This window comes from Schistocerca cancellata, chromosome 1, assembly GCF_023864275.1.
Source record: "Schistocerca cancellata isolate TAMUIC-IGC-003103 chromosome 1, iqSchCanc2.1, whole genome shotgun sequence".
In the NCBI taxonomy this organism is placed as follows: domain Eukaryota; kingdom Metazoa; phylum Arthropoda; class Insecta; order Orthoptera; family Acrididae; genus Schistocerca; species Schistocerca cancellata.
This window is the reverse complement of record NC_064626.1, coordinates 1,001,287,750-1,001,359,838: the sequence shown is the minus strand read 5'-3', so window position 1 is coordinate 1,001,359,838 and position 72,089 is coordinate 1,001,287,750.

The window sequence follows — 72,089 nt, the reverse complement described above, 5'->3', positions numbered from 1 at the left end:
TGATGTCTGCACTTAACGATTAGATGTTAACTATCTCACCTTTGTTCCTGTTTCTCCTGTTTTGTAATTTTCAGCACTGAAGATGACTATGCAATAGTTGAAACCTAGATCTGTGCTAATAAAACGACGAATTTCGCAGTCGATCATTGTTCTCTTCTCCATTGTCTACATTTATTTTGGTTGAGGGTTAAGTGCGACTTCTCTGTATATTACAGCACCATCCGTGAAAAGCCTCACTGAACATCCAACAATGTTTTCTGGTCATTTATGTATGTTGTGAGAAGTACTGGTCATATAACACAACCCTGCGGCACACCCCAAGTTGCTGTTATATCTGAAGACTTCTCACCCTCAAGGATGACATTCTGTGTTCTGTTTCCTAGAAACTCTTCAGTCCAGTCACACAGCTGGTCTTATACTGTTAGTTAGGTGGCAGTGCGGATCTTTATCGAATGTACAGGAATAAGGAACGTGGGTGATGCTATCTCCTGCTGTCTGGTGGAAGGACAGAACGACCTGGTTTTCGCACGACCGTTGTTTCCGGAACCCATCTTGATCCCCACATAGAAGATTTTTGGTGTCCATAATATGACGAAATACGCCCAATATACAAGGATGAACTCAACCGGTTTTCACCTTGGGTACCTAACTAAGCTGGTTTGAAAATCCTAGCGATTTTCAATTCTCGTATCTGAAACAGTGTGGGGTAGTAACTCGCAGCTTCCGCCGCTCGCAGGGCCTTCTGTGCAGCTAGACGAGGCCACGGCTGAGACGCCTATTACGCCCTTGAGTCGGCCGCGGTGTGCAAGTGCACTCGGCGTGGTCGTGAGCAAGGCGAGGTCCGGCTGGAGGCACGGAATGTTTCGTGCGGTCGCGAGCGACGATAGCGGCGTTCCGCATTCGCGCTGGAGACCAGATGCCCTCTGGATAAGGGCAGGCAGACCTGCTTCGCGTTCGATACATACGCAGTTTCTGCTGTAAAATCTTCGGCATATAAATGGGCTGTTTTAGTCTGTGAGCGGCAGACTCTTTCCGGCGTAAAGGGGAGGGGTTCTCCCGGAACAGGACGTGCGTCCCTGGTTTCTATATCACACAGCCTGGTCCTCTGTGATAAAGCACAAAAATCGATAGATTCACTGATATAGGCACTGTCGGGGTAACTGACTACAGTCAGGAAGTATGGAGATCAGTGATCGGGCATTCGTAGCTATTTATTGATTTCTGTAAATCACTTCACATGAATGCACGGTTGGAACGTTTAACAGGACATTGCCAATCCTTACATCCACCCGCTACTGAACTACTCATCCATTATAAACTTCAAAATCGACACCGAGCAGGGTGGCACAGTGGCTGAACCCTGTACTTGCATTCGGGCTCAAACCCCCGTCCGACTATTATCATTTAGGTTTCTTCGTGGTGTCCCTAAATCAATTCAGTCGCATGCCGGAAAGATGCCTTGGCAGAAGTCGATATATTTAGCCTTCCGTAAAGTGAGCTCGTGTTCGTGTTGTGCTTGGCTGAACATCAAAGAAAGCTGTACTGGGACTCACCAGCGATGTATGTGAGTCACGGAAACTTTCACGCGATGTCAGCTCGTCATACAATAGAAAGAAAATAAGTACAGACTCAAACAGAGAGATTACTTTGAAAAATCTTACCACAAACTACTTCCAAGTATTTCTCCCTTTACTTCTTACGGCCTCGTCTAAAAATAATATTATACATTTACCTTCTTTCTTTCCACTGCATTTTTGTGGACATATGTTAAGGGCAACTACTGTGTACACAAAAAAGCTATGTGCACAAAATTTTAGAATGTTTAACGGAGATTGAAGAAAAACTTTTCTATGTCAAAAATGTTATAGGCACCCCGTTACCTTGATAGGGATCCATGAAGGTTTTGGCGTTTCTGATAATCAGAGACGGTGTTAAAACTGCAGAGTGACAAATGTCGTTTTGAATTTGTCGCTGACCTCTTATGGATTTCTATTTATGGTGGGACATAAAGCGTTTGATGTGCGGCACACCGATAGGCTCCAAGAGAGTTGATTGCTCGTTCGGTTGGGTGCTCCAGCCATTATTCGTGAATCATTTGTTTCGAACCAGTTAGGTAACCTTTAGCACGCATTTGTGCATTAATGTAAACGGACGAGATTTCCAGTTGCATCTCTAAAGAAATATTCATTACATGTGATTTCGAACACTATCTCAGAACATCATTAGCGTGAAAACCCTCTATGGTCCCTTAGAGGGAAAACGATGCGTGTGTGACATTTTTGTCACTAAGAAAGGTGTACGTTTCTATCTTCTTTAAACACTCTCAGATTACTAAGCAGCACGTTTCTAAAATGAATTTAATAAACGAGATGGCTGGCAGAGTGGATCACAAAAGGCAAATTTCACATAGCAACCCCTGTTCGCATCCCTTAGCGCTCGGCTCTGAAGTGCTTGTGATGTAGGAAGGCGGCCCAATTTTCAGCCGTTCTGCGCAACCCCCTCCATTAGAAGTTGGCAGTCAATAAGATCCACTCACTTTACGAACGACTAGCCGCGTGTTACAACTAGACGGCGGGAATCGCTAACCTGCACGCCGCACTGTAGCCGTACTGCACAACAATGCAGTTACACTCACAGAACGGCCGATTTATTCATTCGGGTGGCGACGTTATTTTCTTGTAGTTATTTTCTTGTAGTCTTGTAGTAGCTATGAATATGTATCTGTGAATGTGTCAGTGCGACGTCCAAACGTAGATGTTTGATGGTGAGAGTACAAAAAAATGGTTCAAATGGCTCTGAGCACTATGGGACTTAACACCTATGGTCATCAGTCCCCTAGAACTTAGAACTACTTAAACCTAACTAACCTAAGGACAGCACACAACACCCAGCCATCACGAGGTAGAGAAAATCCCTGACCCCGCCGGGAATCGAACCCGGGAATCCGGGCGTGGGAAGCGAGAACGCTACCGCACGACCACGAGATGCGGGCGGTGAGAGTACATATGAAGTACTTCATAGGTAGGAGGAGGATTATTTGCCACGTTTATAATTTTTTCAAACGTGAATCTCAGTGTGGGACTCATATTGTTAAGATATTCATGACACAAGAACTAGATGGAGAAGCTTGTGTTGCAAAGAGAACTGAGCATGAAATAGTAGACGAAATTTTCAGAGCTGTAGAAGCAGCAAGAAATCTGTGACACAAATTGATACTTTTAACAAGGGTTTTTTAAGGCGATCTATGTATATAGATGGTAAATATCCGATGTCAAAAAAACCTGTTACAATTAGGCATGAGAAAACCAGCTTCAAAGTGAGTTCTCCTTCAGTGCAAAGAAATCTAAAAGGCATTAAGTTAAAGTATGTTGAAGGTAATGTAGGAATAAAATTTTTTATGGGAAGAAATTAAGTAGGTGCAGCGCATTTTTGAAGATGATCTAGAGGTAGTTCAACAGTGTATTACCTTGATTAAACATGAATGAATCACAACCATTACAGGAAAACCTGCTGTAAAATGAGTGACTGCACTGGCTGTTTTAAAGTTCCCGTAGGAAAAAAGTTCTCCAATGCTTATTATGCATGCTGGATCTTCTGGTTTTGTCTCTGAATGAAAACTTATATTTAGGTGTGAGAAAAACAACAGTGCCTACCATTCGGAAATGAAAGCTGTCAGTTACAAGAAGTGGTTTACTGAACGGTTCTTGCAATGTCTTGCTTCGAAATTAATCATTTTTGTAGACAACGCCAGTTATCATCCACCTGTTACACAAACAGCAACATGCACAAACACCAGAAAAGCGGATATTGTGCTCTAGCTTAGAAATTACAACATTCTGCAGAGTATAAACCAGACTCGTGTCGAACTCCTACAGCTCGTAAATTTTTGCAGGTCACGCGCAAAACGCACGAACTTGATTTTCTTGCACGTGAAAGTGCTCACGCAATTTTGCGTTCACCCTCACATATTGTCAGTATAATCTGGTTGAATTAATTTGGGAACAGGTTAAAGGTTATGTGATAGGCAAGAACAAAATATTGAAGATAACAGACTTTTGAGTACTAAGCAGTAGGCATCATATCCCATATCCTCTTCAGCGTGGGCAGACTGTCTGTGGCACGTTGAGAAGTTTCAGGAAGAGGACTTCGATAAGGAAGTGAAGATGGATATAAGTATCGAACCTATGATCGTAAATATGAAGGCATAAAGAATCGGACACTGACTCAGATAGCGGTGAAGATGGTATGACGACGTACACTTTAGAACAAAGTAAGGTAATAACAGTTCTTGGTTTTAAAGACTCATTTTTTTGTCGACATGTCAGTTCCATAAGTAGTATAAGAGATCTTCGTCGACTTCATTGATTGTAAATTTGTGCTCTAAAAAGTATCCAGACATTCACTTGTTATCGGTGACATAACAATATTTTCAACATATTTCCCAAGAAGAAGAAGCAGCTAGGATGTTGGGAAATTTAAGCATTCCCCACTCCCCAGCGTGTACTGTGCTATAACAACTCACGAGAATGCGGCCGGATAAACTCGAGGAAAACTCCGACATTTCGACAGGTAACCCGCTGTCTTTTTCAAGGCACAAACAGGAAAATGTTTTAAAATGACAGGGAGGTTACCTGTCGAGATAGCAGTCATTTATGACGTTATCGTGCAGCATTCCCTCACGTAGTTCGAAGAAGATAGTTGTTTTCTTGTTCCATGGATCATAAATGCGGTTGGACACTGTACGAGTAATGTTGAAAGAATTAGTTTACACTATAACGCTGACTGACTGCGAATAATGTGACAACATTCTGACCGTTTTTCATTAGTACACACACACACACACACACACACACCATTATAAATATTATACGTTTTTATTTTTTAATTCTATGGACTAGAATCAAAATTTGCAGCACCAAGAAGGATTTGCGCGGCATAAACGAAAGTTGGTAGGCGTGTTTCTATGTCTGAAAGATGGTATCTGTTCGAGTTTCAGGCCATTCGCATGAAAGCAGCGCCACTAAGTGGTTACGAATCAGGTTCGCTTCAAAGACACGCGGTAACGGTCGTGAGCATTAGTTACGTTTGAAATGTGACGTGGAGAACTGATGACAGCCAAGAATGCCTTTAAGGTGATAAAGACGCCATTGTCAGCACCTCACTGAGTTAGAACGAGCTCGTGTAACAGGGCTACGAGAACCTGGATGTTCCTTCTCCAACACTGCAGAAAGACTTGGCAGGAATGCAGTCACTACACATGACTGCTGGCTGCGGTGGTCACGAGAATGTACGGACGTAAGAAGATCGGGCTGCGGACGCCAACGTGGTACTGTCGAAAGCAAAGACTACCGTGTCCTGCGTATGGCTGTGCGGCGCCGTACTGCACCTGCCACAGCAATTTGAACAGCAGCTAGCACCACAGTGATACAAGATCACTTAAAAATCGGTTACTTCAAGGACAGCTCCGAACCAGCGTTCCACTGACCCCAAACTACAGTCGTTCGGGACTTCAGTGGTGTCAAGCGAGAGATGAATAAAGGATAGGGTGGAAGTAAGCAGGGCAGCTGAGGGCCTGCAACCAATATGTTTGAGTGCTAGAGACATTTTACATATTTTATGTGACAACAGGAGCACCCTCGTGGGTATCCCACGCACCCTGACTGCAAATTCTCTGTATATCAATCCTTTCAGAGATGGTTGCGAGACCTCGGCTGTTCAGTACAGAATGTCAAGTAAAACACCTATCAGCTGTCTAAATTTCCAAACTGTTATTTTATTGGGCTACCAGTTTCGGTTATACATTGCGCCATCTTCAGGCCCCTTGACCGACGTGTATGATGATTCCAACCTTGGTTCCAGTCAAAATAAGGACCAGCAGTCTTTGCATGCTGGCCCGTGAACCGGAACCGAGATTGGAATCTTCATACAGGTCAGAGGGCCTGAAGATGGCGTGATAGATCACTGAAACTGGTACATCAACAAAATAAGAGTTCGGAAATTTGGACGGCTCAAGGGTGTTTGATTTGATATCCTGACTGCAAATTGGTATGTCAGTCTAGTGATTTCGACCTCTTGTGCTGCCTTTCGTGAACAGCATTCCACTGTTTTCCAACAGGCTAACTGTCACCCATACACCGCTGTTGAAACCCACCATGCTTTACGGTGTGTCGACATGTTGCACAGGTCTGCCCAGTCATCAGATCTGTCTCCATTCGGGCACATACGGCACATCATCTTACGACAACTCCACCTTTATCCACAACCAGCTTTAACCTTCCCAGCATAGACCGACCAAATGAAACAGGCATGGAACTCCACCCACAAACTGACATCCGGCACCTGTACAACACAGTGCATGCACCGTTTGCATGTTTGCATTCAACTTTAGTAAATCAGCACGCTAAATTTGCACTGCTTTATCTCGCACCTACATTAATCTCTGATCTTTCAATGTTAATCACTTTAATATTTTACCTATACAAATGTATTCCAGATATTTCCTTACTCTACATTAATTATGTATTTAGTGTTGCGATTTTTTCTTCCGTCAGTGTACAATGATTTTGAGTTCCATTTGGAATTAGTAATGCTACGTATTACATTTTTGCTTATTATATAGCCCAGATTGCGCTAAATGGACAAATGTTGTAGCCGGTTTGATGATACAGAAATAGTGTTTTTGAGAAAACAGTACTTGACCTCTTCACTAACGTACGTCAGCTATTCTAGCCTTCCGACGTCACGCAAAAGCCTTGGAGGGGCCGACGAAATGTCGTCAACACGTCTCTTAAACGACTGATCGAAATCGGCTCTAAAATATTTAGTAGCGTTCTCATTGATCTGAACGTATAATACGATGTACCGTAGATAAATTATCTTGACTCTTGCAGCAACACGGTCTAGCAGCGCGGACGTTGTTTACCCGCTCTCTGCTGCCACGTTTACACAAACCCCACCCCTCCACGCTTCCCTATCTCTCTGCCACTCTGGCGGAAAAGCCGTCCTATATGGGTATATGCGTCATTTAACAGTGTCACGCACCGCCTGGAATGTGGGCATACAGCCCGCCATCAAGATCGTCATGGTAGCAGGTACGCAGGGCATCATTTTCAACTTCTTTCTGACATCATGGTAGAAGAGAGGTAGGATACACGTTTCACAACCTTTATTTGCAAACAGTCATAAAAACCGCTCGAAATTACGCCCTGCTGCTTTAATACACGCCGTGCAATGACGCCTCAGTGATTCAGGTTGAGTGGTACATTTTCTAATAGCCTTGACAGTGTTTCCCTTAAGGAGATTAAGAATCTGCGTTCTGTCGCTGTGGGCGGGGGGGGGGGGTTCGGGGGGGGGGGGGGGGGAAGCATATATGGAGCAATCGGATTATCGCCTACCAAACTAGCACGAATGTTGACGGTGAAGCGCTCTTTGTGACCAAGAACAAAGGCAGTTAGCAGATTGTCCCCTGACCACATGTGTTGGCTGTGGCTGTTTGATACACCTTACCCCGTAAAAGATACCTCTTTAGTAAAAAGTTCAAAGTGTGAAAATTCCGCAAAAAATACTGTCAGAAGGCAATGATACACGGAAAATCTCAGGCGTAAAGGGCTTGAACTTTCTGAGGGCGGTAAGGGTACAAATTATCTTCATTCCACACACGCCAGTCCATCCAATGGCTTACACCCGTTGCTCGAGCAACACTCTACGAGATTGTTGAGGGCATATTTGCAGCAGTACTAACGCCTTCTATTCAGACCCTGGTGTATGCACTGAGCGATGACGACCACGTCCGTCGGAATTTCACATCTTTATCACAAAATGAATGCATTGGGTTCCGATGTAGGCCTTAAAGAAAAGTGCACTACTAAGACACCTTTTCAGTGGACAACTCACCTAAAATGCACCTTTCTCACTTAGGCACGTGTGGCTGGTGGCAAACGTGCAAGGATCTGTCACTCAACGATTGATTTGGAAATTGCAGAGTGTACAAGTATTCAACCGCTAGACTATTTCCATCGCCCGCCCCATAAGCACTTACATGTCTGTCCTTTCCTTGCATGAAAAGCACTCCATTTCTCTTCCGCTCTGCAGAATACGAGATATAATAGCGAACCCGTTTGTTGACAGATTGATACAGAGTGCACCAGACTTTGCAAGTATGCACAAGTGCCACTCTCTGTGCAACATCGTATGAAACAAGTGTTTGAAATGCAACGCGTTTGCATCCCAGCAAATTCCGGAAGAAGCTCTGCGCTGTTGTCCAGACCGCATTACCTGTTAACATTTTGGCTCGGATGGCGGAGCATATGCCTACGTTCAGGGTGGTGTTAAATGACTCCTAGCGCCGAAAGTTAAGGGTTGTGGACATGTGTTGCTATATAAAAGTTGCTTATTATGGCCCACTCTTCCACACCTCCTTTTTTTTTGGAGGCGCTCTGTGTATATACATATAATCGCCTTCAGTCACAGACCTAGCTATTTTTTTTAATAAACAATGCACTATAACTTTTCAAAGCCAGTAGATACAAGCGAGACACAAATATTTTAATCGTGTAGCATCCTCAGATCACATGCAGTAATTTGATAATTCGTTGGGTTGTGACAGCTACCTTCGTTATCGAGTCTATTTTACGTTCCCACGTTGACGTAAATACCTCAACCAAAGACACGTTTACGTTTTGTAAAAATCATGTCTGGCATAGATGAATCCAAGAGGTCCAAAATGTCTACGTGAGTAATTTAAAGTACAGCTATTTTAATTACTTACAGCAGAAATAATACATGATTTTTCTAGGTTAATAAAGTCTCGAATGTTTCAAAGAAAATGTTACCAACAGACCACTGTCGCAAATATGCTGTTTTGGTTTAACGAGTGTTAGCAAGTGTACAGTTTAAAGAAGACGATGTGCTTTGATAGCTTTCTGTAGTCATTGTGTTATTAAAGTGTTCCCGCTTCTGAAAAACTGTGGGTTGTTGTGTGCATAAGTTACATGGGTCCTTCAGATACCATCTGTATCATTATGATGCCATTATTGGAAACACGTGTAGAGCTATATCAGGGAACGAAACACGCAGCATTTATAATTGTAAATAGTGGTTGCCTTAGTTCAGAACCATGCACTGCTCTCCACAGGAGAGTAACCTGTTCTCATGTAATTGAAGCCGAGGAAGCTTTACGATATTTAAAAAACTCTCCGCCCGAACAGCCCTCGGTAGGCCCAATGGTACCGACCGACTGCTATGTCATCTTCAGTCGACAGACATGATCGATGCGGGTATGGAGGGGCATGTGTTCAGAACTCCTTTCTCCCGGCCATTGACAGTTTTCGAGACCAGAGCCGCTACTTCTGAATTAAATAGCTCCTCGGTTGGCCTCACAAGAGCCGAGTGGACCCCGATACATTGTAAGGAACAACTTAAGTCCAACGAGCCTGTAGAATAGAAGTAAACTATTTAGCGACAACACCAACAGGACACCCTAAAGCAAACGTAATAAAACGAAATGAAATCCCATTCTGAACTTCACAAACGTGTTTGGAATTTTCTCTTAGGAAAGCAACACCAAGAACTCACACTTATGCAATGAGGCCTTTATCAATACTAAAAGGATCTAATAAAGTTTGAAATGAAGCATCAACGAAGTTCTCAGCATTTGGGAGCTTAGAGATCAGTTTGTGTTATTATACACTGTCTGCGAAAAAAGTGAAGCACCCAGAATACATATTCGGATTTCAGTGTAACTTCGTATATGAAAGCACTATTGCCGATTACGTAAATGATAGAGTGTTCCTGTTTTCTGTGACGGGTAGAATGTTTTAGTGTTGTTAATAATTAGTGTTATTATCAGGCTTGTTCAGGTGTATAAGGGGTGTGAACAGCAGCATAAGTAGTGCGATTAGTGTGAAGGACACCGAGATGTTACGTACTGGTTTGAGACAAGCACCCGATAGCATTGGAAGCGGCTTCATTTTCGGTCTCCCTTTGGCCGGCAGGTCATAAGGTGGAGTTTCCAGAGTTGGGGAACATTCGGATGTGCCATGGACCCGAGCTTGGACTGCATGAAAACGCGAGGGCAATTTTAGTCTATTACGTCTGACAACCACAAAGGAGGATCGCTGTATTGTTCACCAAGGACATCGTAACTCCTTTAGTTCAGCCCCTGCAATACGAGAACAAGTACTGGACTCCCTCCAACGTTCCGTGTCATGCCACACCATTTATCGGAGACTAGCTGCAGCCAGACTAGGGAATGTCCGCCCATGCTTATTGTGTCCTTTAGCACCACTTCGCAAACGGCTGCCTTTGTACTAGTTCCAGCGAAGCACGGACGGCTTATGAAAGGGGTCGCATTGTGTTCAGCCATGAATCGCAATTCTGCACTTCCGCAGATGGTCATCTTAGGCGAGTATGGCGGAAACCTGGGAAGAGATCTTATTGTTCTAATGTATTTGGAGGGACACAGCGATGTTATTTTTGGTGTCATGTTGCGGGTAGCCATTGAGTGACTTCGGGTCACGACTGGTAGTGGACCGTGCTTCACGGACACCATGCGTCACCAAACATTACTCCTCATGTGACAATATCACGGTATCATTTTTCAACAGACCGGTGCTCGTCAAGATGTGTTTCGTGTCTCAGTCAACTGTCTGCGCGATGTTGAGTTACTCCCATGGCCAGTATGATCCCTAGATCTGCCCCAGTCACAAAATGTGTGGGACAAACTTGGATGTCAACTCTGTCCCCTCAGTCAGATCCTGGATATCAGGGGCCAGTTGCAACAGATGTGGGCCACCCTTACATCAGGCGAATGTACAGTGGCTTTATGACACCCTTCACATCCAAATTAGTGCACGCATCTAGGTGATGCCGTACTGGTGAGTCGACTCTTACTGCTAAAGCGTTTATTAACGATACCGTTAATAGTTGCAGAATTTATGTTAGGCGTCTTGTTTCAAGCCTGGCCAACTTAGGCTGCACTGACAGTGCCTTACCTTAATAATAAACATCAAAGTGGCAACACCAGCTTTATAATGTTTGCAGAATGAATGCCACAATGCATATGTGCTTCTTATCAAGTTCTTTGAAAATTTGACTCGATACTGTAATCACATTTCGTTTCCTATTCACCTCCTGCGTGCTTCCTTCTTTTGTCAGGCAGTGTACATATGTGGAAATTTAATGGGCCCAGTCAGTTAATGCAGCTGATCCCTTGAACGAATTGATATGCGGAGTCCTGCATTCATCATTTCTGAGCAATGGTGCTAGCTTAAGGTGCAGAAAGTCTTTCGGACATGGTACGTAATAGATGGAGTGATACTCTGGAGACGTAATCACTTGCTCGTCAGTCATACAGAACGAACTTTCTCAAAAAAACTCATACTGGAAATTGTTTGTAGAGTATGAATAGTGTGTTTCCTCAGACTTCTTACATGAATTACCTCTGGTGCAACATGACTAATAAAATAGTAAGGGAATGACAGGCGGCAGTAGATACTAGCTCTTTCGAACCAAGAGGCTATCTTCAGCTGCGTGTAGCCACTGGAAACTGCGAATTTACCAGTAGAGATTAGAAATATTTTGAGAACAATTATGCAAACTTTTTACTGGTTATATATACGAATGTACTGGAGAAATTTGTGTCACTTTTCCGTCGACTGACAATTTCCTTATCGACAACCGACCTGTGCACCCTAAAGCTATCGGGCAAAGCTACTTCCCAGCATTAGTACTCTACGCCTCTTACTTCGACAGCTGTGTCATGTCGCGTTGCCATAGCACCTTCTCTCTTTGAATATGAGGAGAACATTACAGCTCAAGTGACAGTGGTTTGATGTGTTGTTAGTGCCACAAATACTACTGTACAAAAAGTTGTCGGGTTCAACAGAACGGAGTGACTCTACATCCCTCGTTAATCGATGAAAGGCATTCAGCAGTTACGAGGAAGACCTTATTCTGCGCAAGAGTGACATTCCATGGCCTCTGAAAAAGCTGCATCTTTTTTATTTCTGCAAAGGAATTTTAAAACAGAGGTTTAGAGAAAACACAATGAAGTTTTCTCAACTAAAACAGAGGCCCAAAGAAACTGTACTATTTTATTTTGCACCATTTACAATTTTCCCATATCGGGAGTTCAATAACTACTATTTAGTACGACATTCGGACGATTTGTGCATAGTAAATGAGAACACTATGCAACTTCACTTGTTCCAGAAGTGTGTCACAGAAAATAACTGTTTCTTACCTCTGCATTTCTCTGCAAGCCCAGTCTTTATTTCGTTCCAGACGTTAAGAAGTCACTAGTTTAAAATACAGTTGACTGTATGATGGTAACTGAAGTAAATCTGTGATCTGATAATACAGACGTCTCCATACAACGATGAGGTAATATCGCATCAGTTTAACACTCCAGTTTTGTTTCTACCAAACTGGGCGTTTATACTTTATAATTACTTAATATGGCTTCCGGTCATCACATGAGCATTTTAGGACACTATGCGGAGGAATACAATGATATTGCAACTAGCAAAAGCAGGTACGTTTCCAGCATTCTTGCTCGCATTTTTCAGTGATGCGCATCATAACACACTAACGAATGTGTTTGTGAATAGGTACAATATTAGGTTTTAGGTTTCGTGCTGGAACAGAAATTCAGGAAACACGCTGCGAACTGTAGCACACAGTTCATCATTCTGTCCCGCACTATCAGTTCTGCCAACCCGTCAAAAAACCCTCATTCTTCTTGGTGGCGTTGACGGTGGCTGCCAGCAGGTGTTAAATCAAAGAACTGAGTAGTACGTCGATCGAATCTGCGTTCTGACTGCGGAACTTTGGTGGCGTGCCAGACTTCCACCCTCATTATTTTTCGAGGCCGTTGCACATGTCACCGTGTCCCAACCTGTTTCTCTCCCCTTTTTTCTCCGCCCGTCCCTCGATTTTGCAGTTTTTACGTGCAGTAGTTCACACCTGTACCTCATCTGTTGCAGGATGTATCCTGCGATGAGAACTTAATGTTTACTCATATCTGAAAAGTGTTACATGTACTGCCGCACTCGCACTCGTTAAGGCATGAGGATTAATGTTGAGCGGACGTAAATGTATTTCATCTCATCTTACTGGCTTAACGAGCAATTTTTACATTCATAAAAATGATTTTATAGTTAATGTTGCTTGTGATAATAATGTGCATTGAAGCAGTAAGAGTCAAGGATTTGAGGCTGCACGATGGTAGAAAGCCAGACGTGGCGTTTACGTGTTGTATTATCATTGTGTAATGTATGTCGATATCGTCGGAGAGGATAGTCCTAACATTTCATGTGAGTGCAGACAATTATAAGATATTAATAACGAAGCCAATAGCTAAATTGTCGTCATGCATTAGGAATAATTATATATGTAAACACAATGTGGTAAATTTTAACACTATAACTGATTAACGATTAATCTGAAAATGACAATACTACTACCTGCTCTTGCCGAACGTAAATCTAATGTTCTGAACGCCACGTTATCACACTCAGAAAGTAAATGTACTTTAAATATTATCTTATACATTTATGTTATAATCTACACTGTGTGTTAACGACGAATAACATATAGTTTCCATTTCTGGTGGAACATTTATTTTGGTGACATGAATCTCCCTCAGTAACCCACATAGAAACAACAGTCTTCGAATCATCTCAACTGTATTTTCTTTCTGCCTAGCTTCATTCGCCGTCCTCTGTGAAACGTGAAGAGTTAAGCGCGAAAGATGTACCTGGCGTGCTGAGTAACAAAAATGTGGATCTATGAAAGAGTTCTTCTTCAACATGCAACGCAGTGATAGCGCATATATGTCTGGCGTTAATTCAGTGATTGTCAGCCTACGTTGTTCAAGAGAGTAAACGTTACATACATTTTGGGAAATCCGATCCTTCGTATTGTCCACAATCTGACCATAGACCAATAAATCAGGGAGGTTCTAAAATAGGAGTCACTGTTTGTCTTGCAGGCAATTACATACGTCACATTTCAGAATGACTGTGTGAGGCGACATTACCAAACTGACCCCAGGAACTGTCCTATGAACCGATCCCTTCTTTTAGTGAAGATGGACATAAGTTATTTTCTCCGCACTTCGCTTTAGTCCCGCTCCATAAGTCATACCATTTGCCCATATAATGTTCATCATTGAACTATTTGTCACCCACGTTTCACTTCCTTACAAAGCTACTGTTAATGTATACCGCTCCTGACACCATTGTTAATGTTTATTATTCCACTTCTGGTCACCAACGTTAATGTATACGGTCAGGGAAGGGGGGAGAAGGTTGTTACATATGCCTCGTGACGACAGTGTGCCGGAGGTCGAGCGGTCAGGATTTGAGAGTGGGCATCCAGGGCTGCCGTTAAATGACAAAACAGGAAATTAGGTAGAGCAAAGAGGTACGGTGTACAAGGGGCGCGCCTAGGGTCGGAAGTTACCAGGTTTAGGCCAGTCTAGGAGGTCAAACAATTAACTGAAATAAGCAACGGAATGGGAAGCGGTTCATGTTAATTTACGTTGATGGACGGTTGTGAAAAGCAGAGCCAGAGGCTCTGCCTTCACAAAAGACGTCTGTTCTGCTCGAGGTCTGGATTACGAGAGAGAGGCAAGCTCGAGGTCTGGATTACGAGAGAGAAGCAACTGCGTTCCGCACCGCAGAACACTCCAGTGTCCACACACGTGACCTGTATCCCACGCACGCTATTGGCTAAGACCAATGGCGTGAATTCGCTAGCAGTTTCAGGAGAGGTCTCAGGGCGTCTCCTGTCAGTAGCTTCAACTGGACTGAACTGCCTCGGTTTTGAAAAACAGGTAACTTGTGTCACGTAGGCACAGCATAAGTTGCTCTAGGAGTAAACTGGAAAGATTTGACTGGACTTTTGAAATCAATTTTTTAAACCAATTTCCTAAAATATTCCTTGACTGGTTGCCACCATGTACATACCTTCCCCCTTCCAGAGGAGTGGTGGCACACATTGTTTACAAAACGGCGTCAGTCACTCTCCGGAAAGACGGTTAGCCCTAGTAGGGGCCTTAATACTATGGGAGGAATCCGTTACAATATTTTCTTTTGTGTAAGCGGGAGGGGACTAACCTATAGTCAAGTTTACCAAATTTCATGAGTTAAGAAAATAGTAAAATATTAACTATTCAGATTACAATAAGATATCTCCTGTAATGTTTGGAATAATCACTGTCAGATCTTAAAACAATCTATGTTAAATCGTACCAAAGAGCTTCACAAATTTGGGATGAACTATTTTTGTTTCTGTTAGGTTCAGAAAAAAAATCTGTTATTAGTCTGCTGTTGCAGTACAAACTCGTTGTCATAGAGAGTAGACGGTGGCGGAATTGAATCAGTACCGTCCTTTTAATAATTTACAGGCGTTGTTTTATTATTTGGCATATATTAATCTCATTGCTAGATAGTGGAACTAATATCAAAAATAAAATGCATCAACAACATGACAGAATACTCAGTTCTAGGATAATCAAGGTATTTGGGTAAAAACATAATAAATCAGCTTAATTCAATCGTTAACGTCTGACTTGGTTAAGAACTGGGTGAGGAACATTTAAAAAGAGTGACATAAAATTGTGCTGTATCCTCCATGTATTAGTTACGGGTAATAGTTGCACAAAATTCCACCGGTTACAAATTATTAACACACTTCAGTAGGATGGAGGATGCAGTTAGCAAGCTGAAAAGATGATATTCCATAAATCACATGAAAAACCTTAACCACATTAACTCATGATAAAATACAAGGTACGGAAGTTTTCTTGTAAAATACTGGAATTATGAATAAATGCAACGGATAAGAAAGGCTACACATTTAAATTACCTCATGATGTAATATTCTTTATGCACATCACTTAATTTGTCATGTAAATTAATTATTTAAAAGCAGGGAAAATGAAAATGAAAAAGGTTTAAATGTGATCAAGTGGTGGTCTGAATTGTTCAGAACTTCTCACTCGTCATACAGTTTCAGTATTTTTTCCTAGTAGTATCAAACACTATGTTTACAAACCTGCTGCAGTAAGTATTAACAAACTGTTTTCTATAGTAAATCTGCAACAAGAAATTCTGAAGAAGAGGACCAAACCAACACTTTTTGGACTATCAAATGACAGTGAAGATCGGTTACAACCTTATTTTTGCTCTAAAATGACTAAGTTCAAGGAAAATATATGTTCTGACAAGTGTTCGTAGAGTTTACAGTTTTTAGATTATCAGGGTACTGTCATATGGCACAAAATAAGCTTTTAAAACAGAGTTGTAGGCATGGAGAAACGCACAGACAAAGCTCTAGAAAAGATAACTAAAATGTGTGTTCACAGTGACCAAACAGCTAACAATATCATCGTCCTTTTCATAAAACTTCACATAAAAAAGGGAAAGAATACAGTGAGTTTATAATCAGTTCATTAAATACGACAAGATTCACATCTAGAATGTGGTTCTGTGCCACAGAAGAGCACGCATTGTTTGTAAACAGACTTCTGACTGACAGGAGAAGAGCTTATCCGGCGGGGAAGGAGAGATATGCGTGTGATGTCGCCAAACTTAAATGGCTGTTCTCTCCAGCAGGTTAATGAAGGGGATATTATCGGCGGCGTAACGCACATCTTGCGGGAGGGGAAAGAGCGGAGAGGTATGCGCAAGGGTTGAGGAATGTCGAGAGGGGGGAGGGAAGGCAATAGGTCTGAGTAGCATCGGCTACCAAAAAGGGTGGAGACGAAGGCGAGCCTTGTCGTGATGTGTCAATGATTCACAGATGAAAAAGATAGGTAAGCGATAAATTTATGAAACCAAAAACTGGAAGAATAACCCGATCAGCTGGGCACTCTTCGGGCAGTAACTGCATCGTTTAAGGCACAAGGCCCTTAAGGAGGGAGGTACAAAGTAATGGTTGAGATTGGAATTAACAGACGAGCGACTCAGAGCAATGGTACTAACCCAGTGTAATGCATGGGCGAGGGAGGAACCGTGCTCTCTCTCCATAGGGGCGATATTGTCTGGTGGGGGTTAACTACTACAAAAGTACCAAAATCCATGAAGTAACAGGGTGAGCTACGAAGAAAAAGGGGGTTCCAACAAGATAACGCATTATTGCGCTTGGGTGATGATGTCACGTTATGGGTGCTCTTCATTAACAATCTAGTGCTTACTTCCGCGGGTGCTTCAATCTTATTACGTCATGGGTGTATTTTTCTGAATAAACAAACGGGTGTCTCACTTCCTAAATACACGGCGGAGTGTTGTACCCAAATGGTAGCAGTGCCGATTTCGGTGCTCGCTCGTAACATCTTCACTTCATCATTAAATTACTTCGTAAGAAGTGGGATTAACAATAACGAAGCTTGTGTTCGTCTGGGTGAACTCTTAAATGTGCAAAACTCGCATGAGGTGCAAACTTCAATTCATAACTTATTTGGGTGAAACTTCTTTAGTTTTATCCTATCACAAAATCTGTTTCGCTTACCGCTATGCTGCGAGAGGGTAGCGCACTTCTTCTCAACTTCAGAGGTGCATTCGACTCTTCTCCATTGAGTAACTTTGGAGCTTCTTTTCCTCTAAACATACCAGTCTGGCTATGGGCACGAACATGACGCATGATGGGATTCAGGAATCGCTAACTTACAAAATCGTGTATCACAACTGAAGGGGAATCTTACATAATGGGAGTGTTGATGTAGTGGAACATATCTATAATCCACGGCTGTGGTGTGTACGTAATCGTGAAACCATTAAGTATTTGGAAATGGAGCAGGTAGTCGGTTCTTAAGATGCGTCAGTCTATATGGAAGGTGGTATTGTGGTACTATATACGTCGGAGGAGGCTCGCAAATGCAGTGCGCCACCAAACTAAATGGTGGTGCAGGGGAAGACACCCCACAACGGCGCGCTTCGTTATTCCAATTTGTTGCCGCTTCGCGTTCCATCAGCTGGAGGTTGGTTGCTTCCAAACTCCCCTCAGAGTTATAGTCTAGTCAGCGGCATGAGAATGAAAAAGTCGCAATCATTTTTTAATCTTAGGCAGCTTGAAAGACAACACGGAAATAAATGCTTCTAAAACGACAGTAGACTTAGCTGATCTGCAAAGCAGTGGAGCATTAGTTCCATACGTTAGACGAAAATCCGACGTTCACAATCTATTGAACAATAAAAGACAAACAGAATAGACACAGCAAAGAGGTGCTCCACATTCTAGGTTTGATAAGAAAATAAAATTTTCAACGATGTACGCGTGTAAAAAGTAGCATTGTAGAAAAACTTTAGTAGGGTAAACTTAATGCATTCTTTCGAAAGGCAAAACCAAATCATTGTCAATAAAGGAGATCGTGAAGTGAAATACAGTTAAACAGAAAAAATCCGCAACCAATCTGAATAATGCAGATAGATTAATATCATCAAATAACAAATACTTATACATTAGTTGGGAGAGAGCACCTTTAAACACCTCAAAATCTTCAGAAATATCTAAACTTTTCACAAAATAAAAGGAGGTATGGACTTGGGCCATCTTTCTCCTAAAACGATGAATGGTTACTTACAACCACTTAATATTTATACTCTATATAACACTCTCAGTATACTGTCACTCAAAAATATGCATTACATGACTTACAAGTTAAATGAGAATTAGAATTAATTTATGTCAGGCCAGACAAAAAAGAATGAGAGAAGTGGTAGCGTTTGGGGGCGTGACTGGCTTCTCACAAGGCGACAGCTATGCCAGTCCACGTGTTTGCGCCATGCGGTCTCTGCCTGTAGTAAGCGTTCACTGGGAACATACGCCGCAGTTTAGATGACAAAAAAACATTGTCTCAACTGGAAACTCGCTGCATGGTAAAGTGAATAATGGTTAACGGTTAACGGTTCTGCTCTGACCTCTGGGGTGGCAGCATAAAACAGACCATTTAACATCACTTACAACAACACACACACGACCTCATGCTTGCTCGTAATAACCTGAATAAAACAATGTGTTACACATCTTCATATCAACAAAACTTCCCTGCCCTCTGGGAGATAACAGCCGGAAGTCATCTATCCTCTCTTATCAACTTACAGGGGTAGAAAAGATCACTTCTGTTTCATATCTCTTATTACGGTACATCACGTAATACATCGTAGCTTCGTGCATTGAGTTAACCAATCGAGGAATTATCACTTACGAAAAACACTAGGCATGAACAGAAAAAGAAAAAATGGTTGGAAAAGAGGATGCAGTGAGACGAGGAAGAAAAGAAAGAGTAGGTAGAAAAAGTTCATTCGTTATTGCGCCAACTATTTCGGATACCTTGTAGACGCGGTATGACAGCACAGGGCGTTACAGAGCCCTTAAAGCCCTCACATTTGTGGAGCAAGGAGAAGGAACCTACTTTCATCATAGGTTGGAGAAATGGTGCTTGTAGGAAAGATGAAAGAAAAAAAGAGTTGATCATGACACGAAAGAGAAACGGAAGAAAATAACATGAGCAGCTGGGAGACTCTGTGGTTGCCAAACACATTGTGCAAGCTGCACATCCCTGGAGATGGTCGTGCTGTCAGCTCTCAAAAATGTACCTTAAGAAACTTCTCATCACAACAACTAAGCATGACATACCTCGACAACAACAGAGGTTAAAACAAGGATCAGAAATTTATGGCAGTAAACCTGTTCAATGGGAGTGTATTTTTAAACTAACAAATGGTTCAAATGGCTCTGAGCACTACGGGACTTAACATCTGACGTCATCAGTCCCCTAGAACTTAGAACTACCTAAACCTAACTAACCTAGGGACATCACACACATCCATGCACGAGGCAGGATTCGAACCTGCGACCGTAGCGGTCGCACGGTTCCAGACTAAAGCGCCTAGAACCGCTCGGCAACTCCCGCCAGCTTTAAACTAACATCCAACTAACATACACCTGAGGGGCTTATCCAGGAATTCAGCATGCCTCATGGTAATTATACTCACAGAAATTTAAAGATCAAATATGCTATTATTTACTGATCTCTTAAGTTCTTCTCTGAATAAATTTGCTGCAAGGCCTCGGCGCATATCAACACTCACAGTACAGAAGAAACGGTGGCGGCGGTGGTGTGGCAGCTGAGAGCCGTACGGACGCGGTACCCGCGTAGCAGTGTCGTGGGCGGCGGAACGACTGGCTGAACGGCGCTGAAAGTACGCGCCCCGGGCATTCGAATGGCAGGGAATGGCAGGGAAGCCGTGCCGACCTTGAATAGCGCGCCCGTGCGCTTTGTGTAGCCACAGGAGCGGCGCGTACCCCTAGCGCGTTTTCTTCATGTCCCGGCGCCCTACTCAGAGTTGGCCGACGGCTATTGAGAAGCTAGGCTGGCTGCGACCGTCAAATGGGGCCTCAGTGAATGCGGTAAGCGTGTGCACTGTGGAGCGCATCTCGGTGGATTCAGTGCTCACATGTTGGCGCGGCGTGCAGCGAGAGGCAGGCAGTAGACTTTGTCCGGGCACTGGTATGTGCGGACGCAGCGTCTGACGCGGCATCGCAGCCGGCGAGCTGCAGCACCCAGGCTTGCCTCTTAGTGGAATAACAGCGGTGAATATTCACTGACCACGTAACGTCAAATATCAACCAAAAGTAAACTGCCACCCTATGGACTGAGCGGTGGGAACGAATCGCGATTCTGACACCTATGTTAATCTATACAATCCCACTTCTAAAACCAACGTTAATGTATACCACTCCAGACACCAATGTTAATGTTCATGATCCCACTTCTGACACCAATGTTAACGTATACGGGAAGGGTAGGGGGAATTGGTTGTTACACTACTGAAATTAAAATCGCTACACCAAGAGGAAATTCAGATGATAAACGGGTATTCATTGGACAAATATATTATACTAGAACTGACATGTGATTACATTTTCACGCAATTTGGGTGCATGGATCCTGAGAAATCAGCACCCACAACAACCACCTTTGGCCGTAATAACGGGCTTGATAAGACTGAGCATTGAGTCAAACAGAGCTTGGATGGCGTGTACAGGTACAGCTGCCCATGCAGCTTCAACACGATACCACAAATCACCAAGAGTAGTGACTAGTGCATTATGACGAGCCAGTTGCTCGGCCACCAATGACCAGACGTTTTCAATTGGTGAGAGATCTGGAGAATGCGCTGGCCAGGGCAGCAGTCGAACATTTTCTGTATCCAGAAAGGCCCGTATAGGACCTGCAACATGCGGTCGTGCATTATCCTGCTGAAATGTAGGGTTTCGCAGGTATCGAATGATTGGTAGAGCCACAGGTCGTAACACATCTGAAATGTAACGTCCACTGATACAAGTGCCGTCAATGAGAACAAGAGGTGACCGAGACATGTAACCAGTCGCACCCCATACCATCATGCCGGGTGATACGCCAGTATGGCGATGACGAATACATGCTTCCATTGTGCGTTCACCGAGATGTGGCCAAACACGGATGCGACCATCATGATGCTGTAAACAAAACCTGGATTTATCCGAAAAAATGACGTTTTGCCGTTCGAGTACACCATCGCAGGCGCTCCTGTATGTGATGCAGCGTCAAGGGTAACCGCAGCCATGGTCTCCGAGCTGATAGTCCATGCTGCTGCAAACGTCGTCGAACTGTTCGTGCAGATGGTTGTTGTTTTGCAAACGTCCCCACCTGCTGACTCAGGAATCGAGACGCGGCTGCACGATCCGTTACAGCCATGCGGATAAGATGCCTGTCATCTCGACTGCTAGTGATACGAGGCCGTTGGGATCCAGCCTCCCGAAGCCACAGATTCTATATTCTCCTAAAAGTCATTGGATCTCGACCAACGCGAGCAGCAATGTCGCGAGACGATACACCGCAATCGCGATAGGCTGCAATCCGACCTTTATGAAAGTCGGAAACGTGATGGTACGCATTTCTCCTCCTTACACGAGGCATCACAACAATGTTTCATCAGGCGACGCCGATCAACTACTGTTTTTGTATGAGAAATCGGTTGGAAGCTTTCCTCATGTCAGCACGTTATAGGTGTCACCACCGGTGCCAACTTTGTGTTAATGCTCTGAAAAGCTAATTATTTGCATATCACAGCATCTTCTTCCTGTCGGTTGAATTTCGCGTTTGTAGCACGTCATCTTCGTGGTGTAGCAATTTTAATGACTAGTAGTGTACGTCTTGAGGTGCTGCAGTTAAGACAAATTCCTTGACATCTGAATCATTAGAGTGGAACGGTGCTCACTTCATACAGAATTCCGTGTGTCAGATGACGGCAGCAAACTTTAGATTGTTTATGTGATCTTTCTTCAAGTTTCCGTCACCTTTTTCATAATAGACTGAGGAGAAGGATCGGTGGGTTGTTCACTTGTCTATAATGATAACTTCAGAGAAGGATGAAACAAAACTTGTAAGACACATTTCTTTATCGGTATGAATATGATTTTATGTTTTTGTGCAAATCAGATTACCTGCGAAAGTAGCCCTCGTAGTTCTACTAAGATCCAAGTAAATTTTCCTCTCGATCCTAACCGTCAAACGTATAACTAATACCAAAGCCACTAACCATCTGGGCCAGTGCTGACATCCCTTATTTGTTGACGGGACTGACAAGAGTAATGTAGCTTTGAACCCTCTGTTACGAATCAGTACATGCCACAAAGACCAATCATTTTCGGACCGGCCGCGGGGCAGATTTCACGCTGTGGTTTTACAAGGTGTCAGGAAAATGACAACTGTGTGCGTGGAAGGTCGCTGGTAGACTTCATGAAATAGAAAATTTCATTTTGGTTGTCATCTTCACTATTGTTCAAACCTTATGGCAGACGTAGCAACTAAAACTTTGATTTAAACGTAAGATAATTATAGTGATGTGACTGATGATAGTTTAGTTTATAGATTTATTATTAACAGTAACCTTCCAGGTTTAGTGAATAGATATGGAAACTATTGTTATAATGTCACACAAACGAAAATAAACATCTGAGAGGCATATTACAATTGTCATTAATTTTATTAATAGTGCGTCTAGAGCGCGCAGTTAATAGAGATTTTAATTTTATGGTCACTGAATTGAGAGAGGCAAATACATGCTTACTATTTGTCCAAAACTCCCATAAATTAATACTCACAACTAAAATGTTGACAACTGGCTTTTACAGCAGTACCTAACTGATCCAAGATTGGCATATTAGCCGGCCCGTGTGACCGTGCGGTTCTAGGCGCTTCAGTCTGAAACCGCGTGACCGCTACGGTCGCAGGTTCGAATCCTGCCTCGGGCATGGGTGTGTGTGATGTCCTTAGGTTAGTTAGGTTTAATTAGTTCTAAGTTTTAGGCGACTGATGACCTCAGAAGTCGCATACTGCTCAGAGCGATTTGAACCATTGGCATATTGTTAAAATAATTAATAATAATTCTCTGATTGCATATTGGGTCCTAATACTAAACACAAACTTACTTGAAATGACCACTCAAAGCACCGAGTTTTGCTAGAAAGGTAAAGTTATTTATTAACCCTGACCTGCTAACGTAACAGTGTCCACCAAAACCAAAACGTGATGATTCTTGGTCCGCCCTTATCACGGTTTTTCTACATATCTACATACTACTCACTATGTTTTGTCATCATACGTATGTATTTTTAATACACTCTGAGACAAAAAATACTGTCCCCGAAAGAATTATCATATGGGACGGAAATCGTTCGATGTGATATACATTACAGACAAACAAATAATTACAACTTGTAACCTCCCCACAGAAATATTTAAATAAATAAGAAACCATGAACCAAGTGTAACCTCCGCACAGAAATATTTAAATAAGGAACCAAGTGTAACCTACCCACACGAAAATATTATTATTTTACAATATGAACCAAGAACCATGTGTAACCTCCGCACAAAAATAATAATTAAATGAATTTTTAAAGTATTGTAACCTCTGAACAAAATTGGCTCCCATTTATGATCTCTATGCTGAAATGCATTCACATTTAATGTAACCACAAAATTCAATTCCTAAACCCGGAAATAATTTTAAAAAATTCAGTAACCTGGTTTATTTTTTGACGACAGCAGCGCTGCGCCTCGGCCCTGTATTCTGAATAAAAAAAAGGAAAAATTCTTACCTCAATAAAAACTGCCAATATATCTGCTCTTATGTAGAAATTTTTCGGCACAGCTTCGTGCAATGCTGGCGTATATTTTTTTTTTTTTGGTTCTTGGAAGGAATGATCATGCATTGGAAATATTCTTTATATTGAAATGAATGATTTTTTTAAAAAGATTACTTTATATTATAAAAATTATTATTGAGGGCATTTTTTTTAAAAGAAATTAATGACAGTTAATATACATTACTAGATACGCGCAAGGCTGCTTCTTTACCTTCTACAATAATACTCAACCTCCAGGGTCCCGACCAGATCAGACTGCCGACACGCGCAGGCACGCGCCGACTACTGTCGACTACTGCCGACACACGCAGACTACTCTAGACTAGACCTCTTTGAAATCCTCCTGTGGAATATCGTGCCAAATTCTGTCCAACTGCTCATAAGGGCTGAATTCGAAGCGGGACTCACCACTGCAGACATCTCTATTCCAGTCAATGATATTCCACGCCGAAGACGTCCCTGGAGATGCCTCGGACAGCACTCGTCCGCCATTCAGCCAGACAACCAAGAATGATGGTCTAGGATGCCATTTCATTTCGTAGCAGGACCTCTTTGGTTGCCATCCGCAGCATCCTTACAGCACAGTAGTAAGACGACGATAACTCACACCCCGTTTTCATGTCGTTCATGGCAAGACATCCTGGTCTCTCATTTTCAGCCGCAACACGGCGAGAGATCCTACTGCTCGTCTTCGCGCTTGCCAATCCTACCTTGGTCAGCAAGGTTTCCGGACGTCTACCCAACTGAGAACGTTAGGAGCGTTTGGGTAGGGCCTTCCAATCATCTCCCAATTCTGATCCTAGAACACGCCAATTGGACAGAATATGAAACGATATCCCTCAGGAGGACATCCAACAACATTATTAATCAACTGCTTGTTAGAGGCCAGAGGTGGACTAAAGGGTTATTGATTGGCTCAATCCGTGAAGCTCTTTCTCTTGATACATCATCCAGTATTTCCTGAAATCGGTTGGTTGGTTGGTTGGTTGGTTGGTTTGGGGGAAGAGACCAAACAGCGAGGTCATCGGTCTCATCGGGTTAGGGAAGAACGGAGAAGAAAGTCGGCCGTGCCCTTTCAAAGGAACCATGCCGGCATTTGCCTGGAGTGATTTAGGGAAATCACGGAAAACCTAAATCCGGATGGCCGGACGCGGGATTGAACCGTCGTCCTCCTGAATGCGAGTCCAGTGTAGACCGTTTCGAATCAGACTTTTGTAGTGGGCCAAATATAACGCAACAGACTCGGTTTAAAATAACATAATTAAATTAATTCAAAAGGGATAGAATGCCAGATGATAGTTTTGTATATAAAAGAGATTAGAAGCGAGTTTTATCTGTTGCGTTATGCGTGTTTTCGGAAGTAATAAACTCTTATTCAGGCGGACACCTTGGCCACTTTTCCGACGTAGTGTGGCCACCGTTCCCCATCGGACGCCATGCCCGGCATTATTAACCCTAGCATTACCAACGTATTTTTTGTTACATGTAATACCAACGGGGGGGCCTCAAAGGCCCATAAAGAATACCACAATTTATTTTATCATAAATCAAGTTTATTTACTTCTGATACCTCTAATAACAATTCAAAATGCTTAGACATTGTTTTTGTATACTGGATAATAAAAGATGTTATTATAATAGGAATAAAATGAACAAATCACGAGATTCAGTTTATATATTTTTTGGAATAATGTTTCAAAATAGTGTTTTCTTATAAAAACGACTTTTTTAATTCGATACACTATATGAAGCAAACAAAATTTACTGTCTCATTCTGCAACGCATTTTTCACACAACACTGTCTTCCTGCAGTGTTTCCCACAGACGTGTTTGTGGCACTGAGAGCAGGTAACAGTTGACTTTCCCAGCTTGTTGTACTTGATCTTTTTAGATGCAGCTTCTTGGCAGCATAGGTGGCACCGTCCACGTGTTCCTGGTTCTGCTGTTGAGGATGATGGTTCTACAGAGTAGCTGAGCTTCCGTTGTGTGATGCTTTCCATTGCCATTATTACTGGCTTCTGAAGTCCATACAAATTTTGTGCCCGTTTATCTACTTGAGATCTTATTAGTTCGAGACCTAAGTTAGTGATAAAAACTCTTCTGCGGTTTAGCAAATTCTTTTTCCAATTCGGAAAGTTGAGGAGGAAGAGTGAATATGCATTTATTGCTGCTATATCAATGAGTGTGTAGAAGAGGGACAAAGGCCATCTTCTTGTTCCTCTCTTTGTGCTGTAGTGTCTTGCCATCTGGTCTATGGTGTCCACGCCTCCCTTTGTAGAATTATAAAAAAGATTTATGTTAGTCTTTTTTGAGTCTTCATTCAACACCCCTTCTGAGTGATAAGTTGAAAGCATCAACAGCAGTCGTTTTGGCTTCTCGCGGACTAGCGTTGATGCAAGAGTAACTGGTGGCCTCTGTGTCTGAGGGTCAGTATAAGCAAAGATGGAAGAGTGTAAACTGCGGCCAGTTGTAGTCTTCAGCTCTTCAGGTATGTGTCGTCTGTTAGACTGTAGGGTGCCAACAAGTGTGAGGTGAAAATCATTCCATAGAGTCTCAGCAAGCTCCACTGAAGTATAGTACCGATCTGTGGTAACATTACGGCCTGATTTTTCAATAGGTTTTATTAGTCTCTTTACAATTTCCATCGGTCCATTTGAATGCTGTGTATTTCCTGACTTGCCTGTATAGATGTCCATGCTGATCACATATCTAGTCTCAGAATCAGACAGCATTCGAATTAGAATGCCGTATTTTCCAGGTTTTTCTTTTAGAAACACCTTGAATGGACAGCGACCACGGAACAAAGACAACATCTCATCCACTGTTGTATGTAGACCAGGAATGAAATACAATGGAAGTGAAGAATTGAAGCTTTCAAAAATTTCCCTCATTGGAGCAAACTTGTCAGTCTGGCGACGAATTTCTCTTGTGTTCTTATCATCAAACCTCAATATTTTAGTCAATTCGAAAAATCGGGTCCGACTCATTGATCCATAGTACACTTGTCGGCCCTGAAGCAAAGACCATAAATCTTGGACAGGTATCTTATTGTCATGATTTGAACCCATGATTAGCAAGAGTCCTATATAACAAAATAACTCATCTTCATCTGTGTGCTGAATACCTAGTCGAGAAGCCTCTTCATTTGAGTGTAGTTTTATTAGATTCATAATTTGAGGTGTAAAAAAGAGCTCTATAGCCTCTTTCGGAGACGCAATTCTTCCTTGTTGTCCTAGCCCCATTCTTTCTCGCACTATATTTTGTACAGAGCGCCGATATTGTCGAGATGGCTTCGTAATATACTCTCGTCCACTTTTTGCAATGAATTTATCACATTCCGTATCATTATCATCTGGTGGATTGGCTTCAACCTCATCTTCATTCTCAGACGATGAATCAGTTCTAATTTCTTCCACATCATCATCCACTTCACTTTCCTCTAAATCTGATTCGTTCAAAACTTCTTCTAGCACTCTTTCAATGGAACTATCACGTAAACGATGTCTACTCATGTTGCTGGTTCAACAGCAGCAGAAACACTGAAAATAACAATGGTCCGCTTCATAATAATATGTCTGAAGGCAACAATGCCAAAATTCGTTTCATGGTAAGAATTTGAAACGAGAGACTCAACCTCGTAAATCTTTCCTTGCTATTACCAACTGGTGGGCTTCTAAGGCCCACAGAGAATTAAATCAAGTAAATGCATTTTAATTACATTTTTATTCCGAAATTCTGTAATGACTCAATAGTACATTCAATAACGAACAATTACCTTTGCTTTCAAGTTCATATATCAAAGGGTGTGGATACAGCATAGAAAAACTGAGTCAGTGGGCCTACGAGGCCCCCCCGTTGGTAATGCTAGGGTTAAGAGTGAAATAAATAACAAGGAACTGCATTCGTAAGCCATAAAATGTTTTTTTAGACACTGGTTGAAAGGTGGCTACACTGAGTCACAGCGCCAGAGATTGCGCCAAAGAGTTTTATTCCGCCGCCTCCACTGGCAGTGCTTGTTGTGAAGTTGTCGTGAGAGTGCTTGTTGAGAAGTTGCAGTGGGCAGTTGTAGTTCTGAGGTAGCCGTAGTTGCAGTACTAGTTCTGAGCATGTCGTGTGCAGTTGTTCTGATGGGCTACACAGCCGATGCTGTTCGATTGCGGATGTTGTAATGATAAGAGTGTATTTTTCGTCAATATATATGAAGGTAAAGAAATTTTTTTAATTTTTTTATTTCAAATTTCCTAACTAACAATGTCTCTTGGTCACAGGTTCAGTCAACAAAGCATCTGGCTTGTGTTCATGTATTAGAGTGTAATTCTGGTTTCTATATGCAATTATAGTATTTCTGATTTTTTTTTAATTACTTCAGTGTAAATGGTGCTTAAAATACCTTGTCTTATTGAGGAAGAACCGTGCCAGATGTGTACGTTGAATCACACTTCCACACACAGAACAGTTACACTTGTGCTTTGTTGTTTCGTAGCTTTTATAGTTGCTGGGGAATTAATTAATTAATTGTGTTAACGGAAGTTTTCTTTCATTCTTTGATGTTATTCTATGCAGTCAGATTGCGGAGTAATGCTAGTCAGGGCCAACCGGTTACGAGACTGCGTAACCGGACAGATAGCGACTAAAATTAAAATTATTTTCATTATAATTAATTAAGCCCCCATGCATGGTACTGTAAGAATTTATTACTGTCCATGCAAGTGAGGTAACAAGTATAATATAAATGACTTATCTTATCCCTCAGACGACACAGAAACAATCAAGTTTTTACTAAAAAGTAACTGAAAAAGCTTCCTTTGTCATTTTCATTGACAACAATGGCGCCACACTCGAACCCTACCATCACCTCTTACCAACTGAGGCTGGGATTCGTCTGACCAGGCCACGGTTTCCCAGTAGTCTAGCGTCCAGCCGATATTGTCATGAGCATAGGAAAGGCACTGCAAGCGATGTTGTGCTGTTAACAAAGGCACTCCCGTCGGTCGTTTGCTCACATAGCCCAGTAATGGCCAATTTCGCAACGCTGTCCTAATGGATATGTTCGTCGTAAGTCCAACATTGATTTATGCATTTATTTCATGCAATGTTGCTTGTCTGTTGTCACTGAGAAACTCTATGCAAATTCCGCTGCTCTCAGTTGTTAACTGAAGGCCGTCGGCCACTGCATTGTCCGTGCTGAGAGGTAATGCCTGAAATTTCGTATTCTCGATACGCTCTTGACGCTGTGGTTCTCGGAATAATGAATTATCTAACGATTTCCGAAATGGGATGTCCCATGAGTCTAGTTACAACTCTCACTCCTCGATCAAAGTCTGTTAATTCCCATCGTACTGCCTTAATAACGCGGAAAACATTTTAAAATGAATCTCCTGAATATAAATGATAGCTCCGCCAGAGCACTACCCTTTTGTACCTTGTGTACGCGATAATACCGTCGTCTGTATACGTCCATATCGTTATCCGATGACTTTGTCAATTCAGATTGTAACAGAGGGTGTAAAGCAGGATCTCTCTTGTCAGTACCGCTAACAAGTAAACTGCGTTTGTACGGGTTCAGCTGGCTAGCGACTTCCGCTTTAGTGACACTTTTTTCCAATCGGGAACAACATGAACCGAGCAAGGTGGCGCAATAGTTAGCACACTGGACTCGCATTCGGGAGGAAGACGGTTCAATCCTGCGTCCGGCCATCCTGATTTAGGTTTTCCGTGATTTTCCTAAATCGCTCCAGGCAAAGGCCAGTTTGGTTCCTTTGAACGGGCACGGCCGACTTCCTTCCCCAACCTACCCTAATCCGATGAGACCGGTGACCTCGCTGTTTGGTCTCTTCCCCCAAACAACCCAACTCAACAACATGAAAATTTGTTTAGATCTCAGTACAGCTATCACGACTACCTCTAGATACAACCTGACCTGCATATGAACAAAAATCATAATACTGCCGATAAATTCCTATCCTGACGGGTTTTGTCTTATCATTCTCCGAAGTTATCATTATCGGCAGATGAGCAACCCATCGAACGTCCATCTCCTCACTCTCGTATGATTGTTACAGAAACCTGCTGTCTCATATCGGATTCAAAACATTCCATGTGACGGTTTCTGCATGGCGAGGAAGGGAGGAATGCGAGCCTTTTGACCGTAAGTTAAAGCCAAGTTTTTCTTGTTGTTATTCTTAGCATCACTCACTTTAACTACTCTGTTGGTCAGATTAATATTCATATTTTAGGTCATGACCTCCGTGTTCCCCAATACCACATTTAGTATGTATGGCTTTATGATTTTTTTACATGAGCGAGTTGCGAGCTGAACGCTGTCATAACTGCATGTGTAGCCTGTATATAACTTGTAACCGAGAGGCCATAGTCGAGGCATCACAGAAAAGGGAGAAAGATGGATTGTGGGCCATAAACGTTGTGTCCAGCGACCAGGCTGTGTGAGTTATCAGGGAAGCAGCGCTCTTCGATTTGTATCCACAGAGGGACCTGAAGCTGTAGCTCTCCACTCTTCCCACTTAGGGTCACATGAAGAGGGAATCGGCTCGCAAAACATTTCACCTGGTCCAGTCGACAGTCCGTAACGAAGGCAGTCAGATGTCGAGAAAGTGGGTGGAGGAAGCAATTTAAGAGAGACTGCTGTAATCTGAACTTTTGTGCAAAGGGAGTTGGGACGATCATAAAACTGTAAACACTCTCATGTTAGAAGCTGAGATGATACGATCAGAGTGACTGGTGCACGTGTTTAGTGGAGGCAAGACTGTAACTCCCTTGAAGCCAGGAAGTCGCCAGGTTCTTTTAACGATTGGGAAAAACGTATTTCACACGTACGGCTGTTTCGGAAGCTTAACAACCTTCGTCCAGAAACTGGAAATGGTCGGCCTAGAAAGACTGGATCTCTTCATAAATGAAGGACTGTGGTCCTGTCTAGTTAGACGTTTTTTGTCGAAACATGGCCGCGCTTATCGTGAGGACGACGCCTCTCTAGTCTAAAATCTTCCTTTTTCAGACGACAGAGATTTTGTCTTCGTACATCCATAGCTGAAATGGAGGGCCGTGGGACGTCAACTGGTATAAATTTATATTAAAAAGGAAGAAATTCATCCAGCTGTATTTAAGGTGTCGATTTTATTTTGACAACTAGTTTCAACGTTGTAACAACGTCATCTTCAGGCCCATTCACTTGTTGACGTCAACTGCGTGATGCTGATACGTCCATATCTCACCACTGACTTCTAGTATCAGCCGCACGCATTTGACGTCAACAAGTGAATGTGCCTGAAGATAACGTTGTTACAACGTTGAAACTAGTTGTCAAAATAAAATCGACACCTTAAATACAGCTGGTGGAATTTCTTCATTTTTAATATAGTAAGATTTCGAGTCACTGATTGGCTCCCCTCAGGATATGCAAAGCAGAGACTTGCTCCCCCAATGTGCGAACCCCGCTGCTGTGTCTGGATTGGCTACCAAGCTGGTTAAACAGTCAAGAGGGGGGTTTCAATGAGCATAGAAGAGTTCTATTGGTTGGTACAATGTGCAGACAGATTTATTCTGCTAATTCGGCTCCTGCACAAGGCCTGGTGGAAAGTGATTGTGATTTTTTGCCTTCTTGTCCTCCCTGGTAGAGAATTTCAGGTCTCTTCCTGGTGGGTGAGACTTGTCGTATGCAACCTCTGATGGACTACGAGCCAGTGGCAGTTCCCAATTTTACCGACAGCGGAACTGCATATCATCTCGGACATATAGTGTATCACGATGGTGAACTTATTCGTCTTGAGTCAGCCGTCTTACGTTTGACAATTCCAATACGCGCCTTCCTACCTGTGAGTCAAATTGGTTGGCCAGACCAGCGAACGGATGCACCTGACTCTGTAGTCTGCCGGGATTTCAGGATTCTGATAGCGAAGTTTCCCGCATTCTAATAATCAGAACGCCAGTCCACGTAGTTCTCAAGTTTTCGTGGATGCGTCAGAACATTACAGCTGCCGCCGCTCTCCGCCTCTCACGCACAGCGTGCATTCTTCTGCTGCCGCCCGAATCAAGGTGAAATGGTAAAGTATTGCAGTACCAGCCTAGGGTTGTTAAATAATATTCACAGCTTCCTGTTCTCCATGAACCATAGTTTGTGGTTTACCTGGTCATAGTTCATTGCATAGAATTTGGCCTCACAGTGGAGTATGTTCGCGTTGTAAAAGGTATTAACTCAGGAGACAACTTCTATAGTTTCCATCCCATTGAATGCTTTGCCAAACAAGCACCATCCCTTTCCTGATAATGCTTGTCATTTTTTAAAGATTTATCAGCTTCATTGTAGTCATAAATGGGTGAATAAAAACTTGTCATTATTTTTGTAAACTTAAATACGTCACTTCTCATTCATACTCCTTTAGCCATTCACTGTTTTTATTTTATTCAGAATGCATCCGTAATAAATTAGTTTATTTGAGTTCTGAAAGTGACCACAGCCAAAAGCAACTACAGTGCCTTGAATAAATTAACTAATTTAGTAGATAAAAATTAAGGGTGTAGCTCACAATCTGATTGTTGTTGAGACGGTAATACTTTTCTTTATATAAAGATAATAACATTTAACATCACATGGACATATATTTATGATGAAGCAAGCGACCTCTTTCATCATGACTTCGACTTATTTGTTTTCACTATTTGTTTTTCATATTTATAAGTTTCCATTACTTACTGCTGCTGTACCTATTCGCCACGGCAGCTTGCTTCAAAACACTCAGTTGTTTATCTACTTCCTACTGACTTAGCGACAATCCTAATAACTTGTACCCCCTTTACGTTCGCAAATAAAGCTGCAAGATGATGATGATGATGATGGATTGGGTTGAGGGGGCGCTCTTCATCACGGTCATTAGTACCCTGACGAAAAATCAACATGAAATCTCATGGGTGGGGACGAAGGCTGTCCCCACATGCAGAGCAGTTTGTAACGTACTAAAGTCTGTCGCCCTTCCCCACTTAGGGATGAGGCCAAATAATTCACAAAATTTCACCACTCTGTTAACACTGGTATCGGTGTCTGCGAGGACGGTGGGCAGATCTCCAGGGAGACCAAGGACTGCCCTATGATCAGTATACAGGACACACGTAACCACAATATGCTGATATGCTGAACTGAAAGCGGCACTCCACAAACTTCACAGAAAGGTGGATACTCTCCCCCACCCCACACCCCCTCGGAGGAGGAAGCTATGTGTGAAAGGGCTATGTCCGATGAGCAGACTGGTAATAAAGCTGCAAGAGATTTACTATGCATTCCTTAACGAAAAATGCTTGCCTTTCAGTGTCCAGAAAACTGCCGAGTGGACAATTATGATTCCTGTGACATGGAATGAATTTCCTGTTTCTGCCGTCAAATATAATTCTTTGGGGTACAACACATTCAGGCTCAACGAATTAATTATGTAAAAGTGGAAATTTTGGGACTTTTGTCATATTCTGGATAAATTTCTCTGACGCTCATGGACGTGTGCGCCGTTTCATTCCGAACGTCAGACGTCAAGTTGTGTATATAGAATGAAATTTTCACTCTACAGTGGAGTGTGCGCTGATATGAAACTTCCTGGCAGATTAAAACTGTGTGCCGGACCAAGACTCGAAGTCGGGACCTTTGCCTTTCGCGGGCAAGTGCTCTACCAACTGAGCTACCCAAGCACGACTCACGCCCCGTCCTCACAGCTTTACTTCTGCCAGTACCTCGTCTCCTACCTTCCAATCTTAACAGAAGCTCCCTTGCGAACTTGCAGAACTAGCACTCCTGAAAGAAAGGATATTGCGCAGACATGGCTTAGCCACAGCCTGGGGGATGTTACTAGAGTTCGAGTCTCGGTCCGGCACACAGCTTTAATCTGCCAGGAGGTTTCGTCAAGTTGTGTGTTTATATGTAGCCTCTGGAGAAGTATTACTCTATCCATTCCTGAAAATACGATGATAAGGCGTAGAAAACAACTTTTAACGTTGCGGGGAGAAGTAAATTGTAGATGCAGAACAGAAATTAAATCAAGTTATAAAAAAAGGCGAGCATCACGAAGAACGTTGATATTACTGGATGTGATATTCGTAGATGACTACTTTCCTTCCACGTTTTATGGCAGAAGAAAAGTGTCCTTTTCGTTAAACAGGTTTTGCTTAAAATTTGATTTTTTTTATTCCTATCTAAGGTCCAGTTGCCACGTCTTTGTTATTGTATCCTGCAAGACAAACTAGAGACACAAGTGAGTAAACAGTATGATCGCAGCACCGTCTTCTGTTTATTGTGTAGCAGAAAGTAAAGCTTTGAATTTCAGTACAACGAAAGGACTAGTGGTCTCGTGAATTATGTCAAGCACTACACTAATGATCCACTTTTCAATTTATAAAATTTTTGTGTAAATAACTATACATGATTATGTGACTATCTTGTTTTGTCGCCAGTGGACGTGTTTACCACGCACTGTCACTTCGTATGTCTGTATGTAATCTCTTTCTCCCCTTATGCTCAGTAGTGTGATAACTGCTGTCACCTCATTTTGCTACATTGGTCTGGTGCTTTTAATATGTTTCTTCTACATTGTGTAAGTAGGCTGTTTAGGGTTTTATGTTGCTAACGCCACGTAGCGCTCTGTACGGAAATCACTGACTGTGCTGTGTGCAGTCTGTGGCTGCTTTGGATTGTTAGAATATTTGCTATTGTAGTGTTGGGCAGTTGGATGTGAACAGAGCGTAGCGTTGCGCAGTTGGAGGTGAGCCGCCAGCAGTGGTGGATGTGGGGAGAGAGATGGCAGAATTTCGAGAGCGGACGATCTGGACGTGTGTCATTCAGAAAGGGTAAATTTGTAATATTGGATATTGTGAACTGATATATATGTATATGATGACTTTTGAACATTATTAAGGTAAATACACAGTTCTCTATCAAAATCTTTCATTTGCTAACTATGCCTATCAGTAGTTAGTGTCTTCAGTAGTTGTTGTTGTTGTTGTGGTCTTCAGTCCTGAGACTGGTTTGATGCAGCTCTCCATGCTACTCTATCCTGTGCAAGCTTCTTCATCTCCCAGTATCTACTGCAACCTACATCCTTCTGAATCTGCTTAGTGTATTCATCTCTTGGTCTCCCTCTACGATTTTTACCCTCCACACTGCCCTCCAATGCTAAATTTGTGATCCCTTGATGCCTCAAAACATGTCCTACCAACCGATCCCTTCTTCTAGTCAAGTTGTGCCACAAACTTCACTTCTCCCCAATCCTATTCAATACCTCCTCATTAGTTACGTGATCTACCCACCATTCTTCTGTAGCACCACATTTCGAAAGCTTCTATTCTCTTCTTGTCCAAACTAGTTATCGTCCATGTTTCACTTCCATACATGGCTACACTCCATACAAATACTTTCAGAAACGACTTCCTGACACTTAAATCTATACTCGATGTTAACAAATTCCTCTTCTTGAGAAACGCTTTCCTTGCCATTGCCAGTCTACATTTTATATCCTCTCTACTTCGACCATCATCGGTTATTTTACTCCCTAAATAGCAAAACTCCTTTACTACTTTAAGTGTCTCATTTCCTAATCTAATTCCCTCAGCATCACCCGACTTAATTCGACTACATTCCATTATCCTCGTTTTGCTATTGTTGATGTTCATCTTATATCCTCCTTTCAAGACACTGTCCATTCCGTTCAACTGCTCTTCCAAGTCCTTGCTGTCTCTGACAGAATTACAATGTCATCGGCGAACCTCAAAGTTTTTACTTCTTCTCCATGAACTTTAATACCTACTCCGAATTTTTCTTTTGTTTCCTTTACTGCTTGCTCAATATACAGATTGAATAACATCGGGGAGAGGCTACAACCCTGTCTTACTCCTTTCCCAACCACTGCTTCCCTTTCATGCCCCTCGACTCTTATAACTGCCGTCTGGTTTCTGTACAAACTGTAAATAGCCTTTCGCTCCCTGTATTTTACCCCTGCCACCTTCAGAATTTGAAAGAGAGTATTCCAGTTAACATTGTCAAAAGCTTTCTCTAAGTCTACAAATGCTAGAAATGTAGGTTTGCCTTTTCTTAATCTTTCTTCTAAGATAAGTCGTAAGGTCAGTATTGCCTCACGTGTTCCAACATTTCTACGGAATCCAAACTGATCTTCCCCAAGGTCGGCTTCTACCAGTTTTTCCATTCGTCTGTAAAGAATTCGCGTTAGTATTTTGCAGCTGTGACTTATTAAACTGATAGTTCGGTAATTTTCACATCTGTCAACAGCTGCTTTCTTTGGGATTGGAATTATTATATTCTTCTTGAAGTCTGAGGGTATTTCGCCTGTCTCATACATCGTGCTCACCAGATGGTAGAGTTTTTTCATGACTGGCTCTCCCAGGGCCATCAGTAGTTCAAATGGAATGTTGTCTACTCCCGGGGCCTTGTTTCGACTCAGGTCTTTCAGTGCTCTGTCAAACTCTTCACGCAGTATCTTATCTCCCATTTCGTCTTCATCTACATCCTCTTCCATTTCCATAATATTGTCCTTAAGTACATCGCCCTTGTATAAACCCTCTATATACTCCTTCCACCTTTCTGCCTTCCCTTCTTTGCTTAGAACTGGGTTGCCATCTGAGCTCTTGATATTCATACAAGTGGTTCTCTTCTCTCCAAAGGTCTCTTTAATTTTCCTGTAGGCAGTATCTATCTTACCCCTAGTGAGACAAGCCTCTACATCCTTACATTTGTCCTCTAGCCATCCCTGCTTAGCCATTTTGCACTTCCTGTCGATATCATTTTTGAGACGTTTGTATTTCTTTTTGCCTGCTTCATTTACTGCATTTTTATATTTTATCCTTTCATCAATTAAATTCAATATTTCTTCTGTTACCCAAGGATTTCTATTAGCCCTCGTCTTTTTACCTACTTGATCCTCTGCTGCCTTCACTACTTCATCCCTCAGAGCTACCCATTCTTCTTCTACTGTATTTCTTTCCCCCATTCCTGTCAATTGTTCCCTTATGCTCTCCCTGAAACTCTCTACAACCTCTGGTTCTTTCAGTTTATCCAGGTCCCATCTCCTTAAATTCCCACCTTTTTGCAGTTTCTTCAGTTTCAATCTGCAGTTCATAACCAATAGATTGTGGTCAGAATCCACATCTGCCCCAGGAAATGTCTTACAGTTTAAAACCTGGTTCCTAAATCTCTGTCTTACCATTATATAATCTATCTGATACCTTTTAGTATCTCCAGGATTCTTCCAGGTATACAACCTTCTTTTATGATTCTTGAACCAAGTATTGGCTATGATTAAGTTATGCTCTGTGCAAAATTCTACAAGGCGGCTTCCTCTTTCATTCATTCCCCCCAATCCATATTCACCTACTATGTTTCCTTCTCTCCATTTTCCTACTGACGAATTCCAGTCACCCATGACTATTAAATTTTCGTCTCCCTTCACTACCTGAATAATTTCTTTTATCTCGTCATACATTTCATCTATTTCTTCATCATCTGCAGAGGTAGTTGGCATATAAACTTGTACTACTGTAGTAGGCATGGGCTTTGTGTCTATCTTGGCCACAATAATGCGTTCACTATGCTGTTTGTAGTAGCTAACCCGCACTCCTATTTTTTTATTCATTATTAAACCTACTCCTGCATTACCCCTATTTGATTTTGTATTTATAACCCTGTAATCACCTGACCAAAAGTCTTGTTCCTCCTGCCACCGAACTTCACTAATTCCCACTATATCTAACTTTAACCTATCCATTTCCCTTTTTAAATTTTCTAACCTACCTGCCCGATTAAGGGATCTGACATTCCACGCTCCGATCCGTAGAACGCCAGGTTTCTTTCTCCTGATAACGACGTCCTCCTGAGTAGTCCCCGCCCGGAGATCCGAATGGGGGACTATTTTACCTCCGGAATATTTTACCCAAGAGGACGCCATCATCATTTAATCATACAGTAGAGCTGCATGTCCTCGGGAAAAATTACGGCTGTAGTTTCCCCTTGCTTTCAGCCGTTCGCAGTACCAGCACAGCAAGGCCGTTTTGGTTAATGTTACAAGGCCAGATCAGTCAATCATCCAGACTGTTGCCCCTGCAACTACTGAAAAGGCTGCTGCCCCTCTTCAGGAACCACATGTTTGTCTGGCCTCTCAACAGATACCCCTCCGTTGTGGTTGTACCTACGGTACGGCCATCTGTATCGCTGAGGCACGCAAGCCTCCCCACCAACGGCAAGGTCCATGGTTCATGGGGGGCTTCAGTAGTTACAATCTTTTATTCAGCTGGCAGTATTGGCGCACGCTGTATTGCAGTAGTTTGAGTAACGAAGATTTTTGTGAGGTAAGTGATTCATGAAAGGTATAGGTTATTGTTAGTCAGGGCCATTCTTTTGTAGAGTGATTGAAAGTCGGACTGCGTTGCGTTAAAAAAATATTGTATGTCAGTTTAGTGTTGATCAGAATAAGTAAAGAGAGAAATGTCTGAGTAGGTTCAGTTTTGCTCAGCTGTTTGAATATCAAATAACGTAGAGGTTTTCCAGCACTTTCATTTATAAATTTTTTCTAAGGGGAGGTTTAAATTGTTATTGCACATTTTTAGTTATTCTCAGTTTCGTTTCCTAATTTTTAGATGTGTAGATCGTTGTAGGTCACAGTTGAAACCACTCATTGAAAGACTAGAACCAGTAATAGTTGTCTGTACACAGGAGAGAGGTGCATTTTTCAGAAGAAGACGGCTGCTGATGTTTTAAGGGTAGACAAGATAAATGGGGTAGCTAAGTTAGTCGAATGGCGCCCATGCTTCACTGAGACGGACAGGTCAAACAGGGAAGGGCAGTCAGGCTGTTAATTGGCAGTAGTTTGTAACCACGGGTTTGCTACTTAAAGCAGCAGCCAGAGTAGGGTAAGGCGCTTGACGCTCGCGTAGGTCCTACACTTGCAATTATTCTCCTGGAGTGAATGGAACGTAGACTGTTTTACAAATATCTGCCCTAGATGTCGCTTCTACGAGGTCGGTGTCACATAGTACTGCGCCGTATTTCTACAAGTTCGGAACTACAGTATTTCTCTGCATTCGGCTACTTAAAATTTTAAAACGAAAATTTCCTTTACTTTTTATTTTCGAGATGTGAACTACAAGGTGATTGCCACGTATGGCTATTATCAAATGCTTCAAAAATTAAAGCTCTATCTACCTTTCATAACTATTAGAGAAACAGGAGATGTAAAACTGATACAGTTTTGATGGGAGCGTACGTATTTGAGCACGTCATACCTCTAGTGCTAACTACGTTTATATGTGACAGGAGTGGTAATGTCGGATTTATTCGATTCGAGGTTGGGTTAGAAAATGCCATTGACGTGCTACCACGACGATACTTGTAGCGCTCTAAGCTGTTTGTAAGATTTACGGGTGGTTTCTCAGTGTAACTCGGATGGCAGAAGCGGCAATTTGTCAGCCTTGTGGCTTCATTTATATTATAGCATTCTATCTGAATATGTGTAAGCGCTTGCTGTCTGACTAGGAAATGAACGTATTCTCGGGGAAAGCGGTAGTGAGAGTGGTAGTGAGTGTGTGTTTCCTCTTTCTTTGTCTAACACTGAGGACAGTGAACCTCTCCATACCCGTCCTTCGACATCTCAGGAACCGGGAAGCCGATTTTCTCGTTACATACCTTCTCACAAAAGAAGTTCTTAATTGTTCTTCTTTGCAATTTGATCCACTTTTAGGAGCGCCAGCGCTAATCAATATTCAAAAGTAGACTTTATTTTAAGAAGTTATTGGTGAGAGATAAGCCAACGGCCTTGACGTAGTGGCAACGTCGGTTCCCTTCAGACCACCGAAGTTAAGCGCTGTCTGTCGAACGCTGTTGCCAAGCGGGGCGCACTCAGCCCTTGTGAGGCAAACTGAGGAAATTTTTGATTGAGCAGTAGCAGGTGCGGTCTCGTAAACTGACATACGGCCGGGAGAGCGGTGTGCTGACCACATAACCCTCTATATCGGCAGTGGATTGACGATGACGTGGCGGCCGGTCGGTGCCGTTGGGCCTTCATGGCCTGCTCGGATGGAATTTAGCTTACTTCATTGGTGAGAGATAGGAACTCTCCACAGCAGGCGCTGCACTGCTCAATGCGATATCGTGACCAGCATGGTCGGCACCGGCACATGGAGCGGCACGACAGCACACGAATGTGCACACTGCTATGGCGTGCTGAGCGATGAAGGGGCTCATTATGACCACGTTATACGTTTTCCACTAAATTACATCAAAGCTCTCAGACGTTGACTGCAGCACACCACTCTATCACCATTATCGTCTGTTCTCCCTATTAGAAACATTTCTCTGAATCCACTAAATAAACAGCAGTTTGTTGTGACATACTGTGGTAAGGGATATCGGTGAGAGAGTGGGATGTGCAAGTGTGGGCACTTAACCATTTATAATTTAACTTTTTGAACAGTATCGACCAGTTACCAGAGCGCATACATACGGAAAAACAAACCTGAAATTTTTAGAAGTTTTTCAAAATGAATAAACTGAAACGATTTTGGAGAATTCACTGCTCTCATACAGATATATTTATGTATACACAATGTACTTAAACAAACTCGAATTACAGACCAACAGCGGCCACGCCTTGTTGCATAAAAGCACAGACCTGGTAATATACTAATGCGCCACCACACACTCGAAATCCGGCAACAGAAAACGGCGCAAGGCACTCTTCACGTACAAGAATCGAACAAACCTATCACTGCTTCAGTGTTTATTGTTATCACTTGAAACTGAGTCCCTTCATAGTACTGGAGCAGTCCCTTCATACTACTGCAGCAAAATAGCTGAATAGCGTCACATACATGCACCTGTAAAAAGTTCATAACTGAAGACCAAGTTTCATCTATTACTGTCTGATAACATATGTGTACGGTTGGTCATTAAAAACGCAACACCTGGAAGAGCAGCATACACTGAGATTTTTCTTTCTGTACCTTTTCTTTCGAAAGAATATGTGCTTTGCGGGTGTTAAAGGTTTGAAATTCAGTGTCCAGAGCAACAACTGGGAAACGAGTGAATCTCGAGATACGAGTACATCGGTCCAAGCTGCTTCAGATCAATGCCAATCCACGGTAGCAGCTGACAAACTGGTGGCGTGCCAGTCTTTCGGCAACCCATGACCAAATGTTTTTAATGGCTGAGAGATGTGAACAAGGACAAAAGTAAAACACACTGTGTATCGAGGTAGGTCCGAGCAGCGTGGACTGAATGTGGTCTTCCGTTATCTTGTTGGATGTTATCGTTACCAAGACATAAGAGCTACAGTCAACGACCTTAACACATCTCAAATGTAATGGCTGTGGCTTGGCTATGCGAGTTAGAGGTAATCATGCTATGTAACAAGTACTGCCTCATACAGAGGTAATCATGCTATGTAACAAGTACTGCCTCATACAGACGACGGATAAAAATATGGAAACACCATATGAAATGCTTGCTTAGATGCAAATGCAAACGCTAGTGTAGACTGTAGGCTGCAGGCTGCGCTGTTGTATTTGACCATGAAATGGAGCTGTGCAATGTCCTTGATGCGTTGCAGGTGTCTGTCGTCGTCAAAACAGTATTCGGTGAGGTTATGAGTGCATTAAACCGGAGGTTAGCGACCCCTAACGCCAAACTGTTTGCTGTTCGTATGATTGGTGCTTCCGTAACAAAGGCAGCCGAACTGTTTGGTGTTGTAAGAGGCGCCGTGTCGAAGATTTATATCGCCTCCCGGGTAATCGGAAAAAAAATCATACGCTAATAACAACGCGGACGAAAATGCATGCTGAGCTATCGTGGCGGAAACTGATTAAAGAGGATTATGATGAAAAATAAGGGAAGTCACCGCGAAATGAATGTCACTTTCGCGAACACGGTCAGCACCAAAACAACACGAAGGGAACTCCATGAGCTAGCAACTACAGTGTGATCTGATTTTACAAAAGTGCACGTCAGTCATGGAAATGCCCGTAACAGGAAAACGTTTGTGCCGAAGCCATTAAACGTTGGACTGTGTCATTTGGTCAGACGGGTCTTGTAGCTCAATGTTTCCAATTTCACCCACGAGTGAAACATGATGGCGTTGGGCAGCATATTTTAGTTTTCCGTGGGTCACAGAGGTACTCTGCAACGTTGCTTCGCAGTCAAAGATTGTGACCATTTTGACTATTCAGGTCCACATCATGGTACAACCTTTGTCCTTCAATGGTGATGCTGAGTTCCTAGGTGACATACACTGCTCGCACCTCCCAGGACTAATTTTGTGTGCCTGAGGATGAATTGTCACATCATTCCAGTGTCGAATTCCGACTCGTACAAGTAGACATTTGTCCATCGTACACGCAATGCAGCAATGATCTTTTCACAAACTACAACTCAGTTTCTGTGTGAAAAACCTACTTGGCGAACGTTCTTAATATACAGAATGTAGATGTTTTTATTCGTACTTACATCGTGCAGCTGCACTAAAAAACTAATCATCTGACAATCTATTGCATGTTCAATCGTGTGTTACTGTAAAACAAATATGACTTTTGTATCAAATTATGTTCATGGTGTTGTAGTTTTAATGGCCAAAAGGATAATACTAACAGCGCCCGCCCGGCTAGCCGGTCCCCAGCACGAATCCAACCGGCGGACTAGGGTCGAAGTGCGGTGTGCCAGCCAGCTTGTGGATGGTTTTTAAGGCGGTTTTCCATCTACCTCGGCGAATGCGGGCTGCTTCCCCTCATTCCACTCAGTTACACTGTATCGGCAATTGCTGGGCAAACATCGTTTCCACGTACGCGTTCACCATAATTATTCCACCACGCAAACATTTGGGGTTACATTCACTTGGTATGAGACTTTCCTGGGGGGTCCACTGGGGCCGAACCGTACAATAACTCTGAGTTCGGTGTCGAGTGGAGGCGGGGTGGATGCACTGCTGTGGCCTATTGTGGGGTTGTTAGCAATTGAGGACTACGGCGGGACGAAGCGTCTCCGTCGTTTCTAGGTCCCTGGTTTAATACAATACAATACAGTACAATAATAAAAGCGGTCTAATGGCTGTTCTTTGTTACTCAGTCGCACATTATTCATAGCCATTCTATTACAAGGCATGACTGCATGGAAAGGAAAAATCGGCGCCACATCTGTGAGGAAAAAGGGATCTTTTCACTTATGATACGGAGATGATCTATTTGAATTACAATTTAGTAATCATTGTGCTATTATTAAAAACGTAGAAAAGTTCTAGAGCGGGAAGAAAATAAATTACAAAGGCAACAGCAGCATCCGAAGGGACATCAATAGTCGGACAAACGTAAGAAATTCAACACGGAAATGCCGAAGAGTAACATAATTACAGCGTCCGTACTGAAACAAATTGTCTTTGAGGACATAGAGAAAACTACATCAGTAAGCATACGGATATTTAGAAGGTACATCAGTAAGCATACGGATATCAAGAAGCGCTAATTTTGCAGTTGGCATACTGACCTTTTTCATCTAACGTGGCTCTTTCTACTTTTAATCATTTTATTGTTAGCCTCAGCTAACTACTTAGCATTCGTGAATCCACAGATATTTTTGGCAGAAAACAGAAATGGCGTACAAGGGGCGCTTGAAAAGTCCGTGCAAAAATAGAAACTACTTACGTGTGTGGGGTAAACAGCTTTTATTTTTCGACATAGCCTCTTTTTAGACTTAACACTTCGTCCAACGCTGTTCTAATTTGTTGGTCCCTTCCGACTAATAGGAATTTCCAAGGCTGCAAAATAGCTATTAGTTGCTGCAATCACCTCCTCGTTTCAATAAAATCTTTGTTGCGCCAACCATTTCTTCAAATTGGGGAACAAATAGTAGTCCGAGGGAGCCCAGTCAGGAGAATAGGGGGGATGTGAAACGAGTTGTAATCCTATTTCCATTAATTTTGCGACCACAGGTGCTGAGGTATGTGCTGGTGCACTGTCGCAATGGAATAGGACATTTTTGCGGTCCAATCGCCGGCGTTTTCTTGCAGCTCGGTTTTCAAACGGTCCAATAACGATCAATAATATGCGCTTGTAATAGTTTTACCCTTTTAAAGATAGTCGATGAGGATTATCCCTCGCGAGTCCCAAAAGACAGTCGTGATAACCTATCCGGCCGAAGGAATGGTCTTCGCCTTTTTTGGTGCAGATTCTCCCTTGGTAAACCATGGTTTAGATTGTTCTATGGTCTCAGGAGTATAGTAATGTATCCATGTGTCATTCACAGTGACCAAACGACGCTTAAAGTCCTGCGGATTCTTCCTGAAGAGCTGCAAATCATCCTTGCAACACATCACACGATTCCGGTTTTGGTCAAGCGTGAGCAATCACGGAACTGTGGCGAAATAAATAAAAAAATTAAATTTATTGATTTTTTCAAAAGAGAAAATAATTATTGATATGGAACTTTAACTTTAGAATTTTTGAAAGGCTTTTTTACGGACTGTATTGACCGGCTTGAATGCTGACAAATTCAATGCTGCGTGAAATTTGCCTGTAATATAATTTACAATTCCGATTAATAAAATTTTAGAATTCTACGTCATTGTTGATTTATTCAGAGTTCTCACCTTAGACGTAGAATTAGTCCTTCTGCCACAATTTTCATTAGTCGACATCGATGTTCCCTCTCTTTGTTGACCGTGTGTATCTTCCTAAGTCGGCATCGGTTTCCTTCACGAAGACGGTGGAAACAAAGGAATGCAATGCTAAGTTGCTTTAAATAATTTTCGTACAGCTTAGATACTTCTCACTACTTTTTATTCACAAGAGAATAAGACTTGCTCTGCTCATCGCACAAACCATAAATACCAACAAGGTGGCTGCCTTTCAGCACACACCAAAATTTACGTCCATCCCCTACCAGGTAGCATTCTAAAGTGTATATTAACTCCTTCTTGGAGTATGAAACAAAAGAGAATCCAATGTGAACATTACAGAGATTACATTCTAGATTCCTCTCAATTTAATCTTTGGCGCAGACATTAAAGTATTGTATCTCTCTGCGTCGGAATATGTCATTACAACTGCCCCCACTACTGTATACTGTCACTAGAAAATTTTATTTGGTTGACAGGATACAGTAGTCGACCTTGCAATTGATAGGTTTGGGGGTCTTATTTAAAAAAACTTCATTTTTACTGCCTCATTTTCATGACACTGTTAATTCTTTCGTATTACTGAGTGTGTTTCAGTTTTTTGGCATACTTATGCTAATATTTACAAACCTTAATCTTAATATACAAACTTTTGATTTATACTGAGAAAACGACATCATGTAGTAAATTTTATTCAACAAAATATACTAAGAATACAACGTTATTTACAAATGTTTCCTTTCTGATCAGAGGTGAAAATTAAGTCCTTGTATTTCTTTCTGTGTTTATTCTGGGGCGACGAGTTTTGTACGCTGGCCCCAGTGTTGAATATGGGCGGGCGATAAGCGCGCCTGATTGCTTAGTCGTCCGTTAGTGGGCGACATCGGCTGATTGCGCGCGCCAGTGCAGCAAACATACATCAACGTGTGGTTACCGTCTAAACTTCCGAACCTCAATATGCGTGTGCTTTTTGTAGTTCCTTCCAGTACTTAGACCAGATACGACGAGGTACATTGGAATATGTGCCCCGAAGAACACTATGTGCGAGGCGGAAGACGATCCCGTCGACGCAGTTCCAGGTAAGAAGCGTACCATGTCAGACTTGTTTGGCATTGTCTTCTCTTATTGTGTCGCCATGGTCGTTTGACGATACAAGCTTCAATTTTCGATGTCACTTGTTTAGGCTCGCTGACACTTGCAACGCAGCACTACTTTGCAGAATTTTAATTTCTACACACACCACTTTAACCGCGAGTATTGTGATCGAAACTTTCTTTTTCACTCCACTTTTTTCTTCGCATTAGCACTTTTTACATTTTTGTACCGAGATTCATTCCCCTCGATGCTTCTGGTCAATGCACACTAGTATTCACAAATTTGAAAGTCACGGGACTTGGCATGAAATACAAAATACATCACATAAAATGGAATAACATAAAACACATACAATACATTGTTTACATTATTTACAGGTAAAATAATAGACGAAAATTGCAAAATTTTTTACCACTCATAGTGGTGATTTTGTCTTGTATTTTACTGTCACACACCCTGTGCCATTAATTAGTTGGAAAGTACAAGTGCTTTGTTTTCATTCTTCAACTCGTGTGTGACTTCCCCACTGATAGGACTGGAACTAGCGGAAAGCCCACACTACAGCTAACGCTTCAAGTTCATATGCCGAATAGGTTCTTTCACATTCCGTTAAGGTTCTACTGGCAAAACTAATTGTGTCTACTTTCTGTTCTCCATTGTCATTTACTAATTGGAACAGACAAGAACCTAATCCCTGACATGAGGTGTCCGTGCTCAAACAAAAGTTGTTCATGTCGGGATGCTTCAAAACGGGTGCGTTTATGAGTGCTGTTTGATTTTTACGAAATCTTCCTCACATTTTTCTGTCTACAAGCATGTATGGTTTTTCCTTAAAAGGTAACTGTTTTTGGGCACGTATTTTCGAAAAAATGACGTGACCCCCAGAAAAGCTTTCAATTGTTTACGTGTTTGTGGTGAGGGGAAATATTTTCTGGCATCAAGCTTATTTGTATCTGGTAAAATTCCTCCTGGTGAAATAATGTGGCCTAAAAATTTAATTCGATCTCTTCCGAATTCGGACTTCTTAAAATTCCCTGTGACGTCATATTCTCGGAACTTTTGGAACACCTTGTGTACCAAATCTACATGCTCTTGCCAGGTCTCAGTGGCTATTAAGAGATCGTCTACATACATCGTCGCTTTGTTAATCAGTTCTGGACCCAATACTCTGCCTACAGCCTCTATAAACACCCCAGCACTCACATGGCAGTACTTGGAACTCCTAGCTTCTGCCAGTATGAATGAACGCAGTATATTTTCAGCTATCACTATGTAGAGCTATTTGACAATACGAAGTCTTCATGTCAACGGATGTTAGATACTTCACTCCATGGAATTTAAGTAATTGCTCATCTAAGTTTTCCGGCCTGGTGAGAATTGGTACGATGATCTTATTAATTTCCCGCGCATCAAGTACTAATCTGACTGATCCGTCAGGTTTGCTGACTGCTAGGATGGGACTGCAGTAGGGTGAATGCGAAGGTTTGTATCACCTTCCACAAAACCATTCTATCTATTTCCTTGCGTACCGCTTCCTTCTTTGCCCATGGCATCGCCTATGATTTGCGGCAGTACGTTTTATGGGGATAGATTTTGTATTCATAATTTTTTATTACTGTCGGCTGTTTTCTGAAAATGTCTCGGTATTCATAAATAAGATCTGCTAATTCATTTTGTTGAGTTTCTAAAACACAAGTGGATTTTCCTAACTTCTCGTGGGCTACCTGTTCGTTAATTATTTCTGTGTCAAATTGTTCGGGGAAAGGAATATCTATCAGTAACACTTGTGGGTAAACTAATTTTACTTCAGCTGGTTTTTGTAATTAGCCATTACGATCCATTGTTGACTTTACAAGATTGACCTTCACTCTACGACTGCCCACTCGGAAATAGCAAAGTCCACTGTCTATGTCGATGTTTACTTTATACTACCGTAAAACTTCCATACCTAAAATACAATTGACCACTAACTTGTCAACGATTAAGAATGTACAGTTTGTTGTGACATGGCTAATGGTAACAGGTATTCGCGTCTGCCACTAAAATACTCTTTGACTTGTTACCTACAGCTGTCAAGATTTTATAATTTTCAGTTGGCAACCTGGTACTTCTAATGCTTTCGAAACTTCTTTAAATAAACTGTTAGAAATAATATTCGTAGATGCGCCTATATCTAAAATTACGTTGGTAATTACAGTCCCTATCTTTGCTGTTATTACAGCCTGCTCGAGGTCACTTACCTTGTTCAGTACTTTCATCTCTTCTTCACATGGCTCTTCTACGGTAGCATCCTGATCATATCTTAAAAATAATTGTTTAAGATGTAATGTGGGTATGTTTGTGCCCCCTGTTGTCAATTCGGGCGGCCGGTGGGGACACATTGCGACCGATTGTTATTTACCGGGGCGGACAACGGCGTTGCTTGATTACTGACCCTTACCTCTACGAAGTGTACTGAGTGGTTATTCTGTCGTCAATTAGTTTCCGGATCGCTGCGTGCAACATTTTCGTGCGGCCGGCCGTCACTACTTCTCCTTGGTCGGTCTTTCCTATTACTGTAACTACTGTAATTTTCATTGGTGTGCCGCCTTCCATCACGCGAGATTGACCAATCATTCACGTGATTTCTATTATTTCCATACCGGCGTGGACCGTAATCTGTATTAGAACTTTGGACGTCACGTCTCTGTGGCGCAGAATTCCTCCGATTTCCGTAATTCCGGTTTCCATTATTTGCCCTTGTCGCATACTGATGCCAGCTGTGTTGGTTTTGTCCACTGCCATTAAAATGATTTCCGTTACCGTTATTTTGATTGGTTCCGGAGTGTGCATTCCGATTACTTGTGCTCGGCTCTTCTTCATATACGGTATTAGATCAATTTTTCGCGTAAGTTCGCGGGTAGTCTGTTTTTCAGAATTTTGACAACATCTAAGTGCGGTATTTGATTGTTCTAATAGCGTGTCTTATTCAAATACTTTTCGAAATACTTTCTCAACCCACCGTTTTTGAGGTTGAACGGTTGTGGGTTGAATACCTCACGTCGCAGTCTTTCTTGGACCCCAGTAGACCAATATTTCTCCAAGAAAACCCATTCATATTTTTCGTAGGTGACGCACTGTTCTGCCATATCTGTGGCACACAAAAGTTCGTCGCCTTGTGTGAAGCCTACTTACATATCTAATTTTCTGTGCCTCTGTCCAGTTTCTTGGTAAGACATTCTTAAATGCTCTTACGAATACGACTGGATGAGTTTTTCTGTACTCCGTGGAGAAAACTGGAAACTGACTATGTTTTAACAGGCTCTCATCGACTGGAATCGTCGAGATGCAAGGCGACACGCTTACTGCATGTTGCAGCGCCCCGTTTGGCGAATAGCCATTGTTTGCCTGCGCCGGGGTGTGCACATACGCCGGACTGGGCGCGTGATATTCTGCGTTATTGACATCGTAATCTGGCACGGGCGAATAAGTGTCACGCTGCTTGTTGCTTGACGTAGGCAAATCATTTGAAACATTCAGTCTGCCTCCAATTCCCTTACGTATTCTGTCCTTGGCTAATTTGATTTCATTACCTAATTTTTCAAAAAGGTTTGTTTCCCGGTCAGTTATTGATTCATTTACGTTACCGGTTTCTATAGTTTCATTTATTTTGATAATGTCCGCGTTAATACGTAGAGTTTCCTGTTCAGAAGACGAACTTCTTCGTTAACTTTATTAACTCGGACAGGTATTTCTTCACATACGGATTGTACTCTGGTTAAATTTAATAGAATAGCCTCTACGTTTTCATGTATTTTTTTTTGTACCGTTGTGTTTGATTGTATGTTTCTACGATTTCTGACAGTTCCTGTTTGTTTGTAAAATCTGAAAATTTCCTTTATAAATAATTTGCCAATACATTATATACACTATTGATGAACTTGTCTTCGATCTTTTGATCGATTTCATTGGTGAGCTTATTTAAGCGTTGATCGAAATGTTCGTGCATATTTTCAAACTGCGTGGTTACACTTGAAAACTGCTGTTGGAACCCGATTTCCATGTTTGACAATTTTGTGTTTGTCATGTTGTGGCTGATTTCTAGATTCAACAGTTTTGTTTTCGTTGTGTTGTGGCTGATCTTTAAATCAGATAATTGCATGATCACGTTTGACATCAGACTATATAATGCCTCAAGCATAACTGTCAAAGCTTGCGTGTTTGTATTTATGCCATTATTTGTAACCATTGTTTCTCTACCACGGTCTGATTGAATCGCAACCAGACTAGGTTCACTGATTTCACGCGAAATATATTCATCTGATCTGGTAATCGATGCTTCATCGATTGTGTACAAGGTTTCATTTGCAAGTAGTTCGTTATCGTCAATTTTTGTGGAGTGCAATTGAATTTTATTTACTTCTACATCATTTTGTGCTGAAAAACTAATTGCGTCATCATTTACGTCACTGTTGTCAGAGTCGGTGACGAGTCCATGAACATTTGTCAAATTAAAATTCTCCGATTCCATTGTGAAGATATTATTTTTATCTGGACTTTACTGGTAATCTAAATGTTTAAACTGAATTAATAAAAATATCTCGCGATAGTTATTTGGTGCTCACTAATTGTTGAACATAGAAATGTAATTATCAAAGTGTAACTGTGTGTTGTGTCAAACACTATCTTTAATATAGAAAGGAAAAGGTTCTGCTTTAAGTGGAGCTAAGCCAAGGTGCAGCCGCTCCACGCGTTTGCGCTTTCCTAACTTAATTCCGGCTGAGCTGCGTCACGCACGATTACGTTAGTTTTGTAAATCCTTGTCCTTGTTCCTTCTGATTAGTGTGCCATCCGTTTATACAATTAATATTGTTTCACCTTATTCGTAATTTTCCATGTGCGTCATGTAACAGAGAAACAATAATTAGTACAAGAAAATTGTAGTACAACAATCAAATACTTACCCTATATTCCACCAGCACTGTCCTTGTTAGGGGTCGCCAGTGTGGCAAAATAAATAAAATAATTAAATTTATTGATTTTTTTGAAAAAGTCCTTCTGCCACTATATTAATTCATTGGTCGCCATCGATTTTCTTCTCTTCGTTGACCGTGTGTATCTTCCTAAGTCGGCATCGGTTTCCATCACGAAGACGGTGGAAACAAAGGAATACAATGCAACGTCGCTTTAAGTAATTCTCGTAAAACTTAGATAATTTCCACTACTTTTTATTCACAAGACAATAAGACTTGCCCTGCTCGTCGCACAGACCATAAATACTAACAAGATGGATGCCTTTCAGCACACACCAAAATTTACGTCCATCTCCTACAAGGTAACAATGGAAAGTGTATTATAACTCCTTCTTGGAGTATGAAACAAAAGGGAATCCAATATGAACATTACAGAGATTATATTCTACATTCTTCTCAATTTAATCTTTGGCGCAAACTTTAAAGTACTGTATCTCTTTGCGTCGGAATGGGTCTTTACATAACCCATCTTACGGATAGATTTCTCATGTCCAAATGTTGATGCAAAATATTATGTGTCCGTTCGTTCTAGGTGCCCATAGCAATAGCAATCTCACGCACCTTAACTCTTCTGTCATCCATCAGCATATCATGGATTTTATCAATGATATCTGGTGTCGTAACCTCCAAAGGGCGTCCAGAACGTTGAGCATCACTTGTGCCCATATGGCCACGCCGAAAATTTTGAAACCACTTATAAACTGTTCTAATCGATGGTGCGGAGTTACCGTAATGTTTATCAAGCTTCTCTTTAGTATCCCAAGGCGTTTTGCCTTTCATAAAGTAGTGTTCAATCACGACACGAAATTCTATTCCGTCCAGTTTTTGACAATCGCTCGACTTCCGTGATTCATACGAGTGCCAAACACAAAGAAATAGACAATATGGCTGAAACTTGGTGTGCGTTCTTTCCAAAGATGCTACTAACTAAACATTACCTCGATACGTGCCGGTGGTGCCATCTCTCGGAGTTTGCACGGACTTTTCAAATGCCCCTCGTAATTCAGAATTTTTAGGCTTTCACACGTAATACCTTCCTTCACAATTATGCCCAACATGTTGTTGTCTCCTGGCTGAAAATGTCCACCATTTTTATGTACGAGAAGAATATGATGATTTTTTCCTGAAATTTTATCGCACTTGGTACTCTACGACCCATTCGGTGGCTTCTGTTGTTGTCGGTCATGTTGTCTTCCACGCCTGCTTTATCACTTACAGTATCTAGGCGCTAGTTGTATGTGCCCTATGTGTTATTTGCTGTCATTTCCAACAGTAGGGGCTGGTTCCACTCTGATATTATTTTAATTTGTGAGTGGTTAAGAAGTAGTTTTTTCCAAGAGTCGTGTTACGTGCGTACTGTAACACACTTTTTGAAAGTACTGATTAATACTGCACTACTTGCAACAGCTTCTGGAATTTTTGATAAGACAGCTCCCGTTACTACTAGCTCCTCGCTTCATAAGGCGGTGAGGACATTTTTTCGATGATGCCATCAATGACCTTGAATGCACGACGTCATCCATTTAATGTATGATGGGAAATCTAAAAATTAAAGGCGGTGTGTGACGGCAAATTTAAAATTTTAAAATAGCGAATACCGTTAAATTAAAAAAAAAAATAGTGCCAGCGGGTAATTTTAAACCAGCAAGATGGTGATAATAAATTTCAAAAAAAAAAAAAAAAATCCAAGCATAACTTTGAAAATTCGTGGTGGTAATGGGAGCAGATTTAAAAAATACAACGTCGCTCAGCAAAACACAGTTTAATTTCATAGTAATTCACAGGATCATCAAAAATATCCGAATGATACGGTTTTTTTTTTCTTTCTTGGGCAGTAATCAAAAGTATTTATCCAAAATGTACTTACACAGCAAATGCACAGGAGCAAAGTTAAACGTTTATACCATAGAGGACGTAAGACACCCGAGCGGTCTGAGGCTCTGCAGTCATGGACTGTGCGGCTGGTCCCGGCGGAGGTTCGAGTCATCTCTCGGGCATGGGTGTGTGTGTTTGTCCTTAGGATAATTTAGGTTACGTAGTGTGTAAGCTTAGGGACTGATGACCTTAGCAGTTAAGTCCCATAAAATTTCACACACATTTGAACATTTTTGAACGTGAGACACAGCGGAGTGGGTACAGCGGAGCCTCAAATCGTTTTTCACAAATAAATTGTTCGATGACTGTAGTCAAACGTCACAAGGTTGGCAGACAGGCAGCCGGCATCAGAAAGACTGAAATCGGTGACTGAGCGTTTTGCTTCTCCCAACAATTCTTGTCTTGCCGACACCTAATGCATTTGACTCTCGGCTTGACGTAACATGGTATAAATGCCATATTGGAAAACACGCATGGAGCACTACTACGGATCTAACTCACAGATAAAGTGGAGTTCTCGCCGAGAATTACCAAAGTAAATAATGCTGTTACCACGTCTAAATTCGTCAAAAACTCGTCTCTCACTACTCACTCAATAATTTTGTAGACTGGACTTGCTATGCAGAAGAAACAATCAATAGGTGATCTCAAAATTCACGTTGAACGGAGATTTCAGGTGTGTGTTCATGCATTAGATTGTGATGCAACGGCATTAAATACAGCAGTGTGTGTGTGTGTGTGTGTGTGTGTGTGTGTGTGTGTGTGTGTGTGAGAGAGAGAGAGAGAGAGAGAGAGAGAGAGAGAGAGAGAGAGAGATTATTGAAAACGTTTTGCAAAAGGATCTGTTTTACTTACTTTGCAGAAATCAGATACATGAAATCAGACTCAGAAGTGTTCGGATACTTCTGAGCTCTCTGTAAAGTCCTTTGAAACTGCACTGTGACAGAGTGTAATATATATCCCACCAGCACCATATTGCACTGTGATTGGTTGAAAAATATTTCCTGCCAATGCCGTCTTGCAATTTTTATTTTAAATTCACGGCATCGTCATCTTACATTTTTAAAATTTCCTACCAGCGTCATCTTGTATTCTATAAACTTAACGCCAATCGCTGTCTTCAGTTTCTCAGTTCTCCACTGCGCGCTATCTTGATGACATCACGAATTCGAGGTAGTTGATGACTTAAAGCTATCAAGGTCACTGATGACATCATGACAACAGTGCTGTCACCGTACCATGAAGGAAGGGCCTCTTGATCAGAACCCAGGATTGAGGGGTGTGCCACAAGCCTCATAGCATGTCTCATCCTTCCTGTCAGTCTCTTCTCACTAAGTATTCTTCCAAAGCGTCTATTAGCAATCAATCTGGTCTCAATGAATGTCCCATCCAGGTCTTACTGTCTCCTATAAACTGCAGAAATTTGCTGAGTATGAAATACTTATATTTATTGCATGGAAAAAACAACCAATTAAAAAGAAATCAAGAATGGTTTCAGATGTTAAGATTGGGCCAGCGATGGGAGAAATATTATATGTTATGTTCATAAGATGAAACACTGACGATGATGAACAAGCTTTTAAATATTATTCAATCTTCCATGTAGGCCGCATCAGGCTAATACATGGAAGTTCTCCTGAAATATTGCTTACTGTCAGTAAAATTGTTGTGTTTTACCACATGAATCTGTGTAAGAAATACTGGGACCTTGTTTACTGCTAACGGAATCTACTTTCAATAATTTAAAAGTCTGTTTTGTTTACTAATTATTGTTTTCTGTGATATGTGTAAACATGCCTCCAAACGTGACCCCACAGGTGTGTAAACCTGCACCACACTTGGGGCACGTCTGCTCATTCAACTTGAGCCTATATAAAATTATTTTTCCCTGTTAAATAGAATGTTGAGAAGTATAAACATCAAGTTATACTTTAGTAACCATTTTATAATAGTAAACAATTTTAATCAGTGTGTATCTAAGCAAAAAAAAATGAAAATTCCGAAAAGAAATCCGCGTAAATGTGCAGCTGGTCTTCCCTACTGCAGCGACGGAGAAAACTGGCGACACCATCAAGGAGTTGTGCGACATAAACGAAAATTGGTAGGCGTGTTTCTGCACCTGAAGAATGACGTCTATTCAGATTTTGCGTCAGTCGCATAAGAGTGGCGCTAGTAGCGTCACTACGAGGATGCAAATCTTATTTGTTTTAAATATGCGCTGTAACGGTCGTGAGCGGTAGTTACCTTTGAAATTTGAGATGGTGAGTTTGTTAATCAAGAATGCCGCTAAGGTAACAAAGACGCCTTCTCTTTTTATTTATGAATTTGGCCAGCTATGGATCGCATGCAACTTAAGAGTTACAGTGTTTTCTTTCTTCCGTTCTTCCCAGTACTTCTTCATTTCCTCGCCAACTGCTCGTCTCTGCTCATCTGTCCACACTCTCTTCGGTCGAGGTTTTGGCTCATCTTCTTCATAGGTTGCGTTCTCTATCAGTAGTCTGAAGTGATTCCTGTCACGTATTATGTCTTCTGTAACACCTATTTTGTTGGCGTCTTTGTCTACTGCTTCTATCCATCCTACAGTTTTCTCCAGCTTACTAACGTAATTAAAAATTTTCTTTGTAATCCTTGTTTCTTCCATTCTTTTTAAAAGTCCATAACATTTTAGCCGTCTCTTCCTAAATGTATCTGTGATATTTTCTGTATTTTTGTATAAGTCTTCATTTCTCCTTTTAATCCACATATTTTCCTTGTTTTTCTCAGGACCAAGAATTTTTCTTAGTATTTTTCTCTCTCTTTTTTCTAGTTCTCTTAATTCGCCTTTCTTATTCAATGTTAGGCTCTCTGATCCATACGTTTCTTGTGTCCTAATAACTGAATTATAATGTCTAATGTTCGCTTATATTGAAATTGATTTCTTATTGCAGTAGTTTTGTGTTAATTTACATGCAAATTCTAACTTTTTTATACTTTCTTTATTTGTTGTGTTACCCAGTCCATCAGCTTGGATCCGCTCCCCCAGGTATTTGAGTCTATCAACTCTTTTAATTTTTCCATACTTTGTTTTCATAAACTTTTCTGTGTTATGTTTGTGCCCTATATACTCGGTTGTTTCATAGGATATTTTTAGCCCAGTCTTTTCAGCAATCTCGTGTAACAGATCAAGCATAACTTTTGTGTCTGTTCGGTTCATCCACAAAGGCTAAACATTTCACTTCAAATTTGTTCTTTCCTTGGCCCATGCTTATACCTTTTGTGCCTATTTTTTTTAATGTGCATTCCCATGTTTTTACTATTTTATCTAAAACCAAGTTAAAGAGAATTTGGGACAGTCCATCTCCTTGTCGAACGACTGTTTTGATTTTGAATGGTTCAGAAATTTCACCTTGAAAGTTAGTTCTTGATGTTGTATCTGTGAGCGTTTGTTCAACAAGTCTTCGGGTGTTTTCTTCTATCCCTGATTCATAAAGTATCTGGAATAGTGTTCGTCTGTCAACTGAGTCGTAGGCCTTTATTAATACCTCAGTTTGAACGAGATCGTGTAATAGGACTACGAGAAGCTAGATGTTACTTCTGTGATATTGCAGAAAGACTTGGCAGGAGTGTAGCCACTGTAAATGATTGCTGGCAGCAGTGGTCACGAGAATGTGCAGTAGCAAGAAGACCGGGCTACTACTGACAGGGGTGACCATGGTGTTTGGAGTATGGCTCTGGGGCTTCGTACTGTATCTGCAGCAGCAGTCTGATCAGCAGCTGGTACCACAGTGACGCAACTATTACAAATCGGTTTCTTCAAGGAAAGATCCGAGCCAGAGGCCCTGTAACGTGCATCTCCCCGATTGCAAACCACCATCTTTTGTGACTTCAGTACTGTCACGCCAGAGCTCATTGAAGGGCATAGTGAAGGTTTGTTGTATCTTCTAAGAGCTCGGGACCAGTGATGGCCGTCTGTTGTTTAGGAGGCCAGCTAAAGATCTGAAACCCACCGGTCTGCGTGCTAGACACACTAGACCGGCACCTGAATTTATGGTCCTGGTGCAATTTCGTATGACACAGGAACACCCCTGCGGTTATCTCACCCTTCCTGACTGCTAAGGTGTCCCTTAGTCTAGTGATTGTGCTGCCGCTTACGAAAAGCATTGCAGAGGGTGTTTTCCAACAGCGTAACACTCGCCAACATACCGTTGTTGTATACATGTTGCCTTGCCTGTTCGATTACCAGTTCTACCTTCAATTATGCACATACTGGATATCAACGGATAACAACCCCGACGACATCCACAAACAGTATTAACCCTCCCTCCATTGGCCGATCAAGTGAAACAGGCGCGGAACTCCAAGCCACAAACCACATCCGGCAACCATATAACACAATGCATGCACATTCTCGCAGTTACACCAGTTATTAACGTACCAGCAGTTCACATTTTCAATGCATTACTTCGCGTTGGTAGTAACTTGTATAATGTTTAACACTTAAATATGTTACGTAGACAAATGTATTTCCCAAATTTCATTAACTATACTGTTTACTTTTTGGTGTTGGTTTTCTTCCCGTCAGTGTATTTATTGTTTATCAGTATTGGACGCTTTATCTAGTGAATGAAAACATGAGAACATTCAGTGGAAAGCATTATGTTTTCTCAACGGACCGTCTAGTAATCGTGAGAGCGTTACGAAAATGCTCAACAACAGTGCGAATGCTATTAGAGAGTGTACTTTCCACGAAGAACAGGCAACATATTTCTTCCTCCCACTAATGCCTCATTAATACCTACGACGTTGAAATTAGAGAGAGATGAGCTCTAACAGACGTTTAACGCCAATCAGATTTTTCCACACACCGCTAGCGAATGCGACAGGCTGGGGCGAAAAATGTAGAAGTTCCAGAGGTACCCTCTGCCACACACGAGAATGTGGTTTGGAGAGTGTAGATGTAATCACTTTCCTATACAAGACGGTATGCATGTTTTACAGCTTTTAATGTGCATCAACAACATGATTTGTATTTTTTTACGGATGGGGGTAGTGTCATGATAATTCACACTGGTTTGACGTTTCCTGCATGGTTTCTCCTCCTGTGAAAATCTAATCATCTTAGATAAGCAACTGCACGTAACGTCCACGATTATTTGTTGTAAATGTTTCAATTTCTGTCTCCTCCTACAATATTTTCCGTCTATGGCTCTCTCCAGTACCTTATAGATACTTCTGATTTACGCTCTTTAAGTATTCGTCCTATCGTCTTACATCGCCACCTCGTTAGTGTCTCCTAGATATTCTTTATACCGTCTACACTGTACAGAACCTTCTTACTTTTTAGCATACGAGTCCAACTATACACATGTAATAACGTTCCTACTACTGCCTGTTGGCGGCCGTTTGAGCGCCTTTCACTTTGTGGTGGTAGAAAATCATTTTAAAATCTGTCTCCTACAGTAATTACGAAAAAAGAAAGAAGTTCCGTTGCGGTATAGATCTCTGAAAGTTTCTCCGAGCATTTCGAAAACCTCTTTCTAGTTTAGTTGGGTCCAGAGTAATATTAAAATATTTGGATTTCCTACAAGGTAACATTCGCCTACATACCGCTGTTGTAATCCAACATCCTCAACGGACAGTCTATATGTTGCCTTGCCTGCTCATGTCCTATTTAAGAACATAATTAAATTAATGGAATACTAGGCAACAGATTTTTACAAAGTGGCGTACCACATTCCGTTTGCCACATTTAAGCTTCGGGAAAGACCCTTTCTACGATTCTGTGCATATTTGTGTCATAGCGAGTGTGAAGATTCTCCATATCCTACAGAAATCACGCAAAAGTTTAGAAATTCACTTGCGAAATAGACGTCTACAGTGTACGTACTCGTGTTAAAAATTTGCTCTTAATTTCAGTTACTGCTGAAATTATACTATAAGGATGTTCTGTTGTGGCTGATTTCCTCCGTTGTCTTTAGCGAGATGATGATGTAGCCAAATTTCAATGACGTTATGACTACGGCACACATTCACCGCGTTTGGGTCATTTACATTGATATTCCACCGGCTGTAGTTTCCTGTTTGGGTCACACTTCATAATTCGTACATGAACATTGACAACAGTCATTCTGATTCCATTTATGATGAAAGGCATACTTAAATGAGCTTCAAACATTGCATACTTCCATTCATAAGTAATCACGACATCCATTACTCCTTCTCTCTTTCGATTAATGCAAAATTACGGTCGTAGGGCAGAAACCTATGCTTCTAAACCGTAGATTCTGCTCTAAATGGTTGAAATGGCTTTGAGCACTATGGGACTTAACTTCTGAGGTCATCGGTCTCCTAGAACTTAGAACTACTTAAACCTAACTAACCTAAGGACATGACACACATCCATGCCCGAGGCATGATTCGAACCTGCGACCTTAGCGGTCGCGCGGTTCCAGACTGAAGCGCCTAGAACTGCTCAGCCACACCAGCAGGCCGATTCTGCTCTACTGTTGTAAAATATAGTGTCAGAATAATGTAGTTTGAACAAAAGTATCATTTCCCGTTGTTTTACCCAACACAGCGGCGAAAACAATTTGTTGTAGTGCCTAATTTTTAGGTTATAATAATATACACCGTTCGTGTACGCGCTACTTCTGACGTAGGTTTTCCAGGCATGTCTTTACTAGCTGCAGAAATGTAGATTTTTCCACTGTTACTCCTTTTTTTACACCCTGCTTTAAATTTGATGGATCTATTTTATTTTCTGTGCTTTTATTTAAGGTTACTGTAGAGTCTGTACCAGGAGAGCAAAGAAGATGATGGTGATATGAGTGGCCAGTATCCACTTTCTACAACACAAACGCACACGTGGATTAATACGGTTCCTTATTTACATGAACATTTACTTAATTTGCGTAGAGTACATATGTTGTGGTACAAGCTCTTCAGTAATACTTCTCTTGCAAACAATGTCGGTAGTCGTGCTATTAAAAATTTTAGTCTCACTTTTGGAGACACTAAACTCACTAATCTTGTCCCTATGTACAGTCGTAGCCTGCGAGCAATCTGACAGACAGCAGCTGATTGAGTGAGTCAGTGAGGCCCTCCTGCACTGCACTGTAAAACTCTGGTTGCATCGCCGGCCGCGGTGGTCTAGCGGTTCTGGCGCAGCAGTCCGGAACCACGGGACTGCTACGGTCGCAGGTTCGAATCCTGCCTCCGGCATGGGTGTGTGTGATGTCCTTAGGTTAGTTAGGTTTAAGTAGTTCTAAGTTCTAGGGGACTTATGACCTAAGATGTTGAGTCCCATAGTGCTCAGAGCCATTTGAACCATTTTCTGGTTGCATCTACCAGGGGGCAGACAGGCTAAGCAGCGAAGCTGCTGTTCCTGTGTGGACCTCAAGAACTATTGTTTGGCCTCACGATTAGGATTGGCCTATGTGAGCGTCCGCGTGGGGGCGGACGCTGCGTCAAAAACGTCATAGGGGCCGCGGAAGTAGCTACTCCCGCAGCAGATCAGGCCAACGCGTGGTCGGCTTGCGTGTGAGGCCCTCCGGTGAGCGGCGGTGCCCTAAATACATGCTGTCGAGAGGGCGTTGGGGGCACATTGCTTGCGGGTGTGTCTCCGACCTTTCTCATGATTCGCGTACTTGATCCAGAGCCTACTACCGATCTTCGCGCTTCACTTTGCCGACCGGTGTGCTGGCGACAGCTTACGCCATCACAGTTACAATAACCTTTGGAGTGAAACTTGCTTCACCCACATCTGCCAGTCCATTTATATATGTCCTTCCAGGACAGTCAACTTTAAAACTAAAAATAGCTCAACTTGTAAACAGACAATCGTTGGTAAGGAAAAATTTGTCATTAGATGTTCTACTTTATTCCAGTAAAAGCTCAATATTACCATATTATCATTGAGTGAGGTCTTCAAATAGGCAAAATTATCACATTAGGAGAGTCTACTTCTTGGGAAATAATTTGGAGCCGGCAGTGCAATTTCTCCTATTGGTATACAGGGTGGTCCATTGATCGTGACCATGCCAAATATCTCACGAAATAAGCGTCAAACGAAAAACTATAAAGAACGAAACTTGTCTAGCTTGAAGGGGGAAACCAGATAGCGCTATGGTTGGCCCGCTAGATGGCGCTGCCGTAGGTCAAACGGATATCAACTGCGTTTTTTAAAAATAGGAACCCCCATTTTTTATTACATATTCGTGTAGTACGTAAAGAAATATGAATGTTTTAGTTGTACCACTTTTTTCGCTTTCTGATAGATGGCGCAGTAATAGTCACAATCATATGGCTCACAATTTTAGACGAACATTTGGTAACAGATAGGTTTTTAAAATTAAAATACAGAACGTAGGTACGTTTGAACATTTTATTTCGGTTGTTCCGATGTGATATATGTACCTTTGTGAACTTATCATTTCTGAGGACGCATCCAGTTACAGCGTGATTACCTGTAAATACCACATTAATGCAATAAATGCTCAAAATGATGTCCATCAACCTCAATGCATTTGGCAGTACGTGTAACGACATTCCTCTCAACAGCAAGTAGTTCGCCTTCCGAAATGTTCGCACATGCATTGCCAATGCGCCGACGCATGTTGTCAGGCGTTGTTTGAGGATCACGACAGCAAATATCCTTCCAATTACCCCACAGAAAGAAATCTGGGGACGTCAAATCCGCTGAACGTGCGGGCCATGGTATGGTGCTTCGACGACCAATCCACCTGTCATGAAATATGCTATTCAATACCTCTTCAACGGCACACGAGCTATGTGCCGGACATCCATTATGTTGGAAGTACATCGCCATTCTGTGATGCAGTGAAACATCTTGCAGTAACATCTTGCACCACTTAGATTGCCATCGATGAAATGGAGGCCAATTATCTTTCCTCCCATAATGCTGCACCGTAACATGGTACCGCGCGATCGCTACGGTTGCAGGTTCGAATCCTCCCACGGGCATGGACGTCTGTGATGTCATTAGGTTAGTTACGTTTAAGTGGTTCTAAGTTCTACGGGACTGATAACCTCAGAAGTTTACCCAGCAAGGTCGCTATGTTCCACTTGTACAGCCATCGTGGATTTCCGTTGTCCAATAGTGCATGTTATGCCGGTTTACGCTACCGCTGTTGTTGAATGACGCTTCGTCGCTAAATAGAACGCGTGCAAAAAATCTGTCATCGTCCCGTAATTTCTCTTGTGCCCAGTGGCAGAAATGTACATGACGTTCTAAGTCGTCGCCATGCAATTCCTGGTGCATAGAAATATGGTAGGGTGGAATTGATGTTGATGTAGCATTCTCAACACCGACGTTTTTGAGATTCCCTATTCTCGCGCAATTTGTCTGCTACTGATGCGCGGATTAACCGCGACAGCAGCTAAAACACCTACTTGCGCAAAATCATCATTTGTTGCAGGTCGTGGTTGACGTTTCACATGTGGCTGAACACTTTCGGTTTCCTTAAATAACGTAAATATCCGGCGAACGGTCTGGACACTTGGATGATGTCGTCCAGGATACCGAGCAGCATACATAGCACACGCCCGTTGGGCATTTTGATCACAGTAGCCATACATCAACACGATATCGACATTTCCGCAATTGGTAAACGGTCCATTTCAACCCGGGTAATGTATCACGCAGCAAATACCGTCCGCACTGGTGGAATGTTACGTGATACCATGCACTTATACGTTTGTGACTATTACAGTGCCATCCATCACAAAGCGAAAAAAGTGGTCCAACTAAAACACTCATATTTCTTTACGTACTACACGAATATGTAATAAAAATCGGGGTTCCTATTTAAAAAAACACAGTTGATATCCGTTTGACCTATGGCAGCGCCATCTAGCGGGCAACCATAGCGCCATCTGGTTTCCCCCTTCAAGCTAGACGAGTTTCGTTCTTTGTAGTTTTTTCGTTTGATGCTTATTTCGTGAGATATTTGGCCCGGTCACTATCAATGGACCACCCTGTGTAGCTAGCAAGAGCAATACAGTCCTCTAGCGGTCAAAGGTCAGTTACTTTAAAACGGTCTATAGTTGCGTGTTTGCTTCTTCTGGTGACAAAGTAAGTAAGTACACAAGAAAAACATTTTGAGTGGGAACAGGTGTGGTGGGAGTAGGGGCGGGGGGGGGGATTAATTAACTACTTCTCGGATAAGGACTATATTACCAAACCAATTTCCTTTCGAAGCTTGAAAAATCGAAAGACTAGCAGTACCGAAAGGGTGACTGAAGATAACAACATGTGGCTGACAGGTGACCGCGACGTGTGCTGTCACATCGTTAGCCGTACTTGTGAGCTTTGACCCGGGAGGCTTGTCGCGCGCGGACAGCACCACCTCGCCTGGAGCCACAGCGGCCGCCGGCTCTCACCTGCTCCTCGTTAGCTGGTCCGGTAGCCGTCACTGCAGGGAGTGGCGCGCGACACAGGCGCCTCCTAATTGGCGAGTGCGTCGCCCGCCGCGGCCGCAGCGACAGCCGATACCGCTCGGGCCCGGCCCCATCCCGTGCGGTGCGGCCGGCGTTTCCTTTGACAGGACACATTTTCCGCGTGACGGCCGGTCGGCCAGCGCACGATCGGCTCTCCGAGGTACGGCACCGCGCCGCGGACACACTGGCAATAGTCTCCGGATCCGGGTAACTGCACATGTTGCTTGTAATCTGACATGTGATGTCTAATGTAGAATTCATGACAGCACGGTAGTCCGACGTAATGACCGACGATGAATAATCTGATTATCTACGCTACTCACCTGTACAACATACGTATACACGTAGGAAAACTCTGAAATTATTTCGAGAGTTTGAGGAAACGTTTAAACAGAATTGGCGCGTCTACTTGACGTTAAGGATAACGGCCGTGTTTGCTTGGACGAATATGTTTCGTTGAATATTCACTATCATCAGTGGGTTCCATTTACTTTTGCCTGTCTCAAGTGTTTCATTATAACACACTACTGCACATTAAAATTGCTACACCAAGAAGAAATGGAAATGATGAACGGGTATTCATTGGGCAAATACATTATACTAGAACTGACATGTGATTACATTTTCACGCAATTTGGGTGAATAGATCCTGAGAAATCAGTACCCAGAACGACTACCTCTGGCCTTGCTACGCATGGTCAAACAGAGCTTCGATGGTGTGTACAGGTAGAGCTGCCCATGCAGCTTCAAGACGATACCACAGTTCACCAAGAGTAGTGACTGGCTTATTGTGACGAACCAGTTGCTCGGCCACCATGTACCAGACGTTTTCAATTGGTGAGAGATCTGGAGAATGTGCTGGCCAGGGCAGCAGTCGAACATTTTCTGTATCCAGAAAGGCCCGTACAGGACCTGCAACATGCGGTCGAGCATTATCCTCCTGAAATGTATGGCTTCGCAGGGATCGAACGAAGGGCAGAGTCACGGGTCGTAACACATCTGAAATGTAAAGTCCACTGTTCAAGTGCCGTCAATGGGAACAAGAGATGACCGAGAGGTATAACCAATGGCACCCCATACCATCACGCCGGGTGATACGCCAGTATGGCGATGACGAATACACGCTTCCATTGTGCGTTCACCGCGATGTGACCAAACACGGATGCGACCATCATGATGCTGTAAACAGAACCTGGATTCATCCGAAAAAAAATGACGTTTTGCCATTCGTGCACACCATCGCAGGCACTCCTCTCTGTGACGCAGCGTCAAGGTTAACCACAGCCATGGTCTCCGAGCTGATAGTCCATGCTGTTGCAAACGTCGTCGAACTGTTCGTGCAGGTGGTTGTTGTCTTTGCAAACGTCCCCATCTGTTGACTCAGGGGTCGAGACGTGGCAGCACGATCCGTTACAGCCATGCGGATAAGATGCCTGTCATCTCGACTGTTAGTGATACGAGGCCGTTGGGATCCAGCACGGCGTTCCGTATTACCTTCCTGAACGCACCGATTCCATATTCTGCAAACAGTCATTGGATGGATCTCGACCAACGCGAGCGGCAATGTCGCGATACGGTAAACCGAAATCGCGACAGGCTACAATCTGACCTTTATCAAAGTCGGAAACGTGATGGTACGCATTTCTCCTCGTGACACGAAGCATCACAACAACGTTTCACCAGGCAACGCCGGTCAACTGCTGTTTTTGTATGATAAATCTGTTGCAAACATTCCTCATGTCGGCACGTTTTAGGTGTCGGCACCGGTGCCAGTCTTATGTGAATGCTCTAAAAAGCTAATCATTTGCGTATCACAGCATCTTCTTCCTGTGGGTTAAATTTCGCGTCTGTAGCACATCTTCGTGGTGTTGCAATTTTAATGGCCAGTATTGTACATAGCGTGTATAAATGCCCTAATAGTACAAACCACCTTTCATGTAGCTGCAGTAAATATAATTTTAATTTAATAACAGTATCAACTCATTTCGTATACGATTATACCTGTCAATCGTCAGCAAAAAAATGAAACCCACAGACTAACCTTTACTGACATATACACTAAAGAATCAAAGAAACGGTTACACCTGCCTAATATCGTGTAGGGCACGCAGAAGTGCCGCAAGACGACGTGGCATGGACTCGACTAATGTCTGTAGTGCTCGAGCTAAGTGACACCACGAATCCTGCAGGACTGTCTATAAGTTCATAAGAACGAGAGGCTGGAGATCTCTTAAGAACAGTACGTTGCAAGGCATCCCAGATACGTTCAGTAATGTTCATGTCTGGGAGTTTGGTGGCCAGCGGAAGTAGGCTGCCGCACTATCCTGCTGAAATTGCCCAACCCATCGGAATGCACAGTGGACATGAACGGATGTTTTCGTACCTGTCACCTGTCAGAGTCGTATCTAGACGTATCAGGGGTCCGATATCACTCAAACTGCACACGACGCACACCATTAAAGCACCTCCTCCAGCCTGAACAGTCCCCTGCTAACATGCAGGGTCCAGGGATTCATGAGGTTGTCTCCACACCCGTACGCGTCCATCCCCTTGATATAATTTGAAACGAAACTCGTCCGACAAGGCAACATGTCTCCTGTCACCAGCAGTCCATTGTCGGTGTTGAGGGGCCTAGGTGTGGCGTAAACATTTGCGTCGTGCAGTCGTCAAGGGTAAACGAGTGTGCCTTCGACTCCGAAAGCCCATATCGATGATATTTCGTAGAATTTTTCGCAAGCTGACATTGTTGATGGCCCAGCATTGAAATCTACAGCAATTTGCAGAATGCTTGCACGTCCATCATACTGAACGATTCTCTTCAGTCGTCGTTAGTCCCGTTCTTGCAGGATGACCTTACGGGCGCAGCGATGTCGAAGATTTGATGTTTTACTGGATTCCTCATAATAACGGTACAGTTGTGAAATGGTCGTACGGGAAAATCCTCACTTCATCGCTACCTTAGAGATTCTGTGTACCATAGCTCATGCGCCGACTGTAACACCATGTTCAATCTCACTTAAATCTTGATAACCCACCATTGGAGCAGCAGTAACCGATTTAACAACTGCGCTGTATTCTGCCTGTGTACCTATCTCATTATTTGAATAGCATGCATATACCAGTATCTTTGGCGTTTCAGTGTACATGTTTCGTTGAAGATTCGCCATCATTAGTGGGTTCCATTCATTTTCGTCTGTATAAAATGTTTTATTACAATGAATAGGGTATTTAAATACTCTAATAGTACAAGTTATTGTTCATGTAGCTACAGTGCAGAGATATGAACAAAAGCACCTACTGTTAACGTTTATATTTGGTTAAAACGGTTTTAATTTACAAATAGCACCAAATCAGATGCTTTATTGTATAAGACTGTAACTGCCAAGTCATCAGTAAAGGAAACCCACTGACGAAACTCTGATAAATATGTGGGTGACAAAAAAAGAAAAATGTTATTTTTCACATTGTGGAATTCTTTCAAAACTTAGTTTTAAGACGACGTTCATTGTAGTTTGCAAATGATTTTTTATTTATTTCCGCCTATGATCGCCAATGTTTTGGTCCATGGGCAACCAGTTTCGGTCAGTGACGACAATCTTAAATATGGAGCACCAAAAATTTGGTGCTTATAAACGGAAAAAATTATTCTACGCTTTCCCGATCACTGTTTTACTTGCGACTATATCGCAGCTTGGGTTGCAGTTTGTAATAATATGAGCCGGACCGTAACATTATGAGATATGAAAAACGGTTTTTACTAGTTTCATGAGAGAAGTTCACTCCAGCAGAAAATACTAAACTGGTGGGCCATGAGACACCACTGTATGATGCAAACACTGTCATTTGTTATGAAAGCGTACGATCTAGCTTAGAATTTCTAAATTGACGTTTACTCGGAATTGTAATGAATAATTTATTTCATGTATTTAACCTACTTACAACTGCTTGATTCTGATATAAAAAGCACTCCGTCTTCAGGCCACAAGTGGCCCATCGGGACCATCCGACCGCCGTGTCATCCTCTGTTGAGGATGGGGATAGGAGGGGCGTGTGGTCAGTACACCACTCTCCCGGTCGTTATGATGGTTTTCTTTGACCGGAGCTACTATTCGGTCGAGTAGCTCCTCAATTGGCATCACGAGGCTGAGTGCACCCCGAAAAATGGCAACAGCGCATGGCGGCTGGATGGTCACCCATCCAAGTGCCGGCCACGCCTGACAGCGCTTAACGTCGGTGATCTCACGGGAACCAGTGTATCCACTGCGGCAAGGCCGTTGTCCATTCTGATATAGATGTAAGACATTTTGAACGTGGCTGCGCTTCAGCAACGGTTAAAGATCAGTAATTGAGCCCAAAGCAGCGATATGTTGACAGTGTTATACCTGTTACACGTTGGTGATCACGAATTAGAGCTTTTCTTCAATAGATTTAATGTCTTCCATGAGGAAATTAGCTTCACGAATGAACTTCATAATGAAAAAGGAGAACTCAATTTTCTCGATGTAACAATATTGATAGAAACTGATTCTTTCAGTTTTAACGTCTTCCTTGAGGAAACCTATCAGACAGTGTCACCCCTGCCGACTCGACTCATTTAAAAGCTCATAAACTAGCGTTTTTTTTTTTTCATTCAGCTGTACACCGTACGATAACCACTCCCTTTTCGCGTTCTAATCAGTGATATGTGCTAAATCTGAATAAATCTACCACAGTAAAGAATGGATATGACAAGGGCATGGTAGATTGCATTTTCAGTAATAGAACTTGTCAAAAATACTCGACTTGGAGCAACAAATCTTTATTCAATAATAATAAAGGTACAAGTAAATTCATATCTGTTTCATTCTTAGGAACTTTTTCTCATGGGATTAAGCGTCTTCTGGTGAAAAATTTTAACTATAATGTATCCATCTCTACAGATTACTTTTTAAAGAAAAAATTTCTGGGTGTAGTGGAGATTACTGGTAAGTGGTCTTTCAATTTAGGAGTCTATAAAATGATCTGCAATGGTTTCCGCAGAGGCAGAGCTGTGAAAACAAGATGTAAATACTATCTGTGAAGTAAGAAAGGAGTCAATACACATAATTCCACGTTTGCTGGCCACACACTGAAAAAATTTAGACAGTTATTTTGCACAGAGAAGTCAAAGGACGCAAGTTAGATCTAGAGCTCGGTGAGGGAAATTTACTGAATGACCAGCAGCATGTTTCTTGGAGACAACTTCTTAAAGTCTTCAATCCTATACTGTGCATGAAATCTTCACACGGTTGTCGGTACCCTTTGCGAGTTGTTCAGTCCTCAAAATTTTAATATACATTATTTGTCCATACTCATACGTGTTGAATTTTCTCATTTTATATTTTGTGAGGACAGTCATTCCACCCACTCTCCTTTTTCTCTGTACAATGACCCATGCACTAATCTCTTTCTTGTCACGTACGTTTATCAAAGGCATGTTCATGCATTAATTTCATTACTGTTCGTATCTTGTAAGAGTTTTAATGTAAGTTTGCATATTTCACTTTACAGTCGCATCCGTTATCATTCATTACTACTCACTGTTCTCTCACCCACTCCATCCCAGTGCATTTCCACTTGTTGGTAGGTTGTGCCGCATGCGTACTTCCATCTCGGTGAATGCGCCATCTGCCTCGTTTCCCTAGCGTTCACGCACTGTGCTTCCTCTCAGTCGGCGTGTAGCTCATAACATGATCTGACATTTTATTTGTTTTTTTTCTGGATTTTAACTATTGTTACTTGTCAAGAAGCCCTGCTCTTAGATTGGTTGGTTTGTTGGTTGTTTTGGGGAAGGAGACCAGACATCGAGGTCATCGGCCTCATCGGATTATGGAAGGAGGGGGAAGGAAGTCGGCCGTGCCCTTTGAAAGGAACCATCCCGGCATTTGCCTGGAGCGATTTAGGGAAATCACGGAAAACCTAAATCAGGATGGCCGGACGCGGGATTGAACCGTCGTCCTCCCGAATGCGAGTCCAGTGTTGAACCACTGCACCACCTCGCTCGGTCTGCTCATAGACGCCAGTAAATTTCATGTTATATACAGTGACGCAGACTGACAACATATTTTAATTGGACAAACGTCAGATCACTTCATTATATGGTGTTTTTCCGATGTGAAATTACTAGCTTTCATTCTTTTATTCCTTTTATTCTTTTGGTTATGTTTTATGACATATGTGGTATTTCCAACCCTTTGTGGGCTTCTAATCTCTGTATGACGAATAATTTTGACATGCATGTTTCCGCTTTTATATCCTCTTCAGGTTACATTATTTCTGAAGAAGATGGGTTTACATGCGTCAAACCATGTCCAAAACTTGAAGAAAATCACCTGTTGTTGCAACTCGTTGGCTGCTTCTTATTCATTCACTGATAGACCTAAAATCTCATTCTTTGAATCAATTTTTAATTTTAAGTTAAGAGTGTTACACCAGTATTTTCAAAGTATCAGCATCAGTCCTCCAAAAAAGCGCGCCGGTTTTCAGTCACATAGTATACTTTTGTTTATCGGGTAACCCTCATCTCAATTTTCATAACATTTCGATTGTTGCTTTAATCTGAGTTTCTCTCATTTCTTCAACGTGAGTCTAACCACGGAGCGGTTTACAATTGAGCGGCGTGTCCTAATGGTGAAAATATTTTCTCCGAATGGAAAAACTTACGCATTAACTGTGAGACGTCTCAGAGCGATTCTAGGCCACAATGAAGCACCTAAATTGTCAACAGTTCGCAAACTAATTGTAAATTTCAATGAAATAGTTTCAACAGTGAACGTTAGAGTTCTGGGCGCCCTCGTTTTAGCCGATCCGTGAAAAACATTGCGGTGGTTCAGGACAATGTTGCTGTTAAGTCCAGAGGAGTCCGTCCACCACTGTTCCGAAGAACAGAACATACTATATTCTTCAGTAAGCTGAATTCTCCGGTATGACCTGCATTACCAATGTGTAGCTGTTCGTGCCCCTTCCTAACTAGTTGATTAAGTAGGGTGAGATAAGGAGTGTTCCTGCCGTGACACATTACTACGTCGAACATGCTAATAGCATACGTTGTTGTAGCCTGTGGGGGACTACGTTGGCCAACTCGTAAAGAGAAGGTCCAGCACACCTGCATGTTCCCTAATTCACCACCTAGAAGTCTGCTTAGCTCGTGTCTTATAAAGTTGTCTCGGTGTCCCAGTTGGTTTTCTTCTCTGAAGGTCGTTGCTCCACACGAGTATAAATTCAGCTATAAATAGACTGGGAAGTGGTAAAATCCACGAAATACTTTCATTAAACACTCGAAATAATTGTTTTTAAATAGAAGAATTAAAGAAGAAAAAAACAATATTTAGATCCAGTCTAAAGCTAATACTTCGATGTAAATTCACAGATTCTCATCAAATATAGAGCACTATTTCCAGTTTATGCAGTTGCCTCCACACGAATTCAATGACATACAAGTTGAACACTCGTGAATTCGCACAGGAATGATTTACGAGGCACTTTTACCTAACGAAATTATTTTTACGTGAAAAAATATTCGGTTCACTGCACATACGTGTAAGCCTTTCGACGCTGTGTGATGAAATCTAACAAGATATGGGTTGTCACGGGGCTTAAATGCTACAATCCTTATAAAATTTAGTAAATGCAGCAACTGAAAGACGTTACTCACAAGAAAAGGTGACATTTTGATGACCGGTTACTGAGATGATGACAGGAAAACGATTGTTTCTGAGGAACATCTTTAGTAACGAGGCACCCTCCCACTTCATTGTATTTGTCAATAAATACAATTGGGGGAGGGGGGTGAGAAAAAAAAGTGTGTGGTTCAACAGAGGGAAACACATCGACAGAGGGTGAAGACTTGGTGTGGCCTTTGGTGGGCGGCGTTATCGTCCTTTTATTTTATTTTATTTTATTTTTAAGATGAGTCAAGACAGTCGGTGACAGTTTAAGGAAACCGATATCGTCCTTGGGATCTCGTTTCATTCTCAAGAGTTGTGGCTCCAGCAGAATGACGCCAAGTGTCACACCTCCCTCGCAACAACTGAATGTTTCCACGAGGCCTTCCCTGATTACCTCACCACGTATAGTGGTGAACAATATGTGACATAATCCCCAGTTATTTTTACTGTGGTGTAATCTTAAATTATTGATTCGGAACTACCGCGAATTCAAGGAGAAAGTAGACGTGCTGTTGGCAGAATGCAAGTGGGAGCTTGTCAGGCTGGCAGGCAGGCAGTCAGTGCGAATTTCACGGTCCAAGTTCTTGCATGCCAACACACTACGGATGGTCATATTCCAGATATCATGATCACGTTTAAATATTTGTTAACGTGTTTTAAGGAAATGAAGTTCGTATTTTGACATATAAAACGAAAGCGCTTTATTAAGGACTCTCTGGTATACGGGAACGTTCACAGAACGACCACCGATGTTATTTCGCAAAGAAATAAACAAAATGTGAAATGCATCCGGAATAAGACACTCGTAATCTGCAGTACGCTAGTGGAGGAGATGTTTCATATGCTGCGGCAGCGAGGTCATTAGAGACGGAGCACAAACTCGTATTAGGGAAGGAAATTGGCCGTGCCCTTTCAAAGGAACCATCCAGGCATTTACCCGATGCGATCTAGGGATATCACGGAAAACCTAAATGAGGATGGCCGGAAGCGGATTTGAACCGTCGTCCTCCCGATTGCGAGATCAGTGTGCTAACCACTGCTCCACCTCGCTCGGTGCAGTACGCTAGTGATGGAAGAAACAGTGATTGACGTACATAGCAGCTAAATCGGAAGATGGCAATAAAAGCCAGCAT